The following is a 68,964-nucleotide window of genomic DNA, read 5'->3' as shown; positions in this document are numbered from 1 at the left end:
CTTGCTGCATAGGACACACCTCTTTTTGTTGCATTTTAATTATTTAAATTCCTTTCCTGCTACATCTTAGCAAGAGATGCCTTTTTCATCTTGTTCAAGTACACCTTTTTCAGCTCTGGTTTCAACATCCTCCCGGTTTTACGGTCTAAAAAGTGTTGCAGCAGTTTTCATCACTCTCTGAAGAACAAGAAGAACATATATTTGACCTTTTATTACTTTACATTCGATGTTTAAGTTTTAAATGTACAAGAGATATTTTTAGAATTAAAAAACAAAAGACTGAGATTTTCACTTTTGTCCTCTTATTTCTTTATTAAGTAAAACCCCAACATATTATTTTGTACAGACATGTGTTGATGTGGCACTCGTCTCACATCTTGAAAATAGAAACATCATTTATGACAAACTCAACCCGTTAGCTTTTCTTTTTTTATCACTTTTCTTTGAATGTGTTTTATTTCCTTCTTCAATTAGCCTCCATGGCTAAACCGACACGGGAAGGAGCGCCGCCTCAAGAAACTCCAACATCTACAGAACAACTCGTGAGAAGATGTTAAAGCACATCCCATAATGTTTGATTGACAGCTGATCTCTGTGCAGTGAAGACATGAACAATCAGCTCTGATGGACACACAGTGAGTTTAAGAAGTGGAACATTTCCTCAAATGACTTCAGGCTATTTCAGTTTACAAAACTCAGCTGTGGTTCCATGATAAACATAAAGCAGAACTCCAGCATGTAGCGGCTGAGTGAATGTGGTCTGCACTCTGTGGAGGAGAGTCATGGTTTCAGAGACGATGCTGTAGAAGGACAGAACACCTGCTCTGTGATCCAGGTACACTCCTACTCTGGAGGACAGAGGACCTGAGACGGGAGTGATGATGTTGTTGTAACAAAATGAATAACTGCTTTGATTACACTCTAAGGACCAAGATTTGTCATTGTTTCCAAATGCACATTCAGTCCCCCACCCTGCTCTGCTGATATTCTTGTATGCGACTGCAACACAAACTCCTCTCCCGCTCCACTCCACCTCCCAGTAACAACGTCCAGTCAGACTCTCTCTACTCAGGACCTGAGGCCAATAAGTGAATCTGTCTGGATGACTGGAATGAGACTGATGTTGTCCCATGCGTGTTGCTTTTCTGCCCCCCTCAGATAATAACATATATGTGAATGCTGTGTTTGGATCCAGAGTGATCTCCTGTGAATATGTGAAGAACCCAGCTCTGGTGGTGGGCTCTGCTGCTGGCAGTAAAACATCCACTTCAGTCGGTGAGACGTTTGTCCATTCCTCTCTCAGGACGTCCTGTAGTTTGTCTCTGACTGCTGACAGGGCCTCCGTCACGTCCTCAAAGTATCTCAGAGGACGGATGTTGATGCTGGAGGAGTGTGTAGCTTCACTGAGGGCTGGCAGTGAGGAGGGGTAGCTGAGCAGGAACTGGTTGTGATCCTCTGTGTGAGACAGCAGCTTCAGCTCAGCGTCTCTCCTCTTCAGCTCAGAGATCTCCTGCTCCAGCTTCTCCTGGAGCTCTCTGACTCCACTCACTTCTCTCTCCTGCTGGGATCTGAGCTGCTGCTTCACATCAGAGCTTCTTTTCTCCATGAGACGGATCAGCTCAGTGAACATCTTCTCACTGTCCTCCACTGCTTTATCAGCAGAGCCATTGACGGCCTCCACCTCCTGCTGAAGCAGCTTCACCTCCTTCTCTCCGTCCTGGATTCTCTGCTGGATGTTTAGTCGACTCCCCTCCAGCTCTCTCTGCCTCTCAGCCCTCTCTGCTGCAGCTGACACCGTGTCGTGTCCTTTGTGTTCGTCCACAGAGCAGAGAGAACAGATACTCTGCTGATCAGTGCGGCAGAACAGCTTCATCACCTCGTCGTGACGAGAGCAGATGTTCTCCTGGAGCTTCTTGGAGGGCTCCACCAGCTTGTGTTTCTCAAAGGCAGGTGATTCATAATGAGGCTGGAGGTGTTGGTCACAGTAAGATATAAGACACACGAGGCAGGACTTACAGGCTCTCAGCTTCCTCCCAGTGCAGACATCACAGGTCACGTCTCCAGCTCCAGCATAGCAGTGATCAGCAGGAGCAGCTTGGAGTCCAGTCTTCTTCAGCTCCTCCACTAAAGATGCTAACATGGTGTTCTTCAGCAGGACAGGCCTCGGTGTGAAGCTCTGCCTGCACTGAGGGCAGCTGTGGATTAGCTCTCCATCCCAGTGCTGTTTAATACAGTCCATGCAGTAGCTGTGTCCACAGGGAATAGTGACCGGATCCTTCAGTAGATCCAGACAGATGGAACAAGAGAAGGTTTCCCGGTCCAGCTGAACTCCTTTCTGCGCCATTTCTCCTCTCAGTAGCAGGGAGTGTCTGAGTTTCACTTCCTGAGAACTGAAACTTTGTGAGCTGTGATCTGAACAGCATGTGTGTGTGAGCAGTGAATGTGGCCTATCAGCTCTTGTTCTTTACCCACGTGTTGGTTACACACCCCTCCTCCTCGGTGTGGATCTGAAGGGGAGGAGCCAGGAAATACAGAGTGGAGCTGGCTGTGTCTGAGCAGGAAGAAGAGGGAGGGCTCATCAAACTCTGACTCGTTCCAGGAGGACGAGCGGACACTCTGAACTGTTTCCTCATTTACAAACGGAGCCTCGCTTACAACTTGCTCTACGTTTGAAAACAGTCTTCAGCTGTAAAGTATTTGTTTTAAATTCAGGCTTTCGTAGCACACAGCTCCACACTCATGGTAGCAGTGGTGTAAGAAGTACTCAGATATTCTACTAAAGCAAAAGTAGAAATACTACGGGGTAAAAATACTCTGTTAAAAGTAAAAGTACAAAAGCATTATGGGCTCAGAACAGTCTCATAAGACACACATGCACACAGAAGGATCCACACTTGTGTTTTTCAATGCACACACAAATGTGTTCCGTTTCAAATACATGTAAATAAAATCCAAATACAGAAAAAAGTTTTAAATGTGTATTTTTGATCCACACATTTGTTTTTCGTTTAAAACATCTGAACCTGCAAACACAAACCGCTTCCTGTGCACGGATCGCTGTGCATTCGTGTGTGGGTTTTTTGAGACTCCCCTGACGGTCAGCCGATTCCTACTTGTAATTTTTTCTATCTATAGACAATCAGATGTCTCCTCAATTCTAAGCCAATCACATGAGCGCTTCCCCACGAGGGTAGATTTATTGCGTTCATGACGTAGTGCTTCATGTACGCATTTTGCGCAGTCCGGAGCTGACAGGTCCATCTCATCTCATCTCATGCATTCACACCTAATAGTCCGCTCTCTGGTGCGCACCAGACCACAGTTTGTTACATTGTTTCTTTTTTCAGAAGGTTCGGTTTGCGTTGACACGGGCAAAACTCAAACGGACTATAGAGTGGGGAAGTCCCTCCCTTTCCGGTGGACCTCCATGGGACCTTATATCGGAAAAATAATGTATTGAAGTCAATGGGGAGAGAAATAGTATCTTTCGATCCCGTTTGAATTGTGCCACGAATTAAACATATGATTTTTGTCAATTTAAAAGATAATTTTGCAAGTCAAAAAAATTAAAATGTGTCGTAAAACTGTGAAGTTACACATTTCTTTGTGTGAAGCGCTCAATGAACTACAACTCTGGTCTTGCACACGTCACCAACACCAAGATGCATTGATGAGTCAGTCACTTCTTCAGGTCTGTCACTTGGATTCAGCCGGTGTCCTGGTACCATAACAGCAAAATCGCAGATGAGCGGCTCGGTAACATGTTTGTTGTTGGGCAAGCCGGGATTTTCTTGTCTGAATGGCAAGTCTCGGCAGTAGTGTCCATCAGACATCTTCACTTCCACTTCTGGTTCATTCTCCACTTTCTCGGCCACAGGCTTGGCTTCTTCCTCAGGCACTGCGTCGGATTTGTGTAACTCGACATCTGCTGTGAAGTCAGGCATGCTGTGACAGGAGTCTGAAGTCAGCTGGCTTTCAAAAGGCTCGCCTTCTGCCTCTTCATCTTCATAGTAACCGCCTGAATCCCGACCCTCATCTTCTTTTGGGGGGCCTCAGTTTTGCCTTCAACATCCTCATTACTGTCTCCTTCGGCGTCTGCTACAACATCGCCATCCTCTTTGGCGTCTCCAGCGCCATATAGACTGAGAGTTACGTCATCTCCGTTCACTCGAATGGACCACTTTTTTACAGCAATGGCGGATCGTGGAGCCTCTCAATCGTTCCCCGGAAGTTAGCGCCAAGGCTAGCAGAGCTGTAGAGTTGCAGCATAATAGACCGTTCGTGACGGACTTTTAAAGGTAAGAAGAAGTTTAAAGATTTATATTGCGGATATTATCAGTACATCTGATTCAAATTAACATGTGTATTAAAGGATGTCAGTGGATTATCCCTAAATTAGTAGATTTAGAGAACGTTTACAGATAACAGATTAAGCTAGGATACCATACCATAGTACCATACACTATACCATAGTGGTTGAATACACGGTATTAGGAAACACTTTATACTTACTGGACATGTTATACTCATTATATACTGTATATAAAATATGACCAAGAATGTGAAACAACTTTATAGAAATTCATATCACATCTGTTACTGATACCATTTGTCATACTTTGTTAAACTCACAAATAATAAAGTTCCATAACTTCAGTTGGGAACAAAGACAACACCTTATCTCCCCAAGGCAATTTCCCATCCAATAGGTGTGCTATATAGGTGTGTATAACCCTTTCTCCTGTCTGTTACTCCCTCTTTCAGCACAAGAACCACAGGGGGATTCAATGGAGCCTGAATACCTGCACTGAGACCCTCACCCTGCACCCTGAGTCTCAACTCTCAGTGTTTTTCAAGCCTTTCCCTGTTTTTTTGTATTAAACAAAAAATTAAGCTTTCCCAATGGTGTGGTTTTCGTTTTGTGAAAAAGTGCAAATGCAGCGTTTGTATATAATAACCTCACATATTTTTTTGCTGTTGGTCGTGAAATTGCTGACTTGAGCGAGCCATTTTTTCCTCCGCTCTGTGTCAGTGGGGAAGCCGTACATTCGTACTCCTTTCTCGGAGCGATTTGAGCATCCCCAGGCAGCACAGCAAACCATGGTGGCGACTAGGAGGCAGCACAGCAAACCAGGACAACACGGAGGAAAAGGCACAGACAAACTGCATGATATGCTATTCAATGTTTATTGAATTCCATGTATTTGCAATGGATGTTCCTAAAACAACACATTTAACATCATCATCATCATCATCATCATCATCATCATGCTGCTGCTGCTGCTGCTAGTCCTTTGATAGTCACCTGTCGGTCTCCTGTCCTTTCTGAAAGCCATAAAGATGACATTTGTCATTTAGATAACTTGTGTCCTCAATTACCATGGGATTACTGAAACTACCATGAATTTAAGAAAATGTTAGAAATTAATTTAATCTGAATTTTGAAGCATTCCTTTAGATCCCCTCCCTCTAAATATATCAAACATTAGAAAGTGATGCTCCTGACTACCATACAAGTTTAAGAAGATAATATTGGTTTGAAAGAATTCAAAGCTATAAACAGCAACAGGCTCTTTAACCAAGGCACTGTTAGCCTAACATGTAAACTAGTTGTTCACACTAATCCTAATATTATCACTTAATATTAGCAAATTCTATTTTATTTTTTAAAACATATTGATGTAAATACATATTCACATATCGATTTGTTGTATAAATATTGCAAATCAAAACCTTTATTCACTAATAATTACCAAAAATCGTAGTTCTATCTCCTGTTATGAATGCATTCACATTGCCCGCCATGAACTTCTGGGGAACGATCCTCGTCTGCATGAACCACGTGACGATAACCGTTTTTGGACTTCCGCTGTCGTAACTCTTCTATCTATATGGCGCTGGTATGCTCTCTTCCTCCTGTGTCCTTACCCTTCCTGTCACCTATGACCTCTTTATATACACCCGGTGCAGCTAAACCCCGCCACCAAGTGTTCAAAAATATTATTGCACTATACGTATAAATGAATAAACTGACACACCAACAGCACCCAAAGATGGCTCCTACAAGAAGTAAATGCTGCTTTGATTTACTAAACCTTTAGAGCACTTGGAAAATAAGAGGGTAAAAAACGACTAAACTGAACTCAGATCCAAAGTGACGGACAGCCAGAGACGCTTCACTTTCACATTAAAGAACAGAGACTTCACTTTTGTCTTCCTTTGATCCTTGGGGCTCATTTTGAGCGCCGCCGTTTAAAGCTCAAGAAAATGATCACAAAATTCTTACAAAGATGTGTTTCTGGTGTTTTATGTTTCTTTGTTGACTACCTAAATAAGTATTTAAATAAAACATGCCCCCCGCCCCCATTATACATCCAGACCCCCTATTATGTGACCATCCAAAGATATATAACTCACCATCAAATCTTGATGTATATTATCAAGGAGAGTAACGGACAGCAGCAGCTCAGTCTGTAGAGACTCGGCTTGGGAACCAGAGGGTGGCCGGTTAAAGTCCAGAACCAATTAGGGAGTGTGGACTGGTACTTGGAGATATCCCAGTTCACCTCCTGGGCCCTGCTGTGGTGCCCTTGAGCAAGGCAGCTGTCAACTGCTCCTAATGCTAGGAGGGGTTAAATACAGAGGTCAAAGGTCACTGTGTAAATGTACATAAAGTCAACTTTAATGTCAATCTTTCAGTTTGTGTGTACATCGAAATACCGTTTCCCACAATCCCGAATACAAAAATACAATTATACAATATAGATATGTATAAAAATATGTATAAATATGTATATCCTATATACACAATCAACAGACACATTAACACATATGCACACATTTAGATAAAAGACACAACAATCAATATATACAAAATAACAGTCACTTCAATACAGTGGCGGTTCTAGACATTGACTGGGGGGGCCAGGCTGGGGCCAGTTATTTTCTGAGGGGGGCCCAATAAATGCAGGACGAAAAAGACAAAGACAGTATGAAGTAATTGCGCATAAGAAAACAATGCAATACAGTTATTGGTATTTGTTTCAGTATACATATTTTTTTCAGATACTTATAGTTACAGTTTTTACGTGTGTCCGACTAGAATGACAAATAACGTTAGTTCCGCCTATTCCGTCAGCCAAGAAATCGTTTAATCATAAACTTTAGATTTTCAGGGGGGCCACAGGGGGTCCAAAGTCAGCGTTAGGGGGGCACTGGCCCCCGTTGGCCCACCCCTAGAACCGCCCCTGTTGTGGTGGATGTGGGAAATTGCGAGAACTCTGATATTTCCAGCAACATGGGACATTTGGTTCCTGTGAGGACATTTAGTTTACACAACGTAGGGGAGGGGCAAACATGCTAAAGCTTGCATAGCATCCGTCTGAACCTTTTCTCTTGGTGCTCTGTGTGGTTTTTCTTATGTCCCTCTCTCAATCGAACATTACCTTTGAAGAAAAGGTTTTTCTCTCAGCAGAGTTTTGTTTTGTCACAGCTCTTTGACAGTGAAAGTGACAAAGAAGAGACAGTGTCTGAGCCAGAGGATAATGTTGAGGAGGACTCTGATTATGAGGATTCGTCCTCTGATGACAAGGAGACCCCAGAGCAGATGCTCCTGTTGTCTCTCAAACACAAGCAGACACTTTCCAAAACATGTAAAGTTATCATGGTTCTGCTCCTCTCTTGAACAACGGAGTAGCTTTAGTGCGTCTAATGTCATGAAAATGGTTCCAGGCCTCACAACATACGCTGTCAGACATGAAGTCAGCATTGGAGCTCTTCATCATACCATCAATGAGAAGGATATACTTGAGATGATGGATTTAGAGGGGGCGCATAGTGGCACATTTAGAAGGAGTTGGACCCACTTGCAAGCCCACACTTTGTTGCTCATTTTTTCCGGAGTGTACAAATCAAAAGGAGAGGCAACAGCAAGCCTTTGGACTGCTGACACTGGAAGGGCAGTATTTCCTTATTGACCCCAAACACAACACATGTTAGAAGAAATGGAGGAATGTGACCCTCTTTATTTGTCACCAGACACTTTTTTTACACTGCTATGGACAATCTTGCAATAATTGCCAAAGATATTGAACCCCAAACAAATCAAGTTGGTTTCCATCAAACCAGAGCCATATAATAGAATATAGAATATTCTCTCTATATGGCGCTGCATCAAACGTAGCTTTAATCAAGGTGAAATTCAGATTATTTCACACTGTGGTATAGTCTCAATATCACTCTTCTTACTAAATCAATTATTCGATTATTTTCCTAGCTTCTCAATCGCTTTATTCTTAAAAGGCGTTTTCATTTCAGCTGATTTGTGTAGTATTATTTTGCCTCTCGAAATGTTAGCTTTTATTGTTTAGGATTTTCACTTCCGGTCTCCTGCTTTCTTGACATCTCGCTGGTGGCACCAAGTCGATAACCGAGTCATCGAGCGCCTTCGCGGCTCACAACAAATAGAAGGGCGAAATGTGCCCTGCATAAAGTCTCCCAGGCGAAACACGCATACTATGGCCCACCCTCATCAAACCAGTGAAGTAGCTTCTGGGCCAGGACAATTTCAGTGGGGTGGCCAGGATGGAACCAGTGATCATTTTGGGGTGGCATTGAAATCGCTATTATATGAACATGCAAATACATCTCACTATAAAATAAGGGGTTATTTAAGGCACCTACAACACACCTCTACATTATTTGGGATTAAGCTAGTGGTGGAATAGATCAAATAATATCCGGTATATCTAACTATTTTTTTCTTACTCCCGCAGGCAAAGTATCAACGAAGCTTACATCATACAAATGTAGTGCAATATACAGACTGTTTAGCTTATGGTGATCAGCAGCCCTATGAGCTCATTCTCTCAGTGTCAAACTAAAGACCTTTCGAGTGACCATTGCAGCAAAAGTAGTTATTTATTATTTATAAAAATAAATATGTATACAAAACCTGACAATTTTAAGGCATTAGCTTAGTTTAATTGACCATTATTATAATGAATGTAATAAATAAAGGTATTCTGATTCTGGTAAAATAATTTAATAAGATGTTATGCTAATAACTTTTTTCATGAAGGCTTATTAAGCTTGTTTTGCAAAACTGATAAATAAAGTTATATACATTTTAAATTAAAATGGTTTATTGTCATATCATATACACAACTAAGGTGTATTTATGTAATGAATGAAACACTTGTTGCAGGATCCTCAACAATGCAATTACAAGACTTAACAAATAACAATAAAATGATATTGTAATATAGTCCACTGATCTTTGTAAAAAAGAAAAATGTTTATGTTGGGTTTTGACTTAAGTTTAAAATAAATTGAGTTCTGACTTCTCAGAATGTTCAGAAAGCTGTTGGTCACATCCCATAATGTCTTTGCTCTGCAGGGAGTAAGGTTTGCCTGTCAGTCTAAATAAAGGGCTACATTAACCCTTTGCATTGAACTCAGTACAGTAAACACAGTGGACAGTTATCAGGACGCATAATCGATAGTCGAGCATTACAGCACTTCACCACACTGTACTAGAAGTTTCCACCGGGCTGTAACAGCTGTCTTTAAGATCAACATCACCGGCAGCGGGAGTCATGTCTCTGCCTTTTACCGGATAACGCGTGCTGCTGGGTTTTTAAATAGCTAGGAGGGGCTGAAGCCAGGCAGGCTAACAGCGAAGCTAACGGCGAATCCTCCAGCAGCTGCAGCGGGATGTTCGGCTGTCTGGTGGCCGGCAGGTTGGTGCAGACAGACGCGCTGCAAGTCGCCTCGGACAAGTTCGTGTTCAACCTGCCGGACTATGAGAAGGTGAACCACGTGGTGGTGTTCATGCTGGGCACGGTTCCGTTCCCCGCCGGTACCGGAGGAGCGGTCCACTTCTCCTTCCCGGACCCCTCGGGCGGCGGCGCAGTGTGGCAGCTGCTCGGCTTCATCACCAACGAGAAGCCCAGTGCCATCTTCAAGATCTCTGGCCTGAAGGCGGGGAAGGGCGGGGAAAACCCCTTCGGTATGATGGCCTCCTCCTCCCGGCTGTCACCCTCCGTGGCTCAGGTAGGAGGACCAGCTGTAAAGTAACTAAAGCTATTAAATAAATGTAGTGGAGTAAAAGTATACAATTTACTTCTGAACTGTAGTGGAGGAGAAGTACAAAGCAAAACCTTTAAATACTTAAGTACAGTACTTGAGTAAATCTTAGTTAGTAGTTACTTTACATCACTCGTTACATCAGTGGTTCTCAAACCTTTTCTATCTTTGGATAGACACGTAATGGGCCAAGTTAACATTTATTAAAATAAATCAAGTAGAAGTAGGTACTTGTGTTCAACATGTAAGAAGTAGAAAGTACAGGTATTTGTGTTAAACATGTAAGAAGTAGAAAGTATAGGTATTTGTGTTCAAAGTGTAAGAAGTAGAAAGTACAGGTATTTGTGTTCAACATGTAAGAATTAGAAGTAAAAACAGGGTGTCCGCGGGGTCTTAAAAAGTATTAAAAGTTGATAAATCAATTTAGCGAAAATTAAGGCTATTAAAAAGTATTAAACGGCATTTTCCAAGGTATTAAGAAGGTTCACAGCAACGACAACATGAAACACCCTTTAATTTACTGAAACGACATGTAGGGAAACCCCACAAGGCGGCCCCATGCATAGCGCGCCGTAAAATGCTGCTTATAAGTTTCGTTGCCTTGCTCCGCTCTGTGTGTGTGTGATCATTTTCTGATAACGATGACATAGCCCGCCTCCCTCTCCCCACGTCTCCTGCTGCTGCTGGGCTGTCAGAAGAGGGGGAGAAAAAGAGAGGCAGTCACCGTTTATTAAATATTATTATACAGAGAACAGAGTCGTTATCAATTTGTTTTAAAGCTCAATAAATAACAAAGAAGACCTCTGACCGGCACTTTCCTAATTTTGTACGGAAGATTTAAACTTTAACGGACATGTTGACCGGCGGAACATTTTTTTTACGGAAACTGCCGCACGGTCCCCTCGTTCCTTGGGAGAGGCGGAGAGGTGGGTGTTTTTCATCTGCTGGTGGACTACCTGAGAGATACAGCAGGAGAACACGCCGTCCACCGCGGAGAATAAACAGAAGAGCAACCATGGCAACCATGCTCCGGGGTCTTCTTCGCTGCTTTTGGTGGATTTCAGTTGGCAGCAGCGCCACTTACAGGCCTGACATATATACTACATGGTTTCCAGCATTTCCAGCGGTCTAGTGTGAACGGACACGTTAATGAATCGAATGCGTGTGCCCAATTTAACCCCTGGGTATTTGTGAGGGAGCTCCTATATGGCATTACCCCGCTGAAGCTCACCAAAGTTTAACATATTTCATAGTTCAAAGTTTTGTCAATTGTTTTGTTTATGGTCAAATACTGGTTTCTAATGGTTTCTGAGGAGTTTTACTGGAATGAAAGAGCACAGAGTCTACAGAAGCAAAAAAGCAGCATACTGCATTAAACCTAACCTTCACAGAGAGGTTGAAGTTCATGTGGAAAGGAGGCTTCAGTAGTCTGTCTGCACTTTGTTTAGTTTTGCTATCTTACAATCAATATAGTAAATGTGAGGTAAAGTGTGTTGCCAATGTAACCGGTTAGAACTCAAAGTTGCGATGAGGTCTTAAAATGTATGGAAAGGGTCTTAAAAAAGGTCTTAAAAGGTATTAAATTTGACTTCAGGATTCCTGCATATACCCTGAAAAAGTCGTCAGAAAAATAAGTAGTGGAGTAAAGTACTGATACCTGAAAAATGTACTTAAGCACAGTAACAAAGTATTTGTACTCCACTACTTCCCACCTCCGATTGTCCCACATTGACCCCCATATCTCTTGTTGGTCTCAGGTCGGTGTGTCGGTGGAGGCTCTGGATCAGCTCGCCCAGCAGATTCCGGTCTCGAGCTCCGCTGTTTCCACCGTGGACTCCTTCCTGCATTTCACCCAGAAGATGTTGGACAGTCTCTACAACTTCGCCTCGTCCTTCGCGGTGACGCAGGCTCAGATGACCCCGAACCCCTCGGAGACCTTCATCCCCTCCAGCTGCGTCCTCAAGTGGTACGAGACCTTCCAGAGGAGGATGAGCCAGAACCCCAACTTCTGGAAGAACTGAATCAAAGACTAAAAAAGACCGTTTCCACAGTGCCTACAGCCAAACCACTCGTCTCTGAGACACAGCTTTACTTCCTACAGTTTATAAAGTGTTTTGGTTCATCATCATTACACGTTTTTTTGTATTAAAGTAAGAACAACGATAGTAAATATGAGATTCAGGATCATTCTTGGCCATGGAAACAGCAGCTCTAAATGAAAACAAACTAAGATTTACTTGGTTTTTCTCTTAAAATAAAATAGATTATTCCACACTATTCGAAGTGTAGATTTCATTTCTTCTACAATAATACCTCACCTGCATTGACACAAACAAAAAAGCTCAGAATCAACAATGCTCCTTATTTTCTATAAATAGTTATCTAAACCAAATTGCACCCGATACAAAATAAACATAACGGAGACATTTTTAAAAATACTAAAAGCTCAGAAGCTGCATTGCCTTTTGTTCACTAGGACATTATTCATTCACCTGATAGTTATTACATTGAAATCCCTAACATTATTATTAGGGGTGCACCGAATGGGAAATTCTTGGCCGAAACCGATACCGAAAATAGGAAACAGTTGGCCGAATGCCGAAAGGCCGAAAATGATTAATAGAAATATATATATATATATATATATATATATATATATATATATATATATTTATAATGTATACATTTTTTACCAATGTTATTCAGCTACCTGATTATGGAAAAATAAATGATTATGGCAAAACTTAACTTAAATAATAATCACTATTATGGGTCCATAAAACATTTATTCAGCACTTTTGAATGCATACAGTACATTCATTCCAAGTCAAGTGCATTTTCTTTTCTCTGTAGGATAACTAGAACAAAGTGCATTCAGAACAAAGCCAAGGTGCTTTAAAACTGCATCAACATCTAGGCCAGCAGGCCGACAACAAAATAGTGTAAATAAAGACTAACAGCCAGGCCTTCAACAACAACAAGTGCACCAATAAGTGCATGCATACAAATGTGCAAACTGGATAAATCCACATGAATGTAACTTTTTACAAATGGAATTACAATTCAATTTCAAGAATCTGTAAATAAGGCTGTCTGTCCTCATAAGCAAAGTAGTAAACATTGTATAAAGATACATAAAGTGAAAACTGGATACAAAATCCACAATCAATTACAAATTAAATTACAATTTCAAGAATCTGCAAATAAGGTGGTCTGTCCTCATGAGCAATGTAAACAACATTGTATCGTTTAGATACCGAAAGTACAATATATTGAACACTGTGCTGCTGTCATTTCCCCCTAATGATAACCTGAGATGGTGAATTATAACTCACAATGAAAATGGTTCAGGAAAGTGGGTATAGAGTAGACATGTAGAACTAGATAAGCTTATGATAAGCCAGCCTGGTCTACTTATTAAGGAAAAGTGGGAGGTTCTTTTTAATGAACAGTAGCTTCTCTGCTTCATCAGCCATAAAGTCTGTTCCTCTTCTCATCAAGCACATGAGAGGCAGCGCTGAACAGTCTCTCGCTGTCAGTGCTTGTGATTTGATCTTACTCCGTATATTTGTCCGGGTGTTTTGATTTCAAGTGGTGGAGTAATCCCGAAGTGGTGAAAGTCTTTGCAGTTACACCCCCTCGAGAAATGTCAGCTGAACACGTTTTACAAATCACAATCCGCGCCTCTTTCTCTGATATTTTTAAATATCTCCAAGCGGCAGACATGTTGGCTGTGAGCCAGCCGCGAGCATGGTCGCGCGCCGTGCTTGTCGCCGCGTTTTGATTACGTCATCACAACAACACGTTAGTTTACCAACGTAACCCTGTTCCCTGACATTCGGTGATATTTTTTCGGAGCTAGAACCCTTTCAGCCGAAAGCCGAAAGGGCCTTTTTAACCATTTTCGGCCGATAATTTTCGGCGGCCGAATATTCGGTGCATCCCTAATTATTATAAATGATGTTTGTTAGCCTTTAATAGGCAAGTTCTCCTTTCTTATGGAGGGATTGATATCATTGGTCATATCCATTTTGTAATGCTAGACTTTGAATATTCTTCCAAAACAAATCAAATAATTTCCTTGTTGTTTTTTAGCTGTTTTATGACACTACAACCACATAAAAACATAAATGTTAAAAGGGTGATGGCTCAACTAAGGTCTTGGCTAGGCTGTAATAATATCTTTTGAGTTCAAGAGAAAATTCAAGATGTAACCGACAACAACATGTATGAAACTGAGACAAGAAGAATACAATATTAAAAGTGTTTTTGTTTTACATTGAACTAATACAATATTAATAATACAGACAGTGCAGATTCTAGGGTCTGTGGGGGCCCTAGGCAAACATTCACTGGGGGCCCCTCGAACCACGCACAGCCGAAAGCGCACCCCCCGTCGCGGAGCAAGGCAACAACATTTAAGAAAATAAGCAGCATTTTACGGCGCGCTATGCATGGGGCCGCCTTGAGGGGGTTTCCCGACATGTCGTTGCAGTAAATTAAAGGGTGTTTCATGTTGTCGTTGTGGTGGACCTTCTTAATCTACCTTCTTTGGGGGGCCCTCTTCTGGTCCGGGGCCCCAAGCAGTTGCCTGCCTTGCCTGTTTGCAAGGAGCGCCCCTGAATACAGACAATGTTAACAGATGGTACAGGAAAACAAAGTGAGTTGAACAGGCAGACAGAAAGAATTGCTTATAAAGAAAATAGCCCTTCAGAATATCAGAATAACTTTATATCGTCCCACAGAGGGGAAATGTACATTGTGACAGCATAAGAGAAGATAGATTTCAAAAATAAACACTATTAGATAAATAGGGCATGCACAGAAAATAGAAAAATGTAAAAGTTACATTCGAAGTAGAGACAGTGCACATACGTGTCGTAGGAGCCATGTTTGGGTGTATGTGGCGTGTCAGTTTATTTAATTGATATTTATACTGCAATATTATTTTTGGACACTTGGTGGCGGGGGTTAGCTGCACCGGGTGTATACGGTAAGGGGTCATAGGTGACAGGAAAGGACGAGGACACAGGAGGAAGAGAGCAGACCGATTCCACTTAATGTAATGGCAACTTTTAATGTTCCATTGTCCTACTCTTTTGTTGCCAGTACTTCACAGGAGGAGATGGAGTGATCCAGACGCAGACAGATGGTTTCCGGTCCTTTGGTGCAGTTTAGAATGATGTTTATTGAGCTTTACATACCAAGGTTTAATTATGCTGTCAACAGCCCGGCAGATGCTCATACCACAACCTTTTGTTCGGGAGTAATTTGCTTAGGTATTCATCCTTCGAGCCAGTTCATCGTTTTCTCTCTTCACTGTCTCCTTTCCCACGGCATAGGTCTACGGCCTTGGGTATCTCTCTTAAGGAGGGGCAGCTTGGGCACATTGTTGTTGCCAGTCTATGACGGAGCAAAAGCCGCCATGAGGTAGTTTCCTGTTCAGGGACGAAGGTTCCCTGGCGCTCATTCTTTCCTATGGACGAGAGCTCTAGTTAGATTCAGGGTCCATAATGTTTAGTCTCACTGATAAAGAATGTTGATTATTACACTCTGAACTAGTTCAAACCTCGAGCTGCAGAAAGAGTTCTTCAGAATTGGTTTGGCAACTCGTGACACACCACCTGTCTTGTCAGTTCTCCGGCCGGAGCTCCAAATAAACTGTCAGTGTTTGCCCTCAAAGCTCCAGCTCTCCTCGTGTCTCTCTGAGTCCTGTTTTTAAATTGCTACAGAAGTTTCCCCCATACCTTTGACAGCATAATTAAACCTTGGTATGTAAAGCTCAATAAACATCATTCTAAACTGCACCAAAGGACCGGAAATCATCTGTTCGTGTCTGCGTCTGGATCACTCCATCTCCTCCTGTGAAGTAATGGCAATAAAAGAGTAGGACAATGGAACATTAAAAGTTGCCATTACAAGTGTCATTACACAACAGTGGTGTCTTAGTCTGAAGTTGTGTGAGTGTGTGGGTCTACCATGAGTTATCCATTTCATTTCGTTTTTGGTAAAAGATCTGAAATACCACGACGAAGTTACTACGAGCTCTAAAAAGGTTAATGAAAGAAAATATTCTAAGTCTCAACATAGGAATTCAACAAGGTGACTCACAGGGGCAGAGGCAACAACACAATACTAAAAAATGTAAAATAAATAAAAAATAAATTCTCAATTCAACCCACCATATCATCATTACATTTGAAAGATAAACCCTGAAAGCCTGTTGTCTAGGATTACACATTATCGCCAACTATGATTAACATACTAAAGTATTCCTTAACCCTTAGATGCATAAGTGGGTCTTTTTGGACCCGGTGAGGTGGTTTTTCTTGAAGTATTGTAAATACATTTTTTTATCATTTCATATTCCAGCTATTCCTCAAAAAACATGTTTTGGATATCATGCCTTTCAAATTTTAAATTTTCATTTTTTTATACATTTTAAGAAATTGTAGGTTTTGTATTTCTACCCCAAGCTTCCAAAAGTGGGTCAAAAATGACCCGCATGCATTTCCTATGGGATCCTATGGGAACCTTTGATTCTTATCACCTGTTGCTGTCAGGAATACATTCACTGTGGACCACACAGACTACATCACACATGACACCTCTCAGGAAGATTATTTTACACAGCAAGATCTGATACCTGTCAGTATAATAACAATAATAATAATACATTATATTTTTATAGTTTTTTTAAGGACTAAAATCGTTTTACAATATAAGGGAAGGTTAGGGTGGGGGGTATAGGACTATTGAAACTTGGGCTATGAGTAGACAAGAGGAGAAGAGATGAGTTTTGGAAAGGGACTGGAATACTATGAGGGTCTCAGAATATCGGAGATCTTTGCATCGATATGTTGTAAAAGTTTTTTTTCAAAATGTAAAAAAATGTCTAAAATTATAAATAGTGAAAAATTAAATATCAAATATTTCTAGTGTGAACCAAAATATAATACTAAATATTATACAAGTGATTTATCTTAACCAAAATGACAAAAATGGCATAAAAACACATATTATTCTAATACGGGTCCTTTTTGACCCACTTATGGAAGAGAGTAGGGTCCAGTCACTCAGGCATCTAAGGGTTAACCTTGATTTTAGTAAATGTAATTCTGTCTTCTGCAGTTCAGCCATCAGCCACCAGATGGCGCTGCCGTTCACTTAAAGCAGCCGCTGCGATTTATTGATGCTTTCTTTACCTGTGAGATAAAAACGATTATAAAATATATATATATTTTATGAATCGATAATTTAAAAAGCTGTATTTATTGTCATTCTGGATGTACAGTAACAATCGTGTGACATGCTAAGAGGCTCCAAATAAGATAACAATACATATGAAATATATAAAAAGAAGGCAAATATAATACATTTATGTAAAAGTATAAAATATAAGAAAACTCAAGTGCATATTATATTTTTTAAAACACCAAGGACTAAGCCTAAAAAGCTCATATAAACTCTGAAAACACAACGTTAATGCGTTTTTCTGTGTTTTTGCTAAAGAAAAAATGTATTTTAAAAAGTTTTTCAACACGAGAAACTTACTTTATCCAATAATGACCAGATACTTCCAGCTAAATAATGTCTCACGATATAACTCTTATAACCGTGGTGACAAACCTTATAATAACTGAAATTACTGAAGTTATCAAGTAAGATTTAGTGAACTGTTGTGAAAGGAAAATGTGTTTTTATCTCTGAGGAAGAATGTGTTGCTGACAGGATGTCATCATGTTTGTCTGTGTCAAAAAAGGAGTTACGACAAAGGAATCTCAAATTTATGTTTGCCTAAGGCTCGTGTAAAACAAAGGAATAGCCTTCAGCTAAAATGCTTCCTCACTGACTTCACTGCTGACTTTTCACCTATTTCTGAGGTGAAGTCAACAGGCAATCAAAAGCAAAATGTTAGAAGCTTTTATTTCACACACACACACACACACACACACACACACACACACACACACACACACACACACACACACACACACACACACACACACACACACACACACACACACACACACACACACACACACACACACACACACACACACACACACACACACACACACACACACAAGGCCCACATGTTAAAAGCAATTGAATGGGTTTTGATCTGTCTTAATATTATTGTGTAAAAAGATTACCAATCCGTGAATAAATCTGTAATTTATAAATGTAACACCTTCCACACATGCAGAAACATATTTGTATACTGTAATCAAAAAAGTAATTCGACATTAAATTGATTTACAAGTCAATTAAAAGCATTTGTAATTATAATAATGGTAATATGTCAAACTGGATCTCCCAGTTTGAGAGTCATGTTGTTCATTAGAATTTGAGAGTTTCTTAATTCTAATTTCTTGCATCATTTATATAATTTTCCTTGATTTGGAAAATTTAGAAACGTTTTATTTTGAAGGTTTAAACCGGAAGTACTGCTCCCTTTACTTATTTGTCACTTAATAAATACTGCACCATTTGTATCTAATTTCATGTGTGCTTTAAACCTTTTGTATTTAATTATACAAGTTTAAAATGTTTTATTTTGAAGGTTTAAACAGGAAGTGCTTTCCCTTTTGGGGCTATTCTTCACTTATTTGTCACATAATAAATAATATACCATTTTAATCTAATTTCTGTGAACTTAATCACCCTTTTTATTCAATTATACAAGTTTCAAATATTTTATTTTGAAGGTTTAAACAGGAAGGGCTTTCCCTAGGGGCTCTCCTTTACTTATTTGTCACTTAATAAATATTCCACCATTTAATCTAATTTCATGTGTACTTTATCAGCTTTTTCTTAAATTGTACAAGTTTAAAATGTTTTATTTTTGAAAGTCCAGAAAGGAAGTGCGGTGTCTATCGGGTTCATCGCGGTTCATCAAATGGGTGGAAGCTCAAACCTCCGTGGGAGTTTCTGTTGATTCAGCTTAAACGATGAGCACCGTCAGAAGAACCGGTCGGACCTGCCGAGCTGTGACGCTTCAGGCAAGAGGAACCGGTCGGTCAGGTGAGATCCCTCCGCCAGGCGGGTGCATACAAAAGGCTGAGCTGCAGAGACAGGCAGTGATTTCTCACGTGGATCTCACAGCAGTAACTCAACATGTTTCACCTGCTGGTGCTGGCCGGCGTGGTTCTGGGAGGATACATCTTCCTCACGCAGACTCTCTTCAAAAGGTCCAAATGTAAAGGACAGGCAGCGATGGCCGGCAAGACCGTCATCATCACAGGTGAGTCCTGGGGGGGCGGGGCTAGCACAGGTAACACATGAAAGAGGAACGGTTGAAAAATTGAGATTGCTTATGTAATGTTATGAGACAGAAGCCATGGTCAAAATAAGGACACATGAAACCTTTAACATGATTTACAATATAGATACTGCAAATAAATTAGATTTTAAATGATATAAAAAAAATAAAAACATATAATGAGAAACTTGAGACACATTTTGAATTGATTTAGCTAATTTCAGATGTTTCTTTTGAAATTGTACAATTTATTTCTGAATTGAATGATAAAGAAGTGATATTTCAGAAACTACTTTATTTGTTATTTAAATGTCAGAATAAATCAGGCTGAACATTGAACCAATGAATCGCTAGAAAGACAAATTAAACAAGGATAATGTTGATCAATTCATATTTTTATTTGTTTAGCCAAAGTCACCAATCACTGTGACGTTGTTTCAGATTTTTAAAGACCTTTTTACAATTTTCTGACTAATTTATTAATTGAAGAAAATAGTTTCCTTGATAAAACGAATAACCATTAGTATTGTTCCCTAATTAAGAAACTAAATGATCATTTCCTTTTCATTATTGACCTATTTTTATCCAGTTGTCTTTGCTCTATACCTTGCTCTCTGAACTGCACCAACAAACAAAAGGGGGTTAGGTTTGAACTCGCAGACATTCGACTGGTTCTTCCTGTCAGCATAGTCAACGTGAAGCAGTGTGAACAAAGAAAGCTCAGTCTGAAGGGAACGTCATTAGTTCTGCATAAATCAAAAATGTTGGACACTTTGAAATGCTGATCCAGTGATGGCAGCAGATGGAAAGTCAGAGGGTTGAAAAGTAACTACCAACCCTGAGAGGAAGCGCATTTCATCACAATCCATCCGGTGTTTCACAAGAAAACTGAAAAGCCTACCTTCTGGTGACACTAGTGGGAAATTCAGACGATCACCAGAGTCAGTATGATTCATCCTCTAGGCCCAGGAGTTCAACATTTTTAATCTCAATCAGATCCGATCAAATTTTGAAATCCCTTTTTTTTTTTTTTTTTTTTTTGTGATCCAGGATCAGACAAGTCAGCTAAATGTTGTCCTTGGAGTTCAAAACTATTCAGTAATCAGTCATTACAGTAATTCAGTAATCAAGATGACTAGATCCTGAATATCAGTGCTTTAATCCTACCTATCGCCATCTAGTGGACATGAAAAATAATACAAGGAAGACAAGAGACCACATTGCAGAGGCATCTATTGTCCGCAATTACTTTTGAAAGGTGATGACAGATGATGGACTTTTTTTTTGTTGAAGATATTTTCTCTTTAATCTAAATTACATTTGTGATTGACGATTTTTGCTGTGATACTTTTATGAGCATAAACATTTGTCATCAACATTTGGTTGAAAACACAATAGCCCACCACAAACGTGAGCAAAAATGGAAAAAATAAAATTGATTTCCCATGAAGGCTAAAAATGGTGTATTATTTCAGTTAACAAACTTTGCCATCTTATTTAACTTGAAACATATTTTCAAATAAATTGTACAGTACATTTTGCTCTGGAAATCCACCCCTCTGGTGGGATCAGGATAATCCAGTTGTTTGGGATCAAACTGATCCCAATCCTGTGTTGTCGGTTTGAACTACCCGTTTTGAAGATTTGATCCAGATTAAAGCTTGGATTAGATTTCCTGATCTGATATGAAAGTGATCCTAATCCCGTTTTTAGGTTTTGAACTCCCCAAAATCCAAATCTGATTTGATCAGATAGGGATTAAAAGTTTTGAACTCCTGGGCCCTGGGGACAATGATTGGTCGTACCCAAATTGGGGACGATCCATCCAGTAAATGTCGATGTATTTTTGTGATTACATAAAAAAACATTGATATACTGGTAGCTAGGCCCGCACAATGAACTGAAATGTTATCAAAATCAAACGATGGACTACTTCATGATCAGTAAGTACAATAATTAGTAAGGGCAAAATATGTGATGATATCTGAATGTGAAGTATTGTAGAGGTGCAGAGTAGTTCCAGATTAGTATACGGAGAAACCCTTGTGTGGTACAGATGCTCTTTTTTCAATAATAATGTGAAATCTGATTAAATAATCCCTATCATATTGCAACTGCGTTATCAGGCAACAATAGTCCCTCGATTATAAAAGGGAATGTCCCTGAGCACTTCAATATCTACTTTAAAGCCAAATCCCAGGTTTATTCTTACACAATTTGCCAAATCTTTAAAACAATAAACAGAAACAGACGCGCATTGATCAGAACTGTTTCATCATTATTTATCATTGCTGCCATGATGTGTTGTTGCTTCTGAAGGCGGGAACACGGGCATCGGTAAAGCCACGGCTCTGCGCCTGGCCGGCCGGGGGGCCAAAGTGATCCTCGCCTGCCGAAACCGGGACAAGGCCCAGGACGCCATCGCTGATATACAACAGGTGGGGACAGAAGACAACAATTACTCCTGACATTAAGAATACAATAATACAATCCTATGTACATGCATAGCGTCTCTACTGGGACATGTCTCCATGCTTTAAAGACTTCCCCTATTGTGCAAAATCCACTTCTTCATGTCTCTTCTTCATCAACATGTGTCCCCTCTTCTTCTACATCAACATGTGTCCCCTCTTCTTCATGTCTCTTCTACATCAACATGTGTCCCCTCTTCTTCTACATCAACATGTGTCCCCTCTTCTTCTACATCAACATGTGTCCCCTCTTCTCCATGTCTCTTCTACATCAACATGTGTCCCCTCTTCTTCATGTCTCTTCTACATCAACATGTGTCCCCTCTTCTTCATGTCTCTTCTACATCAACATGTGTCCCCTCTTCTTCATGTCTCTTCTACATCAACATGTGTCCCCTCTTCCTCATGTCTCTTCTACATCAACATGTGTCCCCTCTTCTCATGTCTCTTCTACATCAACATGTGTCCCCTCTTCTTCATGTCTCTTCTACATCAACATGTGTCCCCTCTTCCTCATGTCTCTTCTACATCAACATGTGTCCCCTCTTCTCATGTCTCTTCTACATCAACATGTGTCCCCTCTTCTTCATGTCTCTTCTACATCAACATGTGTCCCCTCTTCTTCATGTCTCTTCTACATCAACATGTGTCCCCTCTTCCTCATGTCTCTTCTACATCAACATGTGTCCCCTCTTCTTCATGTCTCTTCTACATCAACATGTGTCCCCTCTTCTTCATGTCTCTTCTACATCAACATGTGTCCCCTCTTTTTCATGTCTCTTCTACATCAACATGTGTCCCCTCTTCCTCATGTCTCTTCTACATCAACATGTGTCCCCTCTTCTCATGTCTCTTCTACATCAACATGTGTCCCCTCTTCTCATGTCTCTTCTACATCAACATGTGTCCCCTCTTCTCATGTCTCTTCTACATCAACATGTGTCCCCTCTTCTCCATCTCTCTTCTACATCAACATGTGTCCCCTCTTCTTCATGTCTCTTCTACATCAACATGTGTCCCCTCTTCTTCATGTCTCTTCTGCATCAACATGTGTCCCCTCTTCTCCATGTCTCTTCTACATCAACATGTGTCCCCTCTTCTTCATGTCTCTTCTACATCAACATGTGTCCCCTCTTCTTCATGTCTCTTCTACATCAACATGTGTCCCCTCTTCTCATGTCTCTTCTACATCAACATGTGTCCCCTCTTCTTCATGTCTCTTCTACATCAACATGTGTCCCCTCTTCTTCATGTCTCTTCTACATCAACATGTGTCCCCTCTTCTCCATGTCTCTTCTACATCAACATGTGTCCCCTCTTCTTCATGTCTCTTCTACATCAACATGTGTCCCCTCTTCTTCATGTCTCTTCTACATCAACATGTGTCCCCTCTTCTCATATCTCTTCTACATCAACATGTGTCCCCTCTTCTCATGTCTCTTCTACATCAACATGTGTCCCCTCTTCTCATGTCTCTTCATCAACATGTGTCCCCTCTTCTTCATGTCTCTTCTACATCAACATGTGTCCCCTCTTCTTCATGTCTCTTCTACATCAACATGTGTCCCCTCTTCTTCATGTCTCTTCTACATCAACATGTGTCCCCTCTTCTCATGTCTCTTCTACATCAACATGTGTCCCCTCTTCTCCATCTCTCTTCTCCATCAACATGTGTCCCCTCTTCTTCATGTCTCTTCTACATCAACATGTGTCCCCTGTTCTCCATGTCTCTTCTACATTAACATGTGTCCCCTCTTCTCATGTCTCTTCTACATCAACATGTGTCCCCTCTTCTCCATGTCTCTTCTACATCAACATGTGTCCCCTCTTTTTCATGTCTCTTCTTCATCAACATGTGTCCCCTCTTCTTCATGTCTCTTCTACATCAACATGTGTCCCCTCTTCTCATGTCTCTTCTACATCAACATGTGTCCCCTCTTCTCATGTCTCTTCTACATCAACATGTGTCCCCTCTTCTTCATGTCTCTTCTAAATCAACATGTGTCCCCTCTTCTCCATGTCTCTTCTACATCAACATGTGTCCCCTCTTCTTCATGTCTCTTCTACATCAACATGTGTCCTCTCTTCTTCATGTCTCTTCTACATCAACATGTGTCCCCTCTTCTTCATTTCTCTTCTACATCAACATGTGTCCCCTCTTCTCCATGTCTCTTCTACATCAACATGTGTCCCCTCTTCTCCATGTCTCTTCTACATCAACATGTGTCCCCTCTTCTTCATGTCTCTTCTACATCAACATGTGTCCCCTCTTCTTCATGTCTCTTCTACATCAACATGTGTCCCCTCTGTGGAAAGAGACTCTGAAAGTTTCAGGAACAAAGATTCTCTCTCTTTTTGATCCATTTCTATAAAAACCTGTCTGAAAATGAGCTGATCAGATTTTGGCCACTTTATGATGTCATAACGATGTTTTGTCTTGAGTAACCATTAGCCAATAAGTAACCAAGGTAACCCCCCCCCCCCCCCAAATCACCTGAATCACCTGAATCTCCTCCTAGAGCTCCATTGAGTTCTTTCAAACCAAATGTCTCTCAGAGGGGCGTGGGGAGGGGCTCCTTATTTTCATCTAAAGTAACAGACAGAGAATCAGCACTTTGGAAACAGGGCTGAAACAGAGGGGATTATGGGTAATGCTGCAATGATCTGTTTGGTGTTTCAGCCAATCAGAGACAGGCTCTGGATATATCTGAGACCTGTGATATATGGATGCAGAACAGCATAGGGGACCTTTTTTTAAATGTTCAAAAAGCTCTTTGTTGTTCTCATACTGCCTGTGCTGCAGCACCTCTTTTCACCCTCTGTCTGAAACCAGAGCCCAGTCTGCTCTGATTGGTTAGCTGGTCGGCTCTGTTGTGATTGGTCAACCACTTAGAGATGTCCCGCCCCTTAGCCTATCACGTACAATGTGCGCCAGCCAATAGAAGCACAAGTGTTGAATAGTGATGTCACTGTGTTCCAGAAGTAAACAAAGGATACCATTTACATGCACTAAAACCTATACAACACACTTAAGAAAAGTGAAAACCCCAAAAAGCATAATATAGCCTCAAAGTAATTTTACTAAAGTATATTGTATGTTATTTTCCTCTTGACCTGACGATGATCTTGTTGCAGGAAACAGGAAGTACTGATGTGTTCTACATGCAGCTGGACCTGGCCAGCATGAAGTCCGTCCGCAGCTTCGCAGAAACGTTCCTGAAGACCGAGTCCAGACTGGACCTGCTCATCAACAACGCTGGTACACACACACACACACACACACACACTGGCCCTGATAGGAACAAGCGCGCCGTGCGAAAGACAGGAACTTGAAGACGTTGCAATAAACAGGAACTTGAGGACGTTGCAATTCTGCCTTCAACCGACCCGTCGATCAGCGGCTGGCAGCCGTACAGCAAATCGCGGTGCAGCAGAACTTCCACAGTGGACCTTCGCCTGACGGTCGCTTCCTCGTCGATCCGTCCATAGCCTTGCTTCCCGTTCCCTCCTCACCTCGTAGCTTCACCTTTTCCGTTCTCCTGGCTCTCTGTAAATGCCCCGGCTCCTCGCTTTAACCAACCACCGGCCAATCCACGTAGCTCCCTGGAAGGCTGGGCAGGTAGCAGCCAATCACGCTGCCCTCATCCAGCTGATTCACATCAGCTGCGACAACACACATACTCCGCCCACCTGACAGGCTAACCCTTTTTATGAATGGAAACACACATTTGTCCCCACTTCTGCTTAAAATACATATACACACAGTAAATATAACACATTTGACATACAAAAATCCCATCCCTACTGGCAACACACACACACACACACACACACACACACACAGTTACATAAACGTTTGATTTAAACCATAACATTATATTAAAGTTAGGACGAGAATACAATCGAAACCTTAATAACTGCAAATTCTTGTAACCATACTAAAGTGAAATCCTTACTAGTTCACCTAAATCATGTCAACAGTGGTCACTCAGTACATTTAATCAAATACTGCACTTGTAATTTACTTGATTATCTCTATTGTATGGCCACCATACTTCTATTTACTCAACAATATCTAAGAGGTAAATACATGTACGTTACTTTATAGATTTTATGTACCAAGCATGATAAACTGTTAAAACATGATCGTAAACCATTTTTAAAAAGAAATGTTTTTCACACAAAGGGTCGAAAAACAAGATAAAAAGAGAACACAGAGTACCAGCAGAAAGGATGTGTCCAATCCAACTTTATTTATAAAGCGCTTTACAGAGAGATATATATAAAATCCCACAGCTCAGCTCACAAAACATAAAAATAAGTATAAAAGGTACAAACACAAAACAAACCAGAATAAACGTAACAATTACAAAATAAAAATAAAAACAGCCATAGAGTAAAAACAATAGACCACTGAAAGCAAATAAAAGCAACAATCGACTTGGTTTCGAATGCTAAGGAGAAGAGCTGGGTTTTAAGACGGGTAAAACATATGTTTGACCCGAAAGGAGAAGCTCAGGTGAACCTCAGGTGAGACAACGGGCACACCTGTCTGCCATCACTGTTTTCACTTCACAAAGGAGTAAGACACAGGTCTCTTGTACGCTTCTTTTCATTCAACTGACACCAGAATATTGAGGACGAAAGGAGAGACGCCGGAGCACATGGTGTCAAATCAAGTTTATTTATACAACCCAATATCACACATTTTACATTTGTCTCAGGGGAGGTTTCAGTTTTTTCAATTTTTTGTTTTGCTTTTACTTGATTTGTGTTTGCTAATTCAATCAAGCCAGATCTATTTATATTGTTGTAGTATTAGTATGCTTCAGATATTGTAATATGAGTTCTTGGGTTTACATTTTTAAAACTGCATTTTGCTATTTATTTTTAAATGTATATAATATTTAATTCAACCTTATTTTTTTCTATTGTTTAGCATATGTATGAAAAGCGCTTGATCGCAGATATAAAAGTGAACCAGGCTTTAAAGGTCACCTATTATGCAAAATCCCCCCCCCCCTTATCACCTGAATCTCCTCCTAGAGCTCCATTGAGTTCTTTGTAACCAAATGTCTCTCAGAGGGGCGTGGGGAGGGGCTCCTTATTTTCATCTAAAGTAACAGACAGAGAATCAGCACTTTGGAAACAGGGCTGAAACAGAGGGGATTATGGGTAATGCTGCAATGATCTGTTTGGTGTTTCAGCCAATCAGAGACGGGCTCTGTATATATCTGAGACCTGTGATATATTGATGAACAGTATAATAGGGGTCCTTTTAAAAGTGTGTGTGTGTGTGTGTTGCAGGTCTGGTGGGTGACGGGCGGACAGAGGACGGGTTTGGGATCCAGTTGGGAGTGAACCACCTGGGACACTTCCTGTTGTCTCACCTGCTGCTGGGACGCCTGAAGGAGGCCGGGGGGGGCCGGGTGGTCACTCTGTCCTCCATGGCTCACAGCTGGGGACACATCGATCCGGAGGTAAAACACCCGTCATCACACAAATATTAGAAGGGTGGAGAAGAAAACTAATTGTGAATATTTTTGACTGATATTGCGATTTGATGCATGAAATTGAATGGATCATTATCTCATGTTATACTGTATGTGTTGTTAAGTCTGTAAAATATAATTTATACGTTCATTTAGTTTTGCTGATTTAATATTAAGGAATGTGATAAATATTGTAAAGCCATACTAAGGTATGAACAAGAGGAATTTTAATACAATCTCCTTCTTTTATACTTTTTAATTAATGTTCTCATATCTGTCAACCCATATTTCTTAAATCCTCCCTTTTTGATTCCTATTTTTTTAATTTATATTCACCTCTCAGAATAGTCACATCAAGTCTTTACGTGAATGTCCTTGTTAACAGAAACTTTGTGACTGAGCATCAGAACCTGTTCTTGAGTTTCAGGTATTACTTTGGTTCAGGTGTGACATAATGATATTATTATGTCACATAAAGACATTCCTGCGCGCTCTGCAGAGAACATTCTCCCCCCCCCCTCTCACTCACTCAGGTGATGCTGTGTTCATGAACTTGTTGTTGTGTTCAGGCTCTGGAGGTGGACAAACACCTGGGCACCGGCAAATACAGCTGGCAGTTCTTCTACGCGTACTGCAACAGTAAGCTGTGTAACGTGCTCTTCACCCACGAGCTCGCCAAGAGGCTGAAGGGATCCAACGTGACCTGCTACAGCCTGCACCCAGGTGAACAAACACACTTCTGACAAACATCTCGGAGGGAAACGTCTGAATAATGTTTCCTAAGTGCTGGAACTGAAGACACCTCATCACACTGAACATTAGCCACCTGTAGCTTAGCGGTGGTGACGTGAAGTCATGTGACCGTGCTGTAGTTCCTTTATAGCCCAACATTAGCCTCCTTTAGCTTAGCGGTGGTGACGTGAAGTCATGTGACCGTGCTGTAGTTCCTTTATAGCCCAACATTAGCCTCCTTTAGCTTAGCGGTGGTGACGTGAAGTCATGTGACCGTGCTGTAGTTCCTTTATAGCCCAACATTAGCCACCTTTAGCTTAGCGGTGGTGACGTGAAGTCATGTGACCGTGCTGTAGTTCCTTTATAGCCCAACATTAGCCTCCTTTAGCTTAGCGGTGGTGACGTGAAGTCATGTGACCGTGCTGTAGTTCCTTTATAGCCCAACATTAGCCACCTTTAGCTTAGCGGTGGTGACGTGAAGTCATGTGACCGTGCTGTAGTTCCTTTATAGCCCAACATTAGCCTCCTTTAGCTTAGCGGTGGTGATGTGAAGTCATGTGACCGTGCTGTAGTTCCTTTATAGCCCAACAGTAGCCTCCTTTAGCTTAGCGGTGGTGATGTGAAGTCATGTGACCGTGCTGTAGTTTCTTTATAGATTAACTTTCGCTTTTACGTCAAACATGATAAAGTGGTGTTAATATGTGGAGATTATCCTGCTGAACAAAACACAACTATCCTAAACGTGCCACAGAGCCTATTTGCTTTTTGTCAAGGGAGCCTTTGTGATGCTTACATCTGGGTCGCCCTACAAAAATCTACATTTGCATCAAATAAAGCGCAAATATATTGCACAGCCAAGTCGAAACACTTTTTAGAGCAGTTATAAACTTAATTTCAATTGCTATGACTCACATTTTCTAATGCAAATTGAAATGCATCTTAAAGGTCCCATGTCATGGCCATTTCTACTGATCATATTTCCATTGTTGAGGTCTATTAGAATAGATTTACATTGTTCAATGTTCCAAACTCACATTGGTTTCTCATACAGCATCTCTGTATAGCATGTGTATTCACTCTCTGTCCTACACGGCTTGTTGGAGCTCCTCCCTCCCCCTCCACTGTGCTCTGATTGGTCAGCTCTCCCACTGTTCTGAGTCCACCACCGTTACAGCAGAACACCAGTGATTATGTTTTACAATGGCGTTTGTTAGCAACCAGAAAAATGACACCAGTAATGACAAACAGATGAGAATGCTGCGTCGGGTCTTGTTGGCGCGAGGAGCGGACAGTGTGAGCTGGGTTAATTTCCTGCTTGCTGCGTGGGGTCTGCGAGACATCGCGAATGGACGCGGGAAGGGGGGGGGGGGGGGGGGTGCTGAGGGGGTTGCAGCACCCCCATCTGTGAGGCTCCACTAGCAGAAAAACCATCATGACACACAAGGGGACGGGTAATGCCGGGACCGGAAAAGCATGCCATGGGACCTTTAAAACAGGCAAATTGAAACCTAATAGCCGCTTTTACACCAAGTACTTTGCCGTACTTAGTGTCCAGCACTTAGTGCAAGCACTTAGTACCCCCCATGGAACGAAGTACAGATCGCGTTCACACCGGAATAAGCCTTCCGAGTAAATCGCCAGAACACCGACACCTCCTCATCTCCACCGCGCCCATGTTTTTTTTGGTGTTGCCATAAATTATTCTCTCTCTGTTGATGCGCGGGGCTAATGCTAATAATGCTAATGCAAATACAAATCTCAAAACTTTTCAGAGTTTTACGGGGCGTGGTTTGCAATTCGCCCAGCCAATCGAAATTGGTACTTTTTTCTCCCCAGGATAGTCCCACCTCTCTAGCAGGCACTAACAATGGGGGTAAAGGTTCTTGGAACTAAGTTCTCTTTTTGGTGTGAACGCAAAATAAAGGGTACTAACGGAACTAAACGGGGAAAAGTACGGGTAAAAGTTCTCCGGTGTGAACGCGCCTATTTATACACTACCTGACTCGTATTCGAATTAAAGGAATTAAAGATGTCATTCGTGGCTCTAAATGTCCAGTTTAGTTCCTAGCTAGTGAAGCATTTCTCATGTGAATGGAGTTGTGCTGGTTAAATTTTGTCGAACATCAAAACCTCAGTATTCCTAAAATAGCTTTGCGGCGTGGTTACAGGTACAACCAGTGGTGTTTTTATATGTACAAAAGTGGTGGGGCACAAAAAAGTTGTGTGTGTGTATATGAGTGTGTATATGTATATGTGAACCACGCCCCTTAGCTGTGATATAATGAGCATATACCACGGCCTGTCGTGAGCTATTGCTTAAATATACATGCTTTTGCAGTGAGGTTCATGGCTGGTGAGGCACTGGCTCTGACTCTTCAGGTTTACAAATATAGTATTTTGACCTAAATCAAAATATAATATTATTTTCAAAAGCTTTTTTTGTCTGATGCTTCGATTGAATTTTAAACGGACAGTTCAACAAAAGGATACCCAACATTTTTTTATTTTATCATTTACCTATTGAATTGTTCTCTCTTAGTAAGATCCCATTTTCAATAAAATGGTGGTCTTACCTTGACTTGAAGATGAAGTCCATTTGCCTATCCTTCTGGACAAACATCTCTTACTTTTTTGTAAAAGTCCTCCTTATCTTCTTCTAGTTTGAAAAGTTGAATCATAAATCTAATCGATAGATTTATGATTAGAAAATTATAAAAGTAGGGTAGACATGTGGATATTATCTGGCTGAACAAAACCTGCATTAATCTAACAGGTACGTTTCCCACAGATCTTATTTTGAGCTATTTTCTAAAATCCCATGGAGAAATCTCATTGTTATTTTGTCGAGGGAACCCATGCGCAGCTTACTTCCTGGTTTTAGGATGCGTCTCTCTCCTCCTCTTCACACACCACACTTTTCGCGGCACACGTACTTACAACCAATCAGCTCTGAATTATGTGAGATGACGTATGGTGGGGATGGCAGCACTCTGCCCCTATGGTCATTATTTTTTTGCCACACACATTAGAGACACGGCAGGCAAAAACATCGTTTTTCAAGCACTGGTCAATTTTGAGATTTTGTGCTATTTTGATTCTATAACATGTTTTCTTTCAGGCTTTTGGAAGGAAAACGTACAAAATACACATTTAAGTGTTTATTTGACAATAGTTTGTCTATTTGCGTCAGTAGATTTCTCCTAAATTCACCAAAAGTTAGCTTTCTAACGTAACATAAAGTACCGCGACCGCTGTGTGCACCATGTCAACAGAGATATCGTTGGAAAGCTCTGTCTCTCCTGCACAATTTCATCGGATCCAAATATGGTCATTTCCTTTGTATCAGCGACCAATCGGGAAAGCACAAAGGGGTCTTAAACCAAGAAACGAAATCTCATTGGCTGGTGTCAATTTCAGACAACGTGATTCGTTCAGATGCGTCACGTGGTGTGCTAAAACACTTCCTTGTTAGCTTTCCGCTAGAAATTGAAATCTCAAAATGGCAAAAGAACAGCGAAAAAAAAGTTTACAGAGAAGATGACAACAATTATCCCTTGCACGAAGCAAGATTATACAAAAAACAAATGACCCCGAACATGAAATACCTTCACGGAGTGCGTCGAGGCGCAAGCTGTCATCCAGAGAACAGGAGGGCTTAGCTAGCGCCTCGCTGCAATCTTTAAAGGTCCTTTTCTCCAAATGAGTTTTTTTCCTACTCTGAGTTCGAAATTTCAACTTCAGTAGCACGTAGACACACCAAACCTTCCAGTTATATTCCTATCAATATTATGAAGGCTTTTACAGAAGGGTTTGTTCATATATCATTCATAGCCTGAATTATACAACATTGTATATCTAAAAACATGGCAAAAATTGATATTTTAGGGCTGTTGACAGTATTTTCTGATTTATGGAGTGATAAAAAGAGATATCCAAAATCCCTTCTGTAAAAGCCTTAGATACTAATATGACTATAAAATGAAACAAGAATTTTGAACCTGGCTTAATCCAAAGTTCAGATTTCGATTCCTGAAATGTGTTAAAATATGCACATATTTGATGACATAATGGCTAATTTGCATATTTAAACATGCTATTTCAGAAAACTTGTAATAAAAAAGACAATTGCCTTATTGTAAGTAATTAACTGGAGAAATGTCTAGCTGATACCTTTAAGTTAAAAAAATTACCCTATTCACCTGGGGTGTCTCGCCTTAAATAGGACAATACTCTGAGCATGCGCAGTGTAGTTTTTACAGTCACCGTTCACTTAGACAGTGAGAGGGAGGGGCATGATCGGGTGTTGTCCCACATGGCTCTAAACAGCTCAATAGGCACACACTGTAGACACTAATTAGAAGAACACAGACTAAAACAGCAATGTACAGACGAATCAAATGATTAAACATGATCTTAAAATATATTTTATATATTTATTTTTTTGTAATCATTATTTTTAATACTTTCTGCTGACACTAGGGGGGCTGTGCCTGCCCCTAATGACCAGTCGCCACTGGGTACAACCCACCACACCTGTGATGAAGGGTGTGTTAGTGTGAAGTTGCAGTCTTGTCTTACCTCATGCTTGCACTAACCCAGGTGTCTCTCCTCCTGCAGGTGTGGTTCGCACCGGGCTGTCCCGTCACTGCAGTCTGTGGCAGAAGGTGTTCATCGAGCCCATCGCCCGGCTGCTGTTCCTGGACCCGGAGGCCGGCGCTCAGACCACGCTGCACTGCTGCCTCCAGGAGGGCATCGAACCTCTGAGCGGGCGCTACTTTTCCTGCTGCGCCGTGCAGGAATCATGCCCGAAGGCCCGGGACGACGCCGTGGCCCGGAAACTGTGGGAGGTCAGCGAGAGGCTCTGTGGAATCTCTTAAAACACTTACTGTAAATGGATTGTTAAGTCCAGGAGGGATCAAAGTAAAAAAACTGTTCACTCTGTCTTTGTTTTCCCGCCCTTTTGGTTTTCTTCCCGCCTTTTTATGATTGTTTGCCCCGCCCTGAGTCTACTTCCCCAGCTCTGTAATTTTTTTGTTATTAGTTCTGTGTGTACATACGCCTCTCTTTCCCAGAGTTTTTCTGGGCGTTGATGTTTACCGTGGTAACATTTCTGTAAGACTTGTCAAATTGCCTGTACCCATGTCATGATATAAATTGGTTCAACGTTTTGCTGTGGAGCATCTTTTATTTACAGTATTCCTCCCCTCTGGGAACACATGCTGTTATTTGTTGTCTGTTTATTGCACTCAGTAAATTGATCACGATCTGACTTTTATTTGCTGCTGGTTCACTTTAATATTAACTTATAAAGGGGAACTCCTGAGTCTGTAGTACAGAATGTTGCCTTTCTAGGGACCTTACTGGACAAGACATTTTTATCTCCTGTGGTATTCATCTATTATGCTACTGTAATATATTTCACACGGTAAAAATAGTCTTTACATGTTTGGCTTAGAACCCATTTTGTTAATCATTAATGAATTGATGTTCTTATTAATATGTTTTAATAATGAGGTTTGAAATCCAGGACTTAAAAATATTAAAATAAGTGACAAGAAGTTTTTGCCTGAAATTGCTTGTAAAAAAACAGACGAATTCAGTTCTGAATATTATTCACAAGAGTTACAGTACAGTAAGAGATCCAAAGTTTTTTAATGAATCTTAGTGTCTCAGGTTTTATCAGGAAAGTTAACAAAAGATTCCCCGTGACTGGTAACAATTATATCATCAGATTATTTATTGATAATGTAAAGGTGATCATGTGAGCAGGGAGCATGTGCTACAGCCAGAAACGTACATTATTAAAACAATTATGAAATCACAAAAACATTTTTAACATTAGCGTCAGATTTGTTACACCACATAGTACCTGCAGGCAGAGAGCGAAGGAAGGAGAGACTTGAATTCAATACTGAAGCGTTAACATCAGTGAACAAATTAAACAGTGAACATATCGCTGGTTCAGAGAAGCTGCTTGTTCACGGCGCCATCTGGTTCGTCTTCGGTCCTCTCTTCTTTAAAACCATAACACTGCAAAGAGAACAAATGCATCAGTTAGCCAAAACCCAAAGTCTTGCTGTAAAGAACAAATGGAATATGTAAGATCACTGACATCATCCTCCTGTTAAAGAGACCTCTGATCTTTACCTACAGTACTGACCTTTGACCTTGAGCCTCACCGATCTCTTCCATATGACGTCTCCGTCCCTTTCGACGGTGCATGAGTATGCACCGATGTCTTCATGACTGGGGTTAATCAGGGTCAGACTGAGGTCTCCAGCTTGCAGGGGGTTTTCCCTCGTCTTTGTGCGGCCTCTGTAAGAGTCATGCTGCACCTCAGACATGTCTTGGCCATTCTGATACACATGGACTGTCGAGGAATTGTATAACTCGAAACGTTTCCATTTCACCGTTGCATCTGCAGGCAGCCGAGCTCTGGTTTTGAAGGGCAGTGTGACACATTTAGCCCGATCCCCGACCGCCACCACCTCCTGGGGGACTAAAAGGGAAAACAGACCCTCAATTACAAACAGCATCATTGGTGATAACATCTGATTTCATATCATTTGAGTCCATTGAATGGATAAATGGCTAATGGCTATCAGTGGTTATTAATGTCCTAGATAAGGATGAGAATGGGCCGGGACAGAATGTGTGGTAGTGTATGGATGCAAGTAGGAATGTCTATTTAAAATGTAACCATGATAATCAACCTAATTCTTAACGCCTAGTTTTGGTGATAGATCTTAAACTGAAACCAAACAGAATTAAAACTCTTTGGGAATGGGAGTCAGGAGCCTCATCCCAATACCCCTCCTCGACTCCTCTCTTCCCCTCCTCCGGGACTTGACCCGGAAATCGATCAAGACACGCCATTTTGAAGGACTTCCCAATAGCTGAAATGCACACGGAGGAGTCGAGGAGGGGTGAGGGAGGAGACGAAAGGGAGAATACACGCGAGCAGACCCGCCCCCAACTTCACAGCTGGCCTCGCCCCCACCTGGCCCCGCCCCCACCTTCACAGCTGGTCCATTTCAACAGAGGAAAACCGACAACTGGAAGATGAGTGGAAAACCGTCCCATAAATGTATAAGTGCTCACAGCTCCGTGGGAATTATTATGTGCAATTCATTTCTAAAAGGCTTTCACGTTACTATAACTATATTTGTATTTAAATGTAGGCTACGTTTTACACCAAAACGGAACACAAAAGCAGGACCAACCATCATACATTGAATTCCTTGACTAACAAGAGAAAGATTCATTCATTTAAATAAATATTTAACAACAAACGGGCCGGTTCAAAGGGTTAATCAGTTAAGCCCGATGAGAGGGGATACAGCTGTGCACGTCATCATTAACAGACGTCGTTTAAGAGTGACGTTTGAGTGAACGAGGACATCCCAATTAATACCTGAGGACTCCTCTGTCCTCGCGTCACCTTCTTGTGTCTCTTGCTCGCATCTTACGGAGGCGGAGCTAAGATGCAAGGAAGGGACGCGAGTGAGGGAAAGGAGGAGTCGAGGAGGGGTATTGGGATGAGGCTAGGGTGTATTATGGGGCGGTGCGGCCATTTTGGAGGATAGAGTCTAGGGCCCTTTCTCATTTCATCAAATCCCCCTCCTCGACTCCTCGGTCCTCCGGTAGTGACCCGGAAATGAATTTCAGCGCGCCATGTTGAAGGACATCTAATTTCTCTAAATGCACTTCGAGGAACGTGGATCGAGCGTCGAGGAGGCTCTCTGGAGGAGCTATAACCGAGGAGACACTCATGGGTCCTCCACGGTCCTCCACGGCTCCTTCGTGGATGCATTTCCGGGAACAGAGATGTTTCAAAGAGTCGTGACGCACGGCCGGACTTATCTCAGCCAATCACAGCTCTGCATGCATACCCTGGATATTATTTCAGTAACTGCTTTCATGGCGACGCAATGTTTACAGAGGGAACAGCTGCTAGGTCCGTGCAGAAAGCAGAGCAGTGTGTTTAATATATATCACTCAGTATAACAGGCCTACTCTCTGTATTTGCTTTAGTTTAGTAGATATCTACAAACAAAGAGTTAATCTTTTTCTAAAACCATTTAGTGCTTCACTTAATAAAATACACAACGGCTGTTAGGCTGATTATGCTTTAGGAGCTGCAGGTGTGTGTGGTGCAGTGTGTAGGTGTGTGTGTGGTACAGTGTGTAGGTGTGTGTGGTGCAGGGCATAGGTGTGTGTGTGTGGTACAGTGTGTAGGTGTGTGTGTTGTACAGTGCGTAGGTCTGTGTGTGTGGTACAGTGTGTAGGTGTGTGTGTGGTGCAGGGCGTAGATGCGGCGGACAGACGGGTCTCCGTTGGTTTGGCGTCCTATGCTTACTTTTAATACTTGTAAATAAAACTTTTGGCACGTAATTTCAATTCCTCATTGTAGCGAGAGGGGAGAGGGGGCGATATATCCAGTCTCTGATAGTGTTGCGTTATTATGAGAGTGCTCTGTTTGATTCTGAAATTGTATATATTTATATAAATATACACATATATATGTGTGTGTGTGTGTGTGTGTGTGTGTGTGTGTCCGCATCTGTAGCCTGCTATTGTCTCATTATACCGCACTGTGAATGAATTAAAAGTAAATATATATAAGTCTTCATGAACACATCTGTCCATCAGACAGAGGGCTGCTGTGCCTCCTGTCATCATTAATGGACGTCTCTTTAAAATGACCGCTCAGAGGAGAGGAGTTCTCATTTCTCTAACCGCCTGCTGCTTCCCCTCCTCTCTCCTCGGCTCCCCTCCTCGGCTCCTCCGCTCGCATCTCCTGTGGGCGGCAGCAAGTCTCGAGGAAAGGAGTCGAGGAGGGGAGTCGAGGAGGGGAGTTAGAGAAATGAGAAAGGGCCTAGCAAATGCAGCAGCAGTCAACATTTATCAGCTTTTTCTCATCCTTAATGAATAAACTACATTCGAAAGATAAAAGCCTTAACAAAGAGAAGCTCTTCACTGAAGCAGGAGAGTATTATTAATATATATTAATATTTAATCAATGAATTAAGTAAAAGTAAAACAGGTTCATGCTAACTCGCTGTAGGCATACAGGTCAGTCAACAGGTTGCGATCACTAGTATCCTTTAAAGGTTGCTGACTTGCTGTTGATGAAGTTACATTCTCTATAACATGCTAGCAGCTGCAGTCTACACTCTGGTATCTAAAATACTGACCATTGACTCGGAGCCGTACTACTTTCTGTGTCACGGCTTCTCTGTCCTTGTGGACGGTGCAGATGTAGGTTCCACTGTCTCTGTAGCACGGGTCCCTGAGGGTCAGACTGAGGTCTTTGGTTTTCAGCGGTTCCTTCTGCATCTTTGTGCGATTGGAATAAAACTCATCCTGTCTAATAAGATCGTTGTTGCCGTTACAATATTTGTGGACCCTCATTGGCTCTGGAGCGCAACGGCTCCACTCCACGGTGACGTCTTCAGGCAGAGGGACTATGGTTTTGTAAGGAAGTTTTACAAAGGAGACCCCCTCTTTCACCACTACAGAAGAGACTGAGAGGGAAACAAACAACAGCATCAGCAGCACGAACACACAAACTGTGATCTTAGGTCCTGTGACAACATACTACATACCTGTGATGGTTTTGTACCAACCCAAGGCAGCTACAGCCAGAGCAAGACAAACAGCCAGAGCAAGACCTACCTCAGGAGGGAATATGGGCCGTTCTGTTGGCAACATAATCAACAACATGACTTTCTGTTACTGTACACCAAACAGCAACATTATTATACGTATAAACTTCTTTTTTTTTATTCTAATAAAGTCATAAGTAGAAAAGGGGGTTAGGGTTTGTTCCTTACCTGTAACCTGCAGGCGCACAATTAGCCTTGAAATGTCATTTTCATTGTTATGGACGTGGCAGGTGTAGACGCCGCTGTCAGAGAGTTGGGGTTGTTTCAGAGTGAGGCGGAAGTCTCCAGTTATCAGAGCATAAGTTGACGTAGATGTTCGGCCGCTGTAATGCTGGTTTTGAAAACGGGGCTCCTTTTCGTCAAGAGGCTGGTGGACGGTTGAGGGATTCAAACCGAAGCGACTCCACACCACTGTTGTGTCCTTACTAAGAAACCAGGATGACTGGCAGGGCAGCTGGACAGACTCCTCCCCCTCATACACTGTAATGGTTGAGTTATGTTGGGGAACTGGGAGGACACACAAAATGATGTCTCAAATATTGATGTCAAACCTCCTCAAACCCCTCAGGATCAAGCTCCGTACTATGGGAGACCGGGCCTTCTGCTCAGCTGCTCCCAGTCTGTGGAACGCTCTCCCCAACCACATGAGAGCACCACAGACCGTGGATGCTTTTAAAAAAGGCCTCTAAGCCCATCTGCTCAATAGAGCCTTTTCCTAGACCTTTTATTTGTTACTACCCTTTTATTTATTTGTATTGCTTGTTTTTACTGCTTTTTATGCATTCTACCGGGTTGTGTACTGTTTCTAAATTGCTCACTGCTTGTAGCACTTCGGGATTTGAACTCAAATATGAAGTGCGTTATAAATGAAACCCATTATTATTATGTATATATTATCTAAAATAACTTCTTTGCACGTCAAAAACATACAACCATTAAATGTACAAATACCTACAAATATATGCATAGACATGTTTACGAACTTAAAAGGATATATACATGGCGTTCAGTACATTAGTGTAGAAGCAAACAATTCATATAAAGGCCAACGGGCAGCATGTGTGACAGGCTGTCGGAGGGGCTGGGGTGAAAACAAGGACACATTACATGACATGTCATATGTTAAACACATGTTCCTCACCTTTGACCTGCAGTTCCACTTCGTATTGGCGGAATAATTCCACTCCCTTTCTGATCATTTGGCAGATGTAGACGCCACTGTCAGAGTGATGGGGTTCTTTCAGAGTGAGGCTGAGGTCTCCAGTTTCCAGAGCATCATCGGACATTGATGTCCGGCCGCTGTAATGCTGGTTTTGAAACAGAGTCGGAAACACATGCTGATGCTGGTGGACAACAAAGGGATTGGAACCGTATCGATACCACTCCACTGTTGTGTCCTCAGTTTCCGTGGAGTGTTGGCAGGGAAGCTGGACAGACTCCACCCCCTCATACACGCTAACAGTTGGATATTGCTGGGAAACTTGAAGGACACACAAAAGGATGTTTCAATTATAAATGTATTATTTTATTTGCTTGTTTTTTTACACACACAAAAAATGTTTATATAATAAAGTTTATAATATATTTACAAAGACATTTATATAAAGATAAACCTTTTATCCTACAAATACTCAGACACACTTGCATTTAAGAATTTATCAAAGCTAGATAAATAGATAAATGTCTAAGTGATCTAAATAAACTTAAATAAGAATAATTTACAACTTGCTCCCAAAAAAGGGAACATGGAGACGGTACAAAATGATGGTGGCGGTAGAACTAATCAGATTGTTTTACTTAAATAAAAGTATAAAAGAAAACATTGTAGAAATACTCTGTTACAAGTAAAGTAAGCATTCAAAATGACACTAAGTATTAGCAAATGCATTTTACATATTCAATTGAAGTGGTCATATGAAACAGGAGATTAGATCTTTGTCTGCTTCTGTTTCTATTTCTAATATTGTTTCTATGCAGTGACACTCACAAACAAAAACATAAACTAGATTTCAATTGTAATAAATCATTAAATTAGATTTTAGCATCCTTGAAATGTGTTCATTTTAAATAAAAACGTTGGTTTTAGCTGTTGATTTACGAGGCTACATGAAACTAAAGCTGGAGACATGAGAGTAGAAAGAAGAAGGTAATCATACCGTGTACGAGGGTCAAAAACCCCACCAACGCCTTCATCTTCATGACGAAATAACCAAAATCTGATTATCTCCGTCACTTTCCTTCTTATGAACTGATCACAAAGTAAGCGTCACTTTTAGTTTACTGAAAGTGGCTCGCGGTTGACTGCCGCAGGAATCGGACGAATCAGGTTAAGGAAAAAAAGCTGAATTATAAGGAATTTGGTTCATTGACTGCAGTCGAATAGTCAACAAATCAGCCCCGATCGTTTATTCCTTGACCTCTGTGTGAAACGTCACGGGGTTAAGGAATAGTGGATAGAAGAATTCAAAAGTATTTAGGAGAAGAGACTGCGGTGCTTTGAGAATCCGACTGCACTTTCACTTTCCGACGTATTTATCGTTCGCCAACGGGCGTGATTAATGTGCGTCTGCTGCTGAGGGGAAAGGAAACTACAGTTTTCTATTCAGCGGACTACATGGATGTGTAATAAGAACGGCGGACGAATATAGATACTTTGCACCGCGCTCTGATGGTGTTGTTTTATGCTTTATGAACGTGGACAACAGAGAAACATACATTCTTAATGAACGAGGTTGAGATTTCTCGGAAAGTGAAACTTATGCTTATCACTGACCAGGGACGTGCACAGACATTTTGGGGGCAGGAGCTCGAGTGAGAAAAAGGGCACTTCTCATAATAATTGATAAAAAAAGGTTTTAAAAACAAAAAGTTAAATATAGTTGCACATCTCTGACTTACTGACCAATTTATTTTAATACCCTCACACTCACGCAATTGTACTCAACAGAATTCTACAAAATAATCAGTTAACACAGAGACAATGGTCTTCTTTAGTATTCACTAAGCACAACAACAAACTACTACAATTAATAGTTATTAAATTAGCAGCCAACAATAAAAATTAGGAAGTTACTGTTTAAGGCATGGACATTACAGGTAAAAAGATCGTTATGTCTGAATTCATCTATAGATCTAAAGCTATCTGAATTTAAACATAACATTTCCGGGGAAAATACTGACTTGACGTAAGTAACTATCTTGGGAAGTTGTGAGGTGTTTTTTTTTATCCTTTTCATCTGCCATGCCTTGGTTACTGCATGCAAATGTGCGCATTTTAATTAGGCCTAGTTCACGCCTAATTTGCATATCAATGTGGCGATTGTGATGACGTTATTAGATACATATTTTACTGTATTCACCTGTAGTGTCTCCCCTTAAGTCAGTGGTTCTCAAACTTTTTCTGTCATTCCCCACTTTGAACAGGTGGGCCTTTTCAAGCCCCACCTATTCTTCATCACTCCAATAAAATGGTAGGCCAAGCTTAAAATTGTCAAATGTATCGTTCTATAACAGGGGTCTCCAACCTTTTTCAGGGTGAGAGCTACTTTTACTCCTCTTTTTTAGTTTTTTGCACTGTATATATTTAGCATATTTGAACATTATTATATGCTTACCTTTAACCTTTGTGTGCTGTTTGGGTCTGTGGGACCCGTTTTCAATGTTTACTAAAAGAAAATGTATGCAATTTAGTTATTTTAACCTGCTTTATTCGGGGGTGGACCTCACCTCCTCTAGGGGGGTCCGGGGGAATGCACCCCCAGGAAGATTTTCTTTTTAATGTTGAAGTGAAATGCCTCAATCTGGTGCACTTTGAGCAAAAAATGAATTTATGGATACAGCTCTCGACACACTGAAAGGGAGCTGTATACTTTTCAATCATCCAAACATCTTTAGAATATGATCAAAACCAATAACAAATCATTTAAACTTGTTTATTCTTATCTTATGTTACCTAGTTAGCATTCTTTCTTTTTATTTATGCATATTTTACGAATCACTCCCGTTTTAAACTTTTTTTTTTTTTGACTGTCCTATAGCACACATTGGAATGATTTCTTACTTTATTTTTTACATCAGGCTATATTAAATAGATAAATGTGTGCTCTCTCTAGCTCTCTCGCTCTCTCTCTCTGTCTCGCTCGCTCACAGAGGCTGTGTGCTCCTCCATGGCGATGACGGCTTGCGTTAAAAAATTATAATAAGCAGAGGCCTATTTGTAAAGTGGGGGGACACAAACGGGATTTCGAAAAGGGTCACGGTTAAACTCCTTGTGAAGTGGTGAGGTGCCGCTCCACATTGCTTTTCTTCCCGACTGCAACGCTGTAAATGATTTTGGTTTTAGTTGTGTGTGTGTTAGCAGGCTCGGATTGGCCATCGGGAGATTTGGGACTTGTCCCGGTGGGCCGCTGCCTTTGGTGGGCCGCTGGCTCTGACATAGGTGGGCCGTGGACTTTCACAGCGCCACTGCGCCGGTACCGCACCCGCCGTAGCAAGGCTCCGGCGGATCCGGCGCTGTGAATGTCCACCGCCGTTGCGAGTCTCCGGCTGTAACAGTCCACTAACGCCCGCGAGGACCCAGGTTCGATTCCGGCTTGAGGTGCAAAAAATAAATTTTAGTAGGTTTTTATTTTATTTTTAAAACTCCCGTTCATCACATCCATTCGCGACCCACCTATCACATCTCTGCGCCCCACACTTTGAGAAACGCTGCCTTAAGTAAAGTAGAGCCTTTATGCCCATGATAAATTGCCTTAGCTAAACCTTGAGCTAACTTATCCATTAGCTAGTACCCTAGCATGGACGGAAGGGGGGTGCTGAGGGGGCTGCAGCATCCCCATCTGCAAGGCTCCACTAGCACTCGCACCCCCCTCCACCCCCACAGTTTCGCTGCGATGCTCCACTAGCATCCCCCCCCAGCGCGTCACAGTTACACCCCCCCCCCCCACCGCCGGGCACCCCCAACTCTGACTGACTTCCCGTGTCCCTGTACCTTAGTTAACTCTATTTGTTTTTGTCTTTTGGCTAATTAGCTGTAAACTCGAGGCACGGGCAGTTTAGTCATTTGTTCATCACCACTCACCTTCAAACAAGCCAAGAAAAGCCGGCATAACATGGAACAGTAAAGTGGGAGGTGCTGCTACCTGTCTGTCTGAAGGGACTGCCGATGTCCGCACCGCTGCGCAGGAGACGTGGAGGAAGGGCAGAGGGAGCATCGGAACTTCACAGTCTAATCTCCCGACCTGATTTTATTTAGTATTCAATCAATATATTTTTGGAAAGGGAAACTGTGCGCAAACAGCAGCAGATATATATTCATTTATTGAAAAAAAAAAGCAAAAAAAAAAAAAACACCCCATAAAAAGGGCACTTTCTCTGGAGGAAGAAAAAAGGCAGGGGCTCAAGCCCACTTTGATGTCTATTCGTGCACGTGCCTGCCACTGTGGGCTAAGCCCCTAATGTTTCCAGGTCCAGGAAACGCGCCTGAATAAAAGTATAAAATACAACTTTTCAGAAATACTCTGTTACAAGTAAAGTAAGCATTCAAAATGACAATAAGAAAATTATTAGCAAATGCATTTTACATATTCAATTGAAGTGGTCATATGAAACAGGAGAATAGATCTTTGTCTGTTTCTGTTTCTATTTTCTATTTATATTATTGTTTCTAGGCAGTGACACTCACAAACAAAAACACAAACTACATTTCAATTGTTATAAATCATTCAATTAGATTTTAGCCTCCTTGAAATGTGTTAATTTTAACTCAAAACTGTGGTTTTAGCTGCTGATTTACGAGGCTACATGAAACTGAAGCTGTAGACATGAGAGTAGAAAGAAGAAGGTAATCATACCGTGTACGAGGGTCAAAAACCCCACTAACGCCTTCATCTTCATGACGAAATAACCAAAATCAGATTCTCTCCTTCACTTTTCTTCTTATAAACTGATCACAAAGTAAGCGTTACTTTTAGTTTACTGAAAGTGCCCCGTGGTTGACTGTCGCAGGAATGTAACGAATCAGGTTAAGGAAAACAAGTTTAATTGTATAACATCTGAGCAATAAGGAAGTTGGTTCATGCTTTTGTTGCAGTCTTAAATGGCGACATCTGCTGGGCAGCTCCTTGTGTTACATTTACAAACCCAAAGAAAAAGAAAGGTCTTTCTGAATCCTCAAAGATTGAAAGATATCCAGATTCACATCTTTGTTTTCCAAATCAAAACAAGGACGACAACTGGTTAGCTACCTGGACAGCAAAGAAGTTTACTGTGTTTCCTTTAGGAAATCTGTCACACTGCTTAAAATATATCAAAAATATTTGTTAAAATTCAGACAAGCTTCCCAGTATACAAAGTAATAAAAACAATCTTAAGCATTTTCAGTTGCAACACTTAATGGATGAAGGCATTAATATTAATGTAATATTAATAACTGAATCAATTACTCTCAAACAGATTCTGCAGAGCTTGAATTAATGAACTATATGTAATCATTCGGAAACAAACCGATCTAGAATGACTTTGGTGTGACATGGACAGGCGGTAACTATTTGGCTTGTTTACGATGACTTGCTTTAAGAGAAGTCTATGTTCTTTATTGTGTACTAATTTGACATATTTTGGCTTTTTATAAGATGGAAAAAATATGTATAGACTAGCTGACTCATATTCGAATGAAAGGAATTACAGATGACATACATGTCACTAGACCAGGGGTATTCAACTAAAATTCAACGAGGTCCAGTTACAGAAAATCTCCCCATGCAAAGGTCCGGAACATCAAAATGTCTAAATTGCTTTATGAATTAGTGTGATATATGTTGAAGTAGCTGTAGCTTTATCAACGTCTGCATGTAATCAACAACTGACTGCCAATCAAATAAAGAAAGTGCAATTCATAAAAAACAATATTTATTGTCAATTAACATTGAACTATACAGATATACAGTAAAATACTGTGGATATGTGTAATGTTCCTCTCGGGCTGCATTTGAAAATAAAATAGAGAAAATAAATCAAATAGCTTTTGAAAATACGTGCATCTTGAAACTGCTTAATTTTAGATACATAAAATAAAGTGTAGCAGCAGCTTGAGTTTCCCTTTTTCTTTGTTAACCGTTTCACATCATGACTTAACAGTTTCAGACGATTATAGAACAATATCAGTCTTTACACATCATAACAATTCTCTTTCTTTCCCTCTTATATTGCAGTCCTTCACTCACTTTTTTTTTATTCAGTGCGAGAATTGAGCTCGAGCTTGGCCAGGAGTTTAAATCTGGGCTGAAATGGTGTCAGGGCCATTCTCATACACATGCAGGTGCTCATTGGCTAGCCTGCCCTGGAACAATATTTAGTTTTAATGTTGATCCTGGTGGACTGACCATATTGGGCTCTGAGACTGCTTATTTTGTCTGACCTCAGTTCTGACTTGAGAGGGAAATGTTGGTCAAACACTTTGTGTTTTGTCTCATAGTGGCGTTTTGGCACTTTTAATGAGCGCCACGGTCTCTGAACAAATGAGACACACTGGTTCTGTGCTCCCAGTGGGCAGGATGAACAGGAATAAGTCCGTTTACTGAGGGTTAAAAGTTCTGTTCTCACTGTCCACTTTCCTCTTCTTGGAGAGCGCCATGTGTCATTATTTGTCTCTCCCTGTCTGCCGCTAACACACCTGTTCACTCTCCTCTCCGTCTTCCCTCCCTGTATCGCTAATTATTCTCTTCACTCACTTTCCTCTCCGCTTCTCTCTGCCGCGCTCTCATCTCTTCTTCTGTGTTTCTCTCCCTGTATCGCTCACTCTTCTCTCTCGCCCCCTATTGGCAGCGGTTAAAATAGAATCGCCCCGTCAAAATTGAAATCCCCTATTAATGTATTGATTATAGGTCCAGGTCCGTATAGGTCGACATCTGGGTCCGGATCCGGACCACGGTCCGCCTGTTGCCGACCCCTGCTCTAAACCATTATGTAGGGAGTTTAAATGAAAATAAAATTTCTCTGTATAAAATCCCCTCTAAATGTCCAGTTTACTTCATAGCTAGTGAAGCATTTCTCATGTGAATGGGGTTGTGCTGTTTACATTTTGCCGAACATCAAAACCTCAGTATTCCAAAAATAGCTGTGGGCGTGGTTACAGGTACAACCCACCACACCTGTGATGCCGGGTGTGTTACTGTGAAGTTGCAGTCTTGTCTTACCTCATGCTTGCACTAACCCAGGTGTCTCTCCTCCTGCAGGTGTGGTTCGCACCGGGCTGTCCCGTCACGTCAGTCTGTGGCAGAAGGTGTTCATCGAGCCCATCGCCCGGCTGCTGTTCCTGGACCCGGAGGCCGGCGCTCAGACCACGCTGCACTGCTGCCTCCAGGAGGGCATCGAACCTCTGAGCGGGCGCTACTTTGCCTGCTGCACCGTGCAGGAAACGTGCCCGAAGGCCAGGGACGATGCCGTGGCCCGGAAACTGTGGGAGTTCAGATAGAGGCTCTGTGGAATCTCTTAAAACACTTATCTTCTGCTGTAAATGGATTGTTAAGTCCAGGAGGGATCAAAGTAAAAGAACTGTTCACTCTGTTTTTGTTTTCCCGCCCTTTTTGTGATTGTTTGCCCCGCCCTGTCTTGTTTGTTATTAGTTCTGTGTGTACATACGCCTCTCTTTCCCAGAGTTTTTCTGGGCGTTGATGTTTACCGTGGTTCTACTCATCAATGTTTCATCGATGTTTCTTTCTAACATGTTTCCTTTCGGCTGTTTAAACTGTGAACTTTAATGCTACGATGTATGTGATGTCAGTTATTAATATAAGAGTAATACATGAAAAACAGTTTTGAAATACTATATGACAGTAAAACAAGAATACAGTTTAAAAGGGGAGTGATTAGTGAAATAAAAAATCAGTTTACAGTTCTGCTTCATATGGGTGTTGAGAGATGTATCCAGAAATCTCTTCATTTTGCTCTCAAAGTGCACCAGATTGATGCGTTTGACTTCAATAATAAAAAAAAAAATCTTCCCTCTAGAGGAGGTTAGGTCCCCGCTCACTTCAAGAAAATAGCACTTTACTCCTGCTTACACCTATATGCCGTGAGCTGATTATCTTCATTGTAACAGTCGCGGCTGTACTGTGTGTGTGCATGTGGGGATTGTTGCAGTAGAAAATTAAACTGTAGCGCCCGGTACCTTAATGGGAAACCCCACAAGTTTGAGCACGTTCCATGAAAATCATGGCCTCTCTGTAGATTTATTCTGGCGCCGGGTCTGCCTCAGGATTTATCAGGAAAGCGTTAAAGTAAAAAAAATATCCCTGTGACTGGTAGACAATTATAATATCAGATTATTTATTTATTTATTTATTTATTGATCATGTAAAGGTGATCATGTGAGCAGGGAGCATGCATGTTACAGCCAGAAATGTACATTATTAAAAAAAATTGGAAATCTAAAAAACATTTTTTACATTAACGCTGCTTGTTCACGGCGCCATCTGGTTCGTCTTCGGTCCTCTTTTCTTTAAAACCCTATCGCTGCAAAGAGAACAAATGCATCAGTTAGCCAAAACCCAAAGTCTTGCTGTAAAGAACAAATGGAATATGTAAGATCACTGACATCATCCTCCTGTTAAAGAGACCTCTGATCTTTATCTACAGTACTGACCTTTGACATTGAGCCTCACCGATCTCTTCCATATGACGTCTCCGTCCCTTTCGACGGTGCATGAGTATGCACCGATGTCTCCATGACTGGGGTTAATCAGGGTCAGACTGAGATCTCCAGCTTGCAGGGGGTTTTCCCTCATCTTTGTGCGGCCTCTGTAAGAGTGGTGCTGCACCTCAGACATGTCTTGGCCATTCTGATACACATGGACTGTCGAGGAATTGGATAACTCGAAACGTTTCCATTTCACCGTTGCATCTGCAGGCAGCCGAGCTCTGGTTTTGAAGGGCAGTGTGACACATGTAGCCCAATCCCCGACCTCCAACACCTCCTCGGGAACTAAAAGGGAAAACAGACCCTCAATTACAAACAGCATCATTGGTGATAACTTCTGATTTCATATCATTTGAGTTCATTAAATGGATAAATGGCTAATGGCAATCAGTGGTTATTAATGTCCTAGATAAGGGTGAGAATGGGCCGGTACAGAATGTGTGGTAGTGTATGGATGCAAGTAGGAATGTCTACTTAAAATGTAACCATGATAATCAACCTAATTCTTAACGCCTAGTTTTGGTGATAGATCTTAAACTGAAACCAAACACAATTAAAACTCTTTGGGAAGGGGAGACGAGGTGTATTATGGCAGTGGTTCCCAACCTGGGAAGATCGCAGGGGAGGGGGCGCAAGGCCTCAGATGATTTGAGGCCAAATATCATATTTAGACTCTTTTTTTCATATAATTGTAACACAATACATGATTGTCACTAAAAGCCTTGTCTCTACATTACAATAACATATACAAAATAATTGATTAATTAATTTGAATAAAAATTCAGTAGCTATTAAAAAGGCATAAAAAGACAGAAATGTTTAATTCTTTCTTTGATAGAAATGTTTCTTCTGCCCGTAAAGTGTCCAAACCAGGCTTTTCTGGATAAGCGCATTTTTAAAACATAGTCATTGTCCATGCCGGTTTCAGTTGGATTATTTGTCACAGTTGCTCCGATCAGATCGGTCTCCTCCATTTTGTAGATTATTGATGACTTTTGAATCCACAGAAACACATCGGCAAAACCCGGCTTACTTTGAGCATGTGTTTTAAAGAGTTTAATCCCTTTGTGAATTGGTTCCACTTGCGCCGTCCTTTAATTTATTCATACAGCGGGAATCCTAATGAATTAATCCTGAGTCCAATAACCATCAAAGTCACTCCAATAGTGCTCCTTAATTACGCTCTCATCCTCCTTTAACAAAATACTTCACATTCATCCAGTTTGTGGCAGTAGTTGTTGCATTTTTGAGACTTTTAAACTTTAATTACCGCTGTTGCGCACCCCCTCCCCCATTTGGGGGGGCTCTTGGGAAAAAAGGTTGGGAACCCCTGTATTATGGGGTGGTGCGGGGTGGAGGATAGACTCTAGCAAATGCAGCAGCAGTCAATATTTATCAGCTTTTTCTCATCCTTAATGAATTAACTATATGCGAAATATACATGTATTCACAAAGAGAAGCTCTTCACTGAAGCAGAGGAGTATTCATATTATTTAATCAATGAATTAAGCGCCTTTGGTTGTGGGATTGGCTGTTACAGCAAACGACACGATAGTTCTTACCGTCCAAGTTAGAGAAGTTAAATTAAAACAGGTTCATGCTAACTCGCTGTAGGCATACAGGTCAGTCAACAGGTTGCGATCACTAGTATCCTTTAAAGGTTGCTGACTTGCTGATGATGAAGTTACATTCTCTATAACATGCTAGCAGCTGCAGTCTACACTCTGGTATCTAAAATACTGACCATTGACTCGGAGCCGTACTACTTTCTGTGTCCAGACTCTTCTGTCTTTGTGGACGGTGCAGGTGTAGGTTCCACTGTCTCTGTAGCACGGGTCCCTGAGGGTCAGACTGAGGTCTTTGGTTTTCAGCGGTTCCTTCTGCATCTTTGTGCGATTGGAATAAAACTCATCCTGTCTAATAAGATCGTTGTTGCCGTTACAATATTCGTGGACCCTCATTGGCTCTGGAGCGCAACGGCTCCACTCCACGGTGACGTATTCAGGCAGATCGACTTTGGTTTTGTAAGGAAGTTTTACAAAGCACACCCCCTCTTCCACCACTACAGGAGAGACTGAGAGGAAAACAAACAACAGCATCAGCAGCACGAACACACAAACTGTGATCTTAGCAGGTCCTGTGACAACATACTACATACCTGTGATGGTTTTGTACCAACGTAAGTTAGCTACAGCCAGAGCAAGGCAAACAGCCAGAGCAAGGCTAACAGCCACAGCAAACCAAAAAGCCAGCAGAGGATATAACTCAGGAGGAAATGTGGGCCATACTGTTGGCAAAATAATCAACAACATGAATTTCTCTTACTGTACACCAAACAGCAACAATATTATATGTAAACAACTTTTATTTTGTATTCTAATAGAGTAACAAGTAGTTCTGATAATACTTCCATGTCCAACTTAATCTGACCTGTATGTACAGAGTAATGGGGTTAGGGTGTGTTCCTTACCTGTAACCTGCAGGCGCACAATTACCATTGAAATGTCCTTTCCCTTGTTATGGACGTGGCAGGTGTAGACGCCGCTGTCAGAGAGTTGGGGTTGTTTCAGAGTGAGGCTGAAGATTCCAGTTATCAGAGCATAAGTTGACGTAGATGTTCGGCCGCTGTAATGCTGGTTTTGAAAACGGGGCTCCTTTTTGTCAAGATGCTGGTGGACAGTTGAGGGATTCAAACCGAAGCGACTCCACTCCACTGTTGTGTCCTTACTAAAAAACCAGGATGACTGGCAGGGCAGCTGGACAAACTTCGCCCCCTCATACACGTTAATGGTTGAGTGATGGTGAGGAACTGGGAGGACACACAAAATGATGTTTCAAATATTGATGTATTTATTATCTAAAATAACTTCTTTGCACTTCAAAAACATACAACCATTAAATGTAGAAATACTTACACATATATGCATAGACATGTTTACCAACTTAAAAGGATATATACATGGCGTTCAGAGCATTAGTGTAGAAGCAAACAATTAATGTAAAGGCCAATGGGCAGCATGTGTGACAGGCTGGAGGCTGTCGGAGGCGCTGGGGTGAAAACAATTCAAGGACACGAGCTGCATGTGCTAGGCCACCAAGCTTTCTAGCATGTAGGACAGCCTGAATTCCACTGCGTTAAGGCCACCTTAGAGAGAATTGTATCTTCCACACTAAATGTTTCCCTACAGGGCACTCGATTATGTTTTATCCACTGGAAGGGCACTTTATACCCTTTTCTCTACCAATAGGACACCGTATAAGACCCTTTATTGGGTTTTCTCTCCTGGATGGGTACCCTACATGGTGCTGGTTTTCTCCACTAATAGGGAATCCTAGAGGACACTTCATTATGTTTCCTTCACTATTAGGCGTTAGGAGGAGCTTTATGTTTTCTTCACTGAAAGGACACCCTAGAAAGCATGTTATAATGTTTTCTCCACTTACCCCCAACCTGCATGTGTAATGGGGGGGTAGGGATGTTCCTCACCTATGACCTGCAGTAACACTTCGTATGGGGGAAATAATTCCACTTTATTTCTGAACTTTTGGCAGATGTAGACGCCACTGTCTGAGTGGTGGGGTTCTTTCAGAGTGAGGCTGAGGTCTCCAGTTTTCAGAGCATCAGCTGACATTGATGTTCGGCCGCTGTAATGCTGGTTTTGAAGATAAGACACGCGATTCTGATGCTGGTGGACGGTTGAGGGATGGGAACCTTTGTGCTCCCACACCACTGTTGTGTTCTCAGGTAACCTAGATGACTTGCAGGGAAGCTGGACATACTCCACCCCCTCATTCACACGAACAGTTGAAGATTGCTGGGAAACTTGAAGGACACACAAAAGGAAGTTTAAATGATAAAAGTATATATTTTATTTGCTTGTTTGTTTGCACACACAAAACATGTATATATAATAAAGTTTATAATATATTTACAAAGACATTTATACTAAAAGAGTAACCTTTCATCCTAAAAATACTCAGACACACTTGCATTTAACCCAACTTAAATAGGAATAATTTACAACTTGCTCCCAAAAAAGGGAACATGCAGACTGACGGTACAAAATGATGGTGGCGTTAGAACTAATCAGATTGTTTCACTAAAGTAAAACTTTAAAATAAAACATTGTAGAAATACTCTGTTCCAAGTGAAGTAAACATTCAAAATGACACTAAGAAAAGTATTAGCAAATGCATTTTACATATTCAATTGAAGTGGTCATATGAAACAGGAGATTAGATCTTTGTCTGCTTCTATTTTCTATTTCTATTATTGTTTCTAGGCAGTGACGCTCACAAACAAAAACTACATTTCAATTGTAATAAATCATTAAATTAGATTTTAGCAACCTTGAAATGTGTTAATTTTAAATCAAAACTTTGGATTTAGCTGCTGATTTACGAGGCTACGTGAAACATTTGGCGTAGGAACACATCATCAATGTGGGTGGGACAATATGACGGGGGGTGTGGGCAGATGGTGGACCTAACATGCTCTAGGTGTCCGGGAAGATTTCTTTTTAAATGTTGAAGTTAAAAGCATCAATCGGCTGCACTTTGAGAGCAAAGTTAAGGACTAACGCTAGGGATACTAAAGTGAACTATCTAAAACCCTCAGAGAGTGCTTTGCCTCACTGAGCTGTGGTTATAAGATCCTCTCAGTCAAACAGAGGACTCTCCCTCCACCTCTTTGAAATAACAACGCCTTATATCCGGGTGCTAGTGGAGCACGCTCGTGAACTGTTAGCAACGGAGCCTCGCAGCGGGGAAACTGGCGCTCATGATTTTACAACTAAAGAAACAACTATACAAAAAACGCAGCATGTGTACGGCTCATGTGTACGGCTCTGACAATCTGCCTTGGTACAAAGTAGCAGTGAAAACATGGCACGGAGTTTAATTGATTTGGGCATTCTCTCAATAATAGTGGAATGGATTTGATAATGAAGCACTGACACAGCGCTCTACAGAGAGAGGCGAGTGGAGAGACCGATTCACGGACTTTCCACATAGTAAAAGTGGGGGGGTCTAAACTCATCATTTTAAAAGGTGGGGGGGATTTATCCCACCCTCATTTAATGGCTGCGACGCCCATGCATGAAACTGAAGCTGGAGTCATGAGAGTAGAAAGAAGAAGGTAATCATACCGTGTACGAGGGTCAAAAACCCCATTAACGCCTTCATCTTCATGACAAAGTAACCAAAATCAGATTCTCTCCGTCACTTTTCTTCCTGGCGGTTGACTGTCGCAGGGATGTGACGAATCAGGTTAAGGAAGACAAGCTGAATTTTTTGTATAACATCTGAGCAATAAGGAAGTTGGTTCATGCTTTCGAAGCATTTGTTGCAGTCTTAAATGGCGACCTCTGCTGGGCAGCTCCTTGTGTTACATTTACAAACCCAAAGAAAAAGAAAAGTCTTTCTGAATCCTCAAAGATTGAAAGATATCCAGATTCACATCTTTGTTTTCCAAATCAAAACAAGGACGACAACTGGTTGGCTACCTGGACAGCAAAGAAGTTGACTGTGTTTCCTTTAGGAAATCTGTCACACTGCTTAAAATATATCAAACATATTTGTTAAAATTCAGACAAGCTTCCCAGTATACAAAGTAATAAAAACAATCTTAAGCCTTTTCAGTTGCAACACTTAATGGATGAAGGCATTAATATTAATTTAATTATAATCCAATAATAATTTAATCAATTATTATCACTTGTGATATTATAATATATGTAGTATTTTTTTTTTTTTTAACATACTTCTTCCTTTTGATTCAGGAGGACTCCTGGTGGCTGAAGAGCTTCAGTGTCTTTAGTGAGTCTTTTCAGCGCTCCGTTAGAATAAAGACAGCTGATCCTCACAGTCACACCTTCACACAGATACTGCAGAGCTTGAATTAATGAACTGTATGTAATCAATCAAAAACAAAAAATCTAGAATGACTTTGATGTGACATGGACAGGCGGTAACTATTTGGCTTGTTTACGATGACTTTAAGAGAAGTCTATGTTCTTTATTGTGTACTCATTTTACAAGTTTTGGCTTTTTAAAAGATGGAAAAATATTTATAGACTAGCTGACTCATATTCGAATGAAAGGAAATAAAGATGTCATATGTGGCACTAGACCATTATGTAGGGAATTTAAACAAAAATCAAGTTTCTCTGTATAAAAATCTCCAGTTTAGTTCATAGCTAGTGAAGCATTTCTCATGTGAATGGGGTTGTGCTGGTTACATTTTGCAAACGTCAAAAACTCAGTATTCCTAAAATAGCTGTGGGCGTGGTTACAGGTACAACCCACCACACCTGTGATGCCGGGTGTGTTAGTGTGAAGTTGTAGTCTTGTCTTACCTCATGCTTGCACTAACCCAGGTGTCTCTCCTCCTGCAGGTGTGGTTCGCACCGGGCTGTCCCGTCACGTCAGTCTGTGGCAGAAGGTGTTCATCGAGCCCATCGCCCGGCTGCTGTTCCTGGACCCGGAGGCCGGCGCTCAGACCACGCTGCACTGCTGCCTCCAGGAGGGCATCGAACCTCTGAGCGGGCGCTACTTTGCCTGCTGCACCGTGCAGGAAACGTGCCCGAAGGCCTGGGACGACGCCGGAAACTGTGGGAGGTCAGCGAGAGGCTCTGTGGAATCTCTTAAAGCACTTATCTTCTGCTGTAAATGGATTGTTAAGTCCAGGAGGGATCAAAGTAAAATAACTGTTCACTCTGTCTTTGTTTTCCCGCCCTTTTTGTTTTCTTTTTGTGATTGTTTGCCCCGCCCTGTCTTTTGTTGTTATTAGTTCTGTGTGTACATACTGTACACCTCTCTTTCCAAGAGTTTTTCTGGGCGTTGATGTTTACCGTGGTGCTACTCGTCAATGTTTCATCGATGTTTCTATCTACCATGTTTCCTTTCGGCTGTTTCTTCCTCTGGACTCGCTGCCTGCCTGTTTTCCTCGTGCCATGCCATTTTATGTCTACTTTAGTTGTGCTGTTTATCTTTTGTTTAGTGTTACCTTGTCTGCTCTCTTAGTTTCTTGTTTACTTGTGTTTTGTCTTAGCTCTCCTGTTTGTTACTTAAAAAAAAACAAAAAAAACGTTTACTCTGTTATTCAAGTATTTTCTGTAATACTAAAGTAAAATTGCCTGTAGCCATGTCATGATATAAATTGGTTCAACGTTTTGCTAAATTGAACACGATCATCTATTATACTACTGTAATATATTTCACAGGGTAAAAAGAGTCTTTAAATGTTTGGCTCATAGCAGCCATGCATTAGAACCTATGTTGTTAATCATTCATTAATTTATGTTCTTATTAATGTTTTAATAATAAGGTTTGAAATCCTGGACTTAAAAATATTAAAATAATAAACAAGTGAAAATAACTTTTTGGCAGAAATTGCTTGTAAAAAAACTGATTAATTCAGTTCTGAATATTATTCACAAGAGTTACAGTACAGTAAGAGATCCAACGTGTTTTAATGAATCTTAGTGTCTCAGGTTTTATCAGGAAAGTGTTCAAGTTAAAAAAATATCCCCCGTGACTGGTAGGCAATTATATCATCAGATTATTTATTGAATGATGCAAAGGTGATCATGTGAGCAGGGAGCATGTGCTACAGCCAGAAACTTACATTATTAAAACAATTATGAAATCACAAAAACATTTTTAACATTAACGTCAGATTTATTACCCCACATAGTACCTGCAGGCAGAGAGAGAAGGAAGGAGAGACTTGAATTCAATACTGAAGCGTTAACATCAGTGAACAAATTAAACAGTGAACATATCGCTGGTTCAGAGAAGCTGCTTGTTCACGGCGCCATCTGGTTCGTCTTCGGTCCTCTCTTCTTTAAAACCCTATCCCTGCAAAGAGAACAAATGCATCAGTTAGCCAAAACCCAAAGTCTTGCTGTAAAAAACAAATGGAATATGTAAGATCACTGACATCATCCTCCTGTTAAAGAGACCTCTGATCTTTATCTACAGTACTGACCTTTGAGCTTGAGCCTCACCGATCTCTTCCATATGACGTCTCCGTCCCTTTCGACGGTGCATGAGTATGCACCGATGTCTTCAAGACTGGGGTTAATCAGGGTCAGACTGAGGTCTCCAGCTTGCAGGGGGTTTTCCCTCATTTTTGTGCGGCCTCTGTAAGAGTCATGCTGCACCTCAGACATGTCTTGGCCATTCTGATACACATGGACTGTCGAGGAATTGGATAACTCGAAACGTTTCCATTTCACCGTTGCATCTGCAGGCAGCTGAGCTCTGGTTTTGAAGGGCAGTGTGACACATTTAGCCCAATCCCCGACCTCCACCACCTCCTGGGGGACTAAAAGGGAAAACAGACCCTCAATTACAAACAGCATCATTGGTGATACCATCTGATTTCATATAATTTGAGTCCATTAAATGGATAAATGGCTAATGGCTATCAGTGGTTATTAATGTCCTAGATAAGGGTGAGAATGGGCCGGTACAGAATGTGTGGTAGTGTATGTATGCAAGTAGGAATGTCTATTTAAAATGTAACCATGATAATCAACCTAATTCCTAACGGCTAGTTTTGGTGATAGATCTTAAACTGAAACCAAACAGAATTAAAACTCTTTGGGAATGGGAGTCGAGGTGAATTATGTGGCAGTGCGGCCATCTTTGGAGGATATAGTCTAGTAGGGATCGACCGATACGGCTTTTTCAAGGCCAATACCGATACCGATTATTAGTAATCAAGGAGACCAATAACCGATATTTGGAACCGATATACATTTGCAGTAAAATCAGAAAGTCTTGGTGTCAAAATGTAGAATAACAGAACTTCTTTGAAATGCCTTTTTATATTTAATGAACTTTTCAACATCTTAAAACTGGTTTCCTCTCTGTGACCCTGAGTAAAGTAAATGAAGTAAAAATAAAATTAAAACTACTAAAACTTGTTCTGATTTTCTGATATTTGAGTCTCACTCATTTAGTAGTCCCAATTCAGCAGCACCAGATTGTGGTGCAGAAAGCAGAGTTGCTGCGAGGCTCCACTTGCAGCCATCACAGTCCCAGCGCGTCCCAGTTTCTCCGCTGCGAGACGCTAGAGCCAAAATTGTTTCGGCAATTTGATTTAAAAAATGCCGATACCGATAATCTGTAAAATGTGAAATATCGGCCTCGATAATCGGCAAGGCCGATAATCGGCCAGGCCCTAGAGTCTAGAAAATGCAGCAGCAGTCCTTAATGAATAAAGTACATGCGAAAGATAAATGTATTTACAAAGAGAAGCTCTTCACTGAAGCAGAGGAGTATTACAGGTCAGTCAACAGGTTGCGATCAGTAGTATCCTTTAAAGATGGCCGGCTTGCTGTTGATGACGTTACATTCTCTATTACAGCAGCAGCGGCCTACACTCTCTGGTATCTAAAATACTGACCATTGACTCGGAGGTCTTTGGTTTTCAGTAGTTCTTCCTGCATCTTTGTGCGATCGCAATAAAACTCATCCTGTCTGACAAGATGGTTGTTACCGTTATAATATTCGTGGACCCTCATTGGCTCGAGGGCACAAGGACTCGACTCCACGGTGACGTCTTTAGGCAGAGGGGCCATGGATTTGTAAGGAAGTTTTACAAAGCACACCCCCTCTTTCACCACTGCAGAAGAGACTGAGAGGAAAACAAACAACAGCATCAGCAGCACGAACACACAAACTGTGATCTTAGGTCCTGTGACAACATACTACATACCTGTGATGGTTGTGTACCAACTCAAGGCAGCTACAGCCAGAGCAAGGCAAACAGCCAGCATAGGATATAACCAAGGAGGAAATGTGGGCCGTTCTGTTGGCAACATAATCAACAACATGACTTTCTCTTACTGTACACCAAACAGCAACAATATTATATGTAAAAACCTTTTTTTTGTATTCTAATAAAGTAATAAGTAGTTCTGATAATCCTTCCATGTCCACCTTACTCTGCCCTGTATGTACAGAGTGATGGGGTTAGGCTTTGTTCCTTACCTATAACCTGCAGGCACACAATTACTCTTGAAATGTCATTTTCATTGTTATGGACGTGGCAGGTGTAGACGCCGCTGTCAGAGAGTTGGGGTTCTTTCAGAGTGAGGTTGAAGTCTCCAGTTATCAGAGCATAAGTTGACGTAGATGTTCGATCGCTGTAATGTTGGTTTTGAAAACGGGGCTCATTTCCGTCAAGAGGCTGGTGGACGGCTGAGGGATTCAAACCGAAGCGGCCCCACACCACTTCTGTGTCCTCGGGTAACCTAAACCAGCGGTCCCCAATCTTTTTTGCGCCACGGACCGGTTTCACGTAAGACAATATTTTCGCGGACCAGCCTTCAAGTTTTCGGGGGATAAATATGACGAAATCAAATAATACGACCTGTGTTCCTGTTTACCTGGTTATTGTGTTAACTGGTTAGATCTGCTTTCAATCTGTCTATGGTTGTAACGTTAGCTATTTTCCATTGGGTTGAATGTTGCAATAAAACATACCACAAAGGCATATGATTGCAACAACAAAAAAAACCTGTCTACGGTACCGCGGCACAGACGTTTACATACATGCAAGTGAAGTAGCGTTTTTCAAAGCAAGAGTTCAGACCTTAATTGCCTCGGCTATAGTTCAATCAATTTTATTTATTTATTGCAGGCTTCATTTATATGCTGCAGTTGAAAGACAATCTGTCCGTTCAAACACTGACTCAACACAGTTTGCTGTCTCAAAGTCTCTCACACATCTGCAAAAGAAGGAATTAATACGAGTAAATGTGTAAGCAGATCTAACCAGTTAACACAATAACCAGCTAATCTGGGACACCGGCATCAAAACAAATATAAAGTGCATAAGATACAACTCACCATTACGCTGAATTAGTGGGAGCCCTGGGCTTGTGTCTCTGCAACAATCTAGGGCTAATGGGAGACAATGACACCCGAAGTGTGTTCTTTACTGTATGTCCAGTCCACTCCGTAGAAAATCCCACTTCACAAAGGTACGATGTTGGAAATGGAAGCGGGGCTTTCAGTGCTTTTTCGGCGATCTCAGGATATTCTGCCTTGATTTTAATCCAGAACACCGGAAGAGTTGTTGTCTGAAACAAACTTTTAAGGCCAACGTCATTTGCAATCTCCAGCAGTTGATCTTCTTCTGGCACGGAAAACTCGATTCAGCTGGTGTGTTCACAAATGGGTCGCGGATCCATTCTTTTGCAGTTCTTGGTCTTTTGTGGATGGGAAGTACCGCTCAAACTCTTTCAAAAGCGAAGAGAGGTGATCCTGCACTAGCTGGGAGAATGATGGCTCAGGCTCAGTCCCAAAATCCCTGCTGTTGTTTGAAACATGTCAAATATCCCTCAGTTCACTCGCTGTCCCCACAATTCCTTGGCCTTGAATGCAACTACTCTATCTGCCAACACGAAGACAGTTGTAATTTTCCCCTGAAGTGACAGATTATATCTAACTTAATATCTAACTCCTTCAGCCTACTTTCAGCTACAGAAACCATTCAACTATTACATTATTCAGCTATTTCAGGACATTGAGGCTACATTTAGTTGTTTATACCTTTTTTAAACCTTTCCTTTTAAATATTAAGCTTCTTCACTATGTTTCAGCCTCTTCCAGTTTAACATTTCACTTTCAAGTTTTCAACAAAGTCATTGCAATGCATTTGAGCTGTAACAATTTTGATTAAAATCATTTAACTTTTCTGCCTTTTCAGCAACAAATGTACAGTTTACAGCATTCACACGAATGTTAAGCAGGAAATGCATTTTCTAGTTGTATCATGTTTTCCACACTAAATGTTTCCCTACATGGCAATTATTATGTTTTATCCACTAGAAAGAACAATATAATGTTTTCTCACTCCAACCTGCATGTTTAATGGGGGTGGGGGTAGGGATGTTCCTCACCTTTGACCTCCAGTAACATTGTGTATCGGGGTGATAATTCCTCTTCCTTTCTGAACCTTTGGCAGATGAAGACGCCACTGTCAGAGAGTTGGGGTTCTTTCAGAGTGAGGCTGAGGTCTCCAGTTTCCAGAGCATCAGCGGACATTGATGTCCGGCCCCTGTAATGCTGGTTTTGAAGATAATGCTCATATACCTGATGCTGATGCTGGTGGACGGTTGAGGGATGGGAATCGTATCGCTCCCACACCACTGTTGTGTCCTCAGGTAACCTAGATGACTGACAGGGCAGCTGGACAGACTCCACCCCCTCATACACGCTAACAACAGCTGAAAATTGCTGGGAAACTTGAAGGACACACAAAAGGATGTTTAAATTATAAATGCATATATTTTATTTGCTTGTTTGTTTACACACAAAAAATGTATATATAATGAAGTTTATAATAAATGTACAAAGACATTTATATAAAGAGAAACCTACTTAGCCTACAAATACTCAGAAACACTTGCATTTAAGAATTTATCAAAGCTAGATAAATATCTAAATGATTTAACCCAACTTAAATAAGAATAATTTACAACTTACTCCCAAAAAAAGGAACATGCAGACGGTACAAAATTATGGTGGTGTTAGAACTAATCAGATTGTTTTACTTAAAAGTATAAAATACTCTGTTACAAGTAAGCATTCGAAATGACACTAAGAAAAGTATTAGCAAATGCATTTTACATATTCAATTGAAGTGGTCATATGAAACAGGAGATCTTTGTCTGCTTCTGCTTCTGATTTCTATTATTGTTTCTATGCAGTGAATGTCACAACAAAAACACAAACTCCATTTCAATTGTAATAAATCATTCAATTAGATTTGAGCATCCTTGAAATGTGTTCGTTTTAAATCAAAACGTTGGTTTTAGCTGCTGATTTACGAGGCTACATGAAACTGAAGCTGGAGACATGAGAGTAGAAAGAAGAAGGTAATCATACCGTGTACGAGGGTCAAAAACCCCACTAACGCCTTCATATTCATGACGAAATAACTAACATCTGATTCTCTCCTTCACTTCTCTTCTTATAAACTGATCACAAAGTAAGCATTACTTTTAGTTAACTGAAAGTGCCTCGCGGTTGACTGTCGCAGGAATGTGACGAATCAGGTTAAGGAAGACAAGTTTAATTGTATAACACCTGAGCAACTACGACAGAGAAAGGAAAAAGGAGTGCCTATTGTTGCTCGTCTTAACCTCTCCCCATTTCCAGTATGCCTCATCACTAAGGTTACGGTTAGGGTTGTAAACTTGCAGACTAGCAAAGAGATAGTAGATACAAATGATCTAAAAATGAATGAAAGCAGACAGAATACCCAGCCTAACTTATCTGGGGACCCTTTGAAGGGGCTCGACCGACTCAACTCTATATAAAGTATTGAAAACGACTTTACCTGGAGCAGCTGCAAAAGTAGAAAACTGCTCTGATCGGATGCTTCAGTATCAACAATGTGTTAATGTACTGTAGTATAAGGCGCGTTCACACCAAGTGCTTTTTCCACAAAGGTTCCTGAGAACTCTTTAGTTCTCATGAACTAAGTACAGATCGAGTTCACACCGAAATTAGTTCCTGGGGGAGGATTAGGCAAATGAAGCCGCTGACGTCACTTCTTCTTCTTCTGCTTTGGGTTTACTGGCAGGCCGCAAACAAGTTCACGGCGTATACTGCCACCCGGAGTCCCCGGCCGGAAGTCCCCGGAGTTAGGGACTGGCTTCAGAGTAAATTGCCAGAACGCCGACACCACCTCATCTCCTCCGCTCCCTTGTTTTCTTTTGTGTTGCCATAAGTTAGTCTCTCTGCGTTTCTGCACAGGGCTAATGCTAATAATGCTAATGCGAGAATAATAAAATGGCGGCTTCACAAAACTTTTTGGGAGTCTGACGGGGCGTGGTTTGCAATCCGCCCAGCCAATCAGACACAGGAACCTTTTTCTCCCACGGAAGTACCTGCTCTCTAGCAGTGACTGAAAAGGGGGTAAAAAAGGTTCTCATGAACTAATTTAGTTCCTGGGGTTCCTTTTGGTGTGAACGCAACTAAATCGTAGTTCTCAGGAACCTTTGTGGGAAAAGTACTTGGTGTGAACGCGCCTATAGAATCAGATATCAGTCACATTTTACTGTTCTATGAGTACAGCATAAAGGTGAGGATACTTCTGTACTTTTACTCCAAGAAGATGAGAATACTTTAACTTACATTTATGTTCCATTGAATAATGTTGAAGTTGGTTCATGCTTTCGAAGCATTTGTTGCAGTCTTAAATGGCGACATCTGCTGGGCAGCTCCTTGTGTTACATTTACAAACCCAAAGAAAAAGAAAAGTCCTAAAGGTGCTTTCTGAGTCCTCAAAGATTCAAAGATATCCAGATTCCGATCTTTGTTTTCCAAATCAAAACAAGGAGGGCAACTGGTTGGCTACCTGGACAGCAAAGAAGTTTATTGTGTTACCTTTAGGAAATCTGTCACAATGCTTAAAATATATCAAACATATTTGTTAAAAAATCAGACAAGCTTCCCAGTATACAAAGTAATAAAAACAATCTTAAGTCTTTTCAGTCACACTTAATGGATGAAGGCATTAATATTAATTACTTTTTTGTATATGACGTAACAAATTTGCCTTAATTAAAAAGAACAACACAATTGGTTTCTTAGTTGAATTCAATAAATGGGTACTTTATTTCATGTAATGTTGTAATCGTTTAGGTATGGCACGATTTAATACAGTTTTGTTTTGTATTTTACGCCAATATGCGTAAGTGTTTGTTGTTTATTTTGCCTAGGAACTAATGTTTGTTCATGTACTGGTACAGCGTGTTTTGTTGATACACTGGACAACTCAACATGGGCTGACGTCTTTATTTGAAGCTCTGCTGAAGTCTGTGACACATTTATAATTTTGACAAGGTTATTCGGAAAAGGAACTTTAAAGATTAATCTCCTTTCGCGACATGCGGCCAACGAGGTATTTGGTTTATGTTTTCATGCGTCCTATTTTCATTTATATATTTTCATTCATATATGTGTAGCGTACTTTGCTAATGTGTTTGGCTATGTATGTGTGTAATTCGTTGTTAAAACTCCAATAAATAAACGCCCGTTTTAAAGAACCGACCTGTGTCTGTGTCGTGAAGAGAGCTACAATTATAATCCAATAATAATTGAATCAACTACTCTCACTTGTGATATTATAATATATGTAGTATTTCTAGTTTTTTTAACATAAACTTCTTACTTTTGATTCCGGAGGACTCTTGGTGGCTGCTGAGCTTCAATGTCTTCTCAGCGCTCCGTTAGAATAAAGACAGCTGATCCTCACACAGTCACACCTTCAGCACCTTATAAAGCGTCTGCTTCAATCAGGTTGACTGCCAGATGAGAGAGCAGCTCTGTGTTCAGATGACAGCTGAAATGTGCTGCCTAAAAAGCTTATCTGATCCGAACAAGACAACGGAGAAACCCCCCCACCACCTCCACCTTCACAACAGACTCCGCCGGGAATTCACTGAGATCTGTGGACGCCACGAGGAGACGTGCTGCTGTTTGAACTCACTATTCAAAGAAAATAAAAGATGTGAGAGATGATTGTTCCCACGACAGAAGACACATTGAACAGGGAACACTCAGTTTGGTTTGTACTGTCAGTTTGAGGCTGGATGAAAGCATCAGGAGAAGGACTGGTTCACAGCATCTTAGTTAGCTAGCAGCCCTGACAATGTTCTGCTAATCCAGCCACTGAATGTTGGGATATTTCAGTCTGGATCTAAGCGGTAGGGCGATCCAAATTACCATCCATCGAGAAAAATACTACTCTATTGCTAAGTTATTCAAGTCTTTTCCACATTAGTTAAGGCTAGATCACAGTTTCAGGTATCTGATGTTACATTTAATCAACATCATTTAATCCACTTTGGTTTTTCCTGATCCTCTTCCATTTATATTTCTTTCACCTCCAGGCGAATAACTCTTTATTCAACTCTACATTTTGTCTTTGAAAGTGTTAACAATATCAGAGTAATGCATATTCCACGGAAAAATGACACGGAGCCGCTTTGTCGAGGCTTCCTACTGAGATGTCATTGCAAATTATCCATTGGATGTTTAAAGGTGGTTAGCATCCATGTTTTTTTTGTTGGTGCAAGAACATCGGCTAGTTTGCAAAGTCGTACTTCCTGATCTCCGGTTGCTACTTAGCGGTGAATCACTGCATTTCTTTGGCGTCATGAGGTTGCCAATTAAAGCCAAATAAAAAATCTGTGCAAGTTTGTGGCAGCCATCTTAATATTGGTTTGTCTTTGTTGATTTCAGATCGTCTTAAGGTTGGTCCCAAGGTTCAGGTGAGATTATTTAAAACACTGTTGCAAGACTTTAAAGAAATCAGGGACTAAAACAGCAGAAGTGGAAGTTGTTTAAAAGTTTTTGATGTGTTGAAAAACCACAGAACTTAAAAAAACAACCAGGCTTTTGAGACAATTAACTCATTTTGTGAAATCTTTCATCAAATGGGTGATTTACGTGACATGTTAAGACCACAAACATGCCATTCCTCGTACAACCAGGTAAATTGAGGTTGAATTAATTAGAAGAAAAACAACTTTAAAACAAATTTAAGTCAGAGTTTCCCCCCACCACATAACTGCAGTCTCCTCAGGGCTTTGACAAACACACTTATATCCACTCCAGCAAACAGACCAGCCCGACTCTGATCTGCTTAGCACACAGCAGCACTGAAATTGAAAATCAATTGAGGGATGATGAATGGTGGCCATTAGCCAGCCGTGGCGCCGGGCTGGATTCAGTAAATAACAAACGGTGATAAAAAAGGCGACCGCGCCAAAGACGTTCAGCCAGCGGAGACGTTAGCCGGCAGCATCCTGTCAGAGCTGATGAATGGCCCAGCTTTGAGAAGATCCCAGAAGACTATTAATTATACTTTCAATGTAAACGTAATGGAGAAACACAAATCATCCACAGCAGCAGAAGCAGCAGCACGCCAAGGACAGAAACCCGAGAGTCCTGGACCAGAACCAGGACGAGTTAATCTGCAAGAAATCTTTATTTATTCTCCGGTGGAAGAGAGATGCTACTTTAAACTACAACAGCAACTTATCTGTAGCCTCCTTATGTCACAGGTACTTTTTGACTGTTTTAATGCATTAGAATATATTTTACTTTTACTTAACTAAACTACATTTGGGAGCTGCTGTCATCCTATTTTGTATAGATTCATTACTAACATAGCTTAGAAAATATATGATATTTACAAATGATGCTCTCTTTTAGTACATTGACTCGAAGGAGCAGTAACAACAATGGTAAAAGGTCAATGTCATAGCATCACACTTTTTAGGGAGGTATTTCCCTTTGCAGAGGTGAGTACAAACTTTATAAATGTAAAAACAACACTAGATCTTTGTGGAGGACACATATCTCTCTCCATACTTTAAATCAAATATCTTTCTCTTAAACTCTGTTAGAGATCAAAAAGTATCAAAGATACAAATGATGTCCAACTGAAACATCAGGAAATAATGTCTATAATTTGTAATTAGGTTTAATTATTTTTGTTCTGTCATTTGATCGTGTAGGGAGGGCTTCACTTCATTAAATAAAACACAGCGGGTCTAATTGAAGTTGGCTCTTTATAATTTGTAATGCCCATCCAGATGGTAGAGTTTGTCATTCATTTCCCCCCCTGTTCACTCAAGACTCTCATTAGCCGGTTAATTTTGAGCTCTCAGTCATTTTGTTTAAATCAGAGAAATTACCTCCTGTTTTCTTTACGTTTTTTGACTGAATTAAAACAATGGCAGGTCTTTACTATGAACTCCAACATTTACAAGCATTTATGTTTTATTGCATTGCCTAAAGATATTTAAATAAACACAAGTTTGTACTGTCAAATGTACCGTTTAGAGTTCAGGGTCTCCACAATGTTAGTGTGTAGACATGTTTCTGAAAGGTACTAACAGGTTTTTGTCATTTGTGAGGACAATGCATTGCTTTGAAGTAATTTGTTAATTGGAGGCTAGTAATACCAAGCATGTGCCTGACAGAAAAAGATGGTCAATTTTAGAGGAGAGATACCACAAGGATCATCTACTGGAAGAGTCCCCACAAGGACCAACTACAAGTAGAGTCCGAGAGTCCCCACAAGGATAATCTACTGGAAGAGTCCCCACAATGACCAAATACAAGTAGAGTTCCCACAATGATAATCTATAAAGAGTTTCCCCACAAGGATCATCTACTGGATGAGTCCCCACAATGACCAAATACAAGTAGAGTTCCCACAATGATAATTTCTCAAGAGAGTCCCCACAAAGATCATCTACTGGAAGAGTCCCAACAAGGACCAACTATAAGAAAAGTCCCCACAGGGATCATCTACTGGAAGAGTACCCAAAAGGACCAACTACAAGTAGAGTCCCTAAAATAATAATCTCTAAAGAGAGTCCCCACAAGGATCATCTACTGGAAGAGTCCCCACAATGAACAACTACAAGTATAGTTCCCACAATGATAATTTATAAAGAGAGTCCCCACAATGATAATTTACAAGAAAGGTCCTCATAAGGATCATCTATAGAGTCCCTACTATGATCATGTACCAGGAGAGTCCTCACAATGTTCCTATGAGAATAGAGTCCTCACAAGGAACATCTACGAGGACAGTCCCGACAAGGATTAACTGAATAAGAAAGACCTGACAAGGACAATGTAAAAGATTCCCCACCTCTATGAGCCCAACAAGGCACAAATGTCAACAGGTTTATGTCCCCACAAGGTGATGAATACAAACACACAGATTGACACACAATACAGCATAAAGACGCCAAGAAAGAAAACCGTAAGAAATTACATTTGGAGTGTATTTTTATTATTAATAATAATCATAATAATAATAACCAGAATGCAGTGTAACCTTCAGTCATTCTAACTGATCTGAGAATATATTGCAGAGAATAATCACAGTTATAAAAATATCTTTCTTCACACGTCCACAGTTGTGTTGGTGGCTTTTTTAAAGTTGTTATTGTATTGCCCCTCACACCACCCCCCCCAAAATGCAAATATAACATATAACCCCAGGGTAATAAATGAGGAAGAGTTTCTCCACTGCAGCATAGTCTTTGACGAGGCAAGACGACTATTACCATATGGACGGAACATTTAACGGTTTTGTAACAAAGGTCTCAATTTATGTTTTGCCTATGAGAGCCTGAGTGACTCAACTGATTTCAAAGATTGATATGGGAAAATTCTTACAGCAAACATTGATGCAAAAAGTGTGTTTTATAGAACAGGACTTCTGGGAAATGTGGTCTCTAAATAGGAGACAGTAAATATCCCTGCCAATGTGCTATAATATACTTTTCTAGCATTGTATTTAAGTATCTGATTTCTCAATGGGAAAGTGTATTTTAATTTTAATTTTATTTTTAAGTCTTTCACTAGGATCCACAAAAAAGAAACAATGATCAGTTGTTGGCTGCCATCTTTGTTTGGACCCCGTTATTTAAAGAAACCCATTTGTGCTAAGATCAGATGTGACTAATCATCTCCAGGGATGCCACATACACAGAGTTAATGTGATAATCATGCAGAGGAGGATAAACTGACACCCAGAGGAGCTATAATAAAAATCAGATTATTAGCTGCAGTGGAAAAACAAATAGAGAAGAAAAGTGTCGCCACAGGGATGAAAAAAAAATCAGCATAACATTAAAAAGAAATGATGTTTATCCGAGAGTATGAGTTATCTAATAAATCCTCTGTTAAACGCATCAAAATCTAATGTGAGGGTAACAGTGGCTGAGATGTAAGTGATGAATCAGCATTATTCTTAAGTAAAAACATTACAAACTGGGTTTTTTTTAAAATCACAGCGAATCCTAAACACTTTGCGAAACCCACTGTCAGTTAATCAAATTGACTGATATTCAATTATATCAAATAACAGACCCCACATTTTCTGTTTCATTCAGATATTTGTTGCATAAATGAACCAAATGATGCTGAAAAACATGTCTTTAAATATTTTTTCAAGTTAAAATGATTATTTTCTAACATATGATGTGAAACCACTTTAATCAAAATGGCAGTTGTGTGGTTTTTTCAGTAAGTACATAAGCCCCTTTCTGCCACAAAAAATATAACAAATAATGATAAAATGTTAGGAATGGTAAAAGACTGTTAATAAAATATGAGCTATTGAGCCATAAAAATTAATTTATAAGTATAGCAAAAGTTACAATACATGTCATCAGAACCTTTAATTCTTAAAGTGAACTCAGTTACGAAGGGAAAGTAAATAAACTGTAATCATTTCTAGTCAATCCTTTGAGAATTCAGCCTAAATTATCACAAAGTTTTGCAATTTTTCGGTCTTTTAGATTTGGGATTAATTACAATGAATCTTTATAATTCTCAGCCTCCAAACTTTTTATACCTGTTTGTCTTTTTTTGGCAGAAATGGGCTTCTTAATAATACCTAAGATGCAGATCTGATGTTTCCATAAAGGTGTGTTTTGATGCGTAAACTGTTTAACAAACATTTATGTATTTTTGTGCTTTTTTCGATGAATTCTCACTATGGATTTTGGTTTGTAGTAGAAATGTTTTATCAGCAGAACGTTGATTAAATCTCAAACCATTAACTAACAAAACAAAAAATACTGCACCTGGGTTTTCAATCTTCCACATTTTCCTTCAGTCTTTCCACAAAAAATAAACTTCAATTTAAGATCCCACCCTTGTTGAAACAAAACAAAATGAAGTACATAAAACGTGTAAAGATTCCCCCTGTCTTCATAATATTATAGGAACAATATAAGATTTGATTTTTAAATACATGTTTCATTCTCCTTCTTCCAAAAACTCCGGCTCCAGTTTTTGTCGATTAATATAAGTGAGGATTTCAGGTAGAGTCAAAGTCTCCGCCTCCTTCTGAAATCTGTTATTTTGAAATACTAAAATAGTTCAGAGAGAAATCCCATTTGCTTCAGGCTTGAAATCGTCCGAGCAGGTTGTCTTGTATTTTGAAATATCCAGTCACAGATCCTCAGATTAGGATTGCAGTGTTGTTCTTTAAATCGTTAAATAAATCCAAGGAGCTTCATGTCCGTATTAGTTTATTTGCTTCCCTTTGTGTCTTTGTTGCTGCCTCTTCTATACGCCATCGAAAATGGCTTCTGTTTTCCCAGAATCCTCGTCGTCATAAACATTTTCATCTCAATAAAAGAAAAAAATCTGTAAGAAACTAATTCTCTGCATAAGTAGACCAAGAAATATGAATTGGTTGATTTCTTCTCCTTGGCCATTAAGAAATAACGATGTCCGACGGTCTCTTGTTTTTTCGATTATATTTTTTCTGCGTTCTTTTACTCTGCGAGTCTGAAGGCACTTGATGTCGTGGCAGAGAGGGAACTTCTCCTCAGACAGACAGACGTCAAAATAACATCTTCAAGTTCTTTTGTTTTTTAAAATACTGTCGTAACCTCCCACTGAAAAAAAGTCAACTTCCCCCGCAAAAACAGAGAGATGCAGTTCGTCCGTCCAGCTTGCGTTACAGTACTGTTGATCTGTA

The 68,964-nt window shown here is 40.8% G+C and overlaps 6 protein-coding genes and 1 long non-coding RNA gene across 12 annotated transcripts in view; 2 read left to right on the top strand and 5 right to left on the bottom strand.

Moving 5' to 3' along the window:
- The window catches only part of LOC307046504 (uncharacterized protein), a 10,803-nt gene extending 7,881 nt beyond the window's left edge, over positions 1–2,922 (bottom strand). The window contains exons 1-2 of the mRNA XM_079692872.1: positions 2,473–2,922; positions 696–2,390 (exon numbers count right to left, since the gene is read on the bottom strand). Of these exons, the coding sequence (XP_079548998.1) occupies positions 696–2,390; positions 2,473–2,633 (1,856 nt within the window). The 5' untranslated portion in view covers positions 2,634–2,922. The remainder of the gene's footprint in view (positions 1–695; positions 2,391–2,472) is intronic.
- Positions 2,923–9,240: 6,318 nt separating this feature from the next.
- Positions 9,241–12,256, top strand: hikeshi (heat shock protein nuclear import factor hikeshi). Its single transcript, XM_079641650.1, has 2 exons — positions 9,241–10,053; positions 11,844–12,256. Exons 1-2 carry the CDS (start codon positions 9,715–9,717, stop codon positions 12,105–12,107), a joined length of 603 nt encoding a protein of 200 aa, XP_079497776.1. The 5' UTR covers positions 9,241–9,714; the 3' UTR covers positions 12,108–12,256.
- A 6,762-nt stretch (positions 12,257–19,018) lies between these two features.
- On the top strand, positions 19,019–33,214 carry LOC307045842 (dehydrogenase/reductase SDR family member 13-like). Its single transcript, XM_079691822.1, has 6 exons — positions 19,019–19,333; positions 21,671–21,789; positions 24,958–25,081; positions 27,130–27,302; positions 27,884–28,037; positions 32,664–33,214. The coding sequence occupies exons 1-6, from the start codon at positions 19,207–19,209 to the stop codon at positions 32,921–32,923; spliced, it is 957 nt and encodes a 318-aa protein (XP_079547948.1). The 5' UTR covers positions 19,019–19,206; the 3' UTR covers positions 32,924–33,214.
- Positions 19,174–20,537, bottom strand: LOC307045843. Its single transcript, XR_013810004.1, has 2 exons — positions 19,958–20,537; positions 19,174–19,354 (listed from the first exon to the last, which is right to left on the bottom strand). It is a non-coding gene; the product is annotated as an uncharacterized lncRNA (long non-coding RNA).
- A 545-nt stretch (positions 33,215–33,759) lies between the features above and the next one.
- Positions 33,760–43,884, bottom strand: LOC307045841 (butyrophilin-like protein 2). 3 transcript variants are annotated; one of them, XM_079691821.1, is made up of 8 exons: positions 43,567–43,875; positions 42,856–42,954; positions 38,856–39,194; positions 37,883–38,221; positions 37,655–37,747; positions 37,244–37,573; positions 34,207–34,545; positions 33,760–34,076 (listed from the first exon to the last, which is right to left on the bottom strand). In XM_079691821.1, the coding sequence occupies exons 3-8, from the start codon at positions 38,998–39,000 to the stop codon at positions 34,063–34,065; spliced, it is 1,260 nt and encodes a 419-aa protein (XP_079547947.1). In that variant the 5' UTR covers positions 39,001–39,194; positions 42,856–42,954; positions 43,567–43,875; the 3' UTR covers positions 33,760–34,062. The 3 variants fall into 3 exon arrangements, with proteins under 3 accessions (XP_079547947.1, XP_079547946.1, XP_079547945.1); XM_079691820.1 differs by lacking the exon at positions 42,856–42,954 and having other exon boundaries at positions 43,567–43,884; XM_079691819.1 differs by lacking the exons at positions 42,856–42,954; positions 43,567–43,875 and adding an exon at positions 39,871–42,462.
- Positions 43,885–47,037: 3,153 nt separating this feature from the next.
- Positions 47,038–60,684, bottom strand: LOC307045840 (uncharacterized protein). Of its 4 annotated transcripts, none has more exons than XM_079691816.1 (7): positions 60,318–60,600; positions 50,899–51,234; positions 49,882–50,220; positions 49,570–49,698; positions 49,156–49,485; positions 47,358–47,696; positions 47,038–47,227 (listed from the first exon to the last, which is right to left on the bottom strand). In XM_079691816.1, exons 1-7 carry the CDS (start codon positions 60,358–60,360, stop codon positions 47,214–47,216), a joined length of 1,530 nt encoding a protein of 509 aa, XP_079547942.1. In that variant the 5' UTR covers positions 60,361–60,600; the 3' UTR covers positions 47,038–47,213. The 4 variants fall into 4 exon arrangements, with proteins under 4 accessions (XP_079547942.1, XP_079547943.1, XP_079547941.1 ...); XM_079691817.1 differs by lacking the exon at positions 60,318–60,600 and adding an exon at positions 53,768–54,704; XM_079691815.1 differs by lacking the exon at positions 60,318–60,600 and adding an exon at positions 52,559–52,921.
- A 5,549-nt stretch (positions 60,685–66,233) lies between these two features.
- The window catches only part of LOC307046953 (MAM domain-containing glycosylphosphatidylinositol anchor protein 2-like), a 128,884-nt gene continuing 126,153 nt past the window's right edge, over positions 66,234–68,964 (bottom strand). Inside the window, exon 17 of the mRNA XM_079693624.1 lies at positions 66,234–68,964. This exon is cut by the window's right edge and continues 899 nt beyond it. The gene's annotated coding sequence lies outside the window, so the exon portion shown is untranslated.

This window comes from Notothenia rossii (genome assembly GCF_949606895.1).
Source record: "Notothenia rossii genome assembly, chromosome: 7".
In the NCBI taxonomy this organism is placed as follows: Eukaryota; Metazoa; Chordata; class Actinopteri; order Perciformes; family Nototheniidae; genus Notothenia; species Notothenia rossii.
Note: the sequence above shows the minus strand (reverse complement) of the source record. Positions and strands in the feature narration are given on the sequence as shown.

Excerpts from the sequence above, each read along its gene's own strand:
- LOC307045840 (XM_079691816.1), bottom strand. The coding sequence starts at position 60,360 with ATGAATATGAAGGCGTTAGTGGGGTTTTTGACCCTCGTACACG. Across the intron at positions 51,235-60,317 it reads GTTTTTGACCCTCGTACACG|TTTCCCAGCAATCTTCAACT; the intron begins GTATGATTACCT and ends GTGTCCTTCAAG. Across the intron at positions 47,697-49,155 it reads AGTACGGCTCCGAGTCAATG|TTCCCGAGGAGGTGTTGGAG; the intron begins GTCAGTATTTTA and ends TTTCCCTTTTAG.
- LOC307045842 (XM_079691822.1), top strand. The coding sequence starts at position 19,207 with ATGTTTCACCTGCTGGTGCTGGCCGGCGTGGTTCTGGGAGGATACATC. Across the intron at positions 27,303-27,883 it reads GGGGACACATCGATCCGGAG|GCTCTGGAGGTGGACAAACA; the intron begins GTAAAACACCCG and ends TGTTGTGTTCAG. Across the intron at positions 28,038-32,663 it reads CTGCTACAGCCTGCACCCAG|GTGTGGTTCGCACCGGGCTG; the intron begins GTGAACAAACAC and ends CTCCTCCTGCAG.
- hikeshi (XM_079641650.1), top strand. The coding sequence starts at position 9,715 with ATGTTCGGCTGTCTGGTGGCCGGCAGGTTGGTGCAGACAGACGCGCTG. Across the intron at positions 10,054-11,843 it reads TGTCACCCTCCGTGGCTCAG|GTCGGTGTGTCGGTGGAGGC; the intron begins GTAGGAGGACCA and ends TGTTGGTCTCAG.
- LOC307045841 (XM_079691820.1), bottom strand. The coding sequence starts at position 43,609 with ATGAAGATGAAGGCGTTAGTGGGGTTTTTGACCCTCGTACACG. Across the intron at positions 39,195-43,566 it reads GTTTTTGACCCTCGTACACG|TTTCCCAGCAATATCCAACT; the intron begins GTATGATTACCT and ends GTGTCCTTCAAG. Across the intron at positions 38,222-38,855 it reads AGTGGAACTGCAGGTCAAAG|TTCCCCAACATAACTCAACC; the intron begins GTGAGGAACATG and ends GTGTCCTCCCAG.